At 33.7% G+C, this 72,089-nt stretch overlaps 3 protein-coding genes across 7 annotated transcripts; 2 read left to right on the top strand and 1 right to left on the bottom strand.

The window, feature by feature from the left end:
* Positions 1-11,943: 11,943 nt before the first annotated feature.
* On the top strand, positions 11,944-12,465 carry LOC148561176 (uncharacterized). The gene has a single exon (XM_088490692.1). The coding sequence runs from the start codon at positions 11,944-11,946 to the stop codon at positions 12,463-12,465; it is 522 nt and encodes a 173-aa protein (XP_088346818.1).
* Positions 12,466-38,338: 25,873 nt separating this feature from the next.
* LOC107644351 (uncharacterized) lies at positions 38,339-45,692 on the top strand. 2 transcript variants are annotated; one of them, XM_016348187.3, is made up of 14 exons: positions 38,339-38,570; positions 38,813-38,920; positions 40,333-40,394; positions 40,789-40,876; positions 40,978-41,039; positions 41,120-41,213; positions 41,313-41,717; positions 42,261-42,830; positions 42,921-43,076; positions 43,180-43,302; positions 43,408-43,491; positions 44,358-44,529; positions 44,638-44,686; positions 44,995-45,692. In XM_016348187.3, the coding sequence occupies exons 2-14, from the start codon at positions 38,822-38,824 to the stop codon at positions 45,125-45,127; spliced, it is 2,097 nt and encodes a 698-aa protein (XP_016203673.1). In that variant the 5' UTR covers positions 38,339-38,570; positions 38,813-38,821; the 3' UTR covers positions 45,128-45,692. The 2 variants fall into 2 exon arrangements, with proteins under 2 accessions (XP_016203673.1, XP_016203672.2); XM_016348186.3 differs by having other exon boundaries at positions 38,363-38,570; positions 38,797-38,920.
* A 4,492-nt stretch (positions 45,693-50,184) lies between these two features.
* Positions 50,185-58,031, bottom strand: LOC107644352 (uncharacterized). Of its 4 annotated transcripts, none has more exons than XM_016348188.3 (13): positions 57,604-58,031; positions 54,890-55,227; positions 54,684-54,757; positions 54,426-54,585; positions 53,877-53,901; positions 53,686-53,775; positions 53,433-53,604; positions 53,273-53,346; positions 52,849-52,918; positions 52,590-52,661; positions 51,784-51,923; positions 51,340-51,413; positions 50,185-50,597 (listed from the first exon to the last, which is right to left on the bottom strand). In XM_016348188.3, exons 2-13 carry the CDS (start codon positions 55,116-55,118, stop codon positions 50,542-50,544), a joined length of 1,236 nt encoding a protein of 411 aa, XP_016203674.1. In that variant the 5' UTR covers positions 55,119-55,227; positions 57,604-58,031; the 3' UTR covers positions 50,185-50,541. The 4 variants fall into 4 exon arrangements, 3 of the variants coding, with proteins under 3 accessions (XP_016203674.1, XP_016203675.1, XP_088348045.1); XM_016348189.3 differs by lacking the exon at positions 57,604-58,031 and adding an exon at positions 55,746-55,816; XR_001621322.3 differs by lacking the exon at positions 57,604-58,031 and having other exon boundaries at positions 51,784-51,918; positions 54,890-55,262.
* Positions 58,032-72,089: the final 14,058 nt, after the last annotated feature.

Below are 72,089 nucleotides of genomic sequence, written 5' to 3'. Positions count from 1 at the left end.
CTTCCTTCAGTTTAAAAGAACTATTAGTTTCTTTTCCCATTTGACACGTATCACAAGTGATGTCTTTATCAAACTTGATTCTAGGAAGACCTTTTACTAAATCTCTTTTTACTAGCTTGTTGATTTGATACATGCTAGCATGACCCAATCTTTTGTGTCAAAGCCATTTTTCAGACTTCTTAGAATGAAAACAAACTATATTTTGACTCTTAAGTTCATCTAAAGTGAGACCATACACATTATCACATCTTTTGCGACAAATAACACTTCATCAGATTTTTTATTCACAACAAAGCATTCTAATCTTTTGAAAATTACCCAATAACCAAGATTACATAATTGGCTAATACTCAAAAGATTGTGTTTCAACCCATCAACTAAGAAAACATTATCAATGAAAGTAGAGAGATCTTTACCGACTTTTCCGATTGCAATGATTTTTCCTTTACCATCATCACTAAAGGTCATGAATCCTCCATCATACTTGTTAAGTTTGACAAAAAATGTTGACTTTTTAGTCATGTGCCTATAACATCCACTATCCAAGTACCACATGTCTTTCTTCTTCTTGGATGCTAGGCAAATCTGCACAGATTCTTAAGTGACCTTAGGTATCCAAATCAATTTGGATCCTTTGATGTTAATCCATCTTGATTGCCCAAGAGTATTAAAGTCACAAACAACTTTGTATATTTTATTTTTTACTATTCTTTTTACAATGAAGCATTGAGAAGAAGAATGACCAAATTTATTGCAAGTTAAGCAATGATTTCTGTTAGCAAAATTATGAAAATGGTTAAAGGTTTTGATTTTTCTAGTTTCTGAAGTAGATGCACCATTTTTGATAAAACGATTTTTGGCAATAGCATCCTTTTTTGCAACATAACCCAGTCCAAAATTTTTTGACACTGGTTTGGTCCTTGATATTGATGCATTTGTGTCAAAGAATGATTTTTCAAAAGTGGCATCAGTATTAGTGAAGTAACCCAGACAAGATTTTTCAAATGTAAGTCTTTGATTAGCAAGCAATTTGTCCAAGTTGCTGAAATTCTGTACAAATTTTGCTAAATTATTATTTAAACCTTTAACCACTTCATTTAATCTTTCATTTTCTGCAATGAGGTCTTGTGAAGTATTAACCGAGTGCTTTCCTTTAAAATTTTCAATTTCAGATTTTAGAAATATGTTTTTCTCAATGAATTCAATGGCACTCTCGGTTTCCTTCATTTTTTCTTTCAAGAAACCATTTTCAACTTTCAATACTTCATTTTTAGTTTTGCATTTATTGTATTTACTCAGTAGTTTCTCAAAATGATTAGAAAGATCATTAATAATAACATGTAAATCTTCAATGGACAAGTCAACGTAGTTTACCTCTTGTAATTGATGGTGACCCGCCATTAGACAGACTTGTGCTTCATATTCAGATTCTTCATCATCATCAGAATCGTTCTCTAGATCCCCCCACAAGGCCACAAGCACTTTCTTCTTTTCTTTCTTCATCATGTCCTCTTTCTTGAGCTTAGGGCAGTTAAACTTGAAGTGACCAGCTTTCTTGCAGTGATAACAAATGACTTTACTCAGATTTCTCTTTTGCTCTTTTGAACTCGAGCATCTGCTCTTGCTTTTGCTTCTCATTAACCTTCTCAATCTCCTAGCAAAAAATACAATTTCATCATCTGAAAAACTATCATTGGAATCATCCTCCAATGACTCAACTTTTGATTTTAGGGCCACTCTTTTTCTTTTTGTATCTTGGATGGTGTGTGTGGTTTCATATGCAAGTAATTTCCCTCTCAACTCATCATAAGTTAATGGACTCAAATTATTGCTCTCAGCTACCACAGTTGCTCTTGTTTCCATTCTTTTGTGAGACTTCTAAGAACTTTTCTCACCAGTATTTGTTCAGTGTGGGTCATTCCCATAGTATCTAAGCTGTTTATGATGATCGAGAATCTTTCAAACATCTCATTAGTGGTTTCTCCATCCTTCATGAAAAACATCTCATATTTTTTCGCAACATATCTATCCTTATTTCTTTGACTTGTTTGGTGCCTTCCTGAGTGACTTGGAGTTTATCCCAAATCTCTATTGCCGTCTTACATCTAGATACCTTTTGATATTTCGCAAAGCTGATAGTACAGTGCATTATGTTGATTGCTTTGGCATTTAACTCCACTTTCTTTTTGTCATTGTCACCACTCCTTCAATACTTGTCTTAGTTGGAACTTGAGCACTATTTACAATGAACTTTCATATATTGTAGTCAATGAATTGCACAAAGATCCGCATCTTTTCCTTCCAGTAGGTGGACTCACCCTCAGTGAGTGTGTAGGCCACAGTGTTTGGACCCATATTGTTTGCCATTGGTTCTTTTCTCCAAGTTATGAAGCTTGATCCTTGAGACCAAGATCTAATACTAATTGAAGGTTCTTGATGGCCTAGAGAAGGAAGGGTTAAATCTATGACCTTCCTTTAAACTTGATTAATTAATTCAACAACCAGAAAATGAAACTTGGCTTCTGTTTTGATTACGAGATTGATTATGCAAGAGATAATTTTATTTTATCTCTTAACGAACAAAACCAAAAATAAATCAGATAAGAGAAGAAGACACAGTCAAGTATCCTGGTTCAGCTACCAAATGTTATATAGCCTACATCCAGTCTCCACCACAACATAGGAAAAATTTACACTATCTTTTCAAATATTACATACACCAATTCTCAATGATTCAAACCTAATCCTATCAGGGACAAATCAAACTTCTTCCTAAGCTTGACTTGGCTAGGTTCACTTCCTAGACTTACAACACACTAAGTACTCACCCAACTTAGTAAGGGATACCTCTCAAGTACAAGATACAAAATTGAAATACAATCAAAATAGATATGAAATAACTTTTGACTTTTCTTTCCAAGTTACCTCTCTTTGCCTTTTCTCCCAATGGCTTTTTCTTAATGTCTCACTTATATGTCTTTTACCACTGAAGTGAAACAAAGAAAGATAAAATATACAAACAAAATATCCAATGATAAACCATGAAGGAGATGATGTAGAATAGCTCTAAAGCTATAGAATGAACCAGATTCAACTCTCTCATATGTAGCTATCCATCTTGGCAAAATGTTCCTTTAATGTAAAAAAACTGTCCAAAATATTGAACTAAAATAGTAAAGAAGCTCTCAATGAAACTCATATTTTGGTTCATTCTCCTTGAGTAAACCAAAGTTGATTTTTCCTTTTTGTATGGAGTACTTTTGCCAAGGTTAGGGCTTTATGAACTAAGTAAACTCATTGAATCTTGAACTAGCTGAAGTATTCCCTTTCTTTTCATCAATCAGACTAGAAAATTAGAAATTTGATATCAGAGTTAAACCGTGCAGAAGAGAGATGAGCAGCAGCTTCATTGATTTTGATTTCTCAATGAGTTTGCCAAATCCAAACCCTTAATCTTGTGCTTTGACCCCAAGTTTTAATATCAACCATTGATTTACAACAAAACAAAGTAGCCTCCACTGTCTTCATGTTACTTGAAATGCTTCTTTAGAGGAAAGGTAAAATCAATAAGTAATTGACTTGCATGTTAATAAAAATCTTTTACCTATTTCTTCTGATTTTTCTTGACTTGTGCATATTGATTTTGGCTCCATTTTGATTTGACATAGCCTCCGAAATTTGCTTTTCCCTTTTCTTCTTTGATGATAGATAGAAAAAGTGAACCCCTCTTTTCTCCCTTGTGCCTTACCCGAAACCACAAAGCTCCACCTGCATCACATTGTTTTTTTTCTCTCCATGAAGCAAGTGAACTGGGTTGTGGACTTGGTCCCAATTAGTAACCTTGGATGCACATATTTCTTCTTATTGGATGCTGGTTTTTTTGTTTGGGCTGCACAATAAAATTTGGGTCTAAGATGGTGAGGCTCTAGCTTCAATAACTTATAAAACTCTTATTTCCTTTGGTTAAAGATCAACAACTTTGTTTCTCAAAATTATCACTACCTAAACTTATTTGGACATAGTACAACATCAATGAGTATCAATGTATATTTTTGTTGGATCAGAAAAGGTAGCAACTTGTGACTTCATTCAATGTTCAATTAGCCCAAAATAATTTAGTCCATTTTATCAATTTCAACTATCATATGGGCCTGCACAATCAACACTCGCATCAAACAAACTTTTTGGCCTTCAACCTAACTAAATATATGTTTGTCATCATTAAAAATATAATTATTGTTTCCTAAATTCAACAGTAAGTTTTGCCTAATGGGGAGTTATACCCTTTGTAGTCAGGGCTATAACCAATAAACATGCATTTGTGGGATTTGTGGTTGAATTTGTGTTTGTTATATGGCTTTAGGAGAGGGTAGCAGGAGCATCCAAATGGCTTTAAGAGAGTGTAATATAGTGAGGTATTGAGGAGTAACTCTAAAGAGGATTTTAGGTTGAGGGTTTGTAAGGGTAAGCAATTGATGAGGTAGGTTGCTGTGAGTATAGCTTCATCCCAAAAAGTGAGTGGGAGATGGGCATGGGCTAAGAGTGTGAGCCATGTTTCAGTTATATGCCTGTGTTTTCTTTCAATACATCCAATTTGCTAATGTGTGTGTGAGGACATGTGAGTCTGTACTGAATTCTTTGGGCTTTAAGGTATTGAGTGAAGTTGTTTGAGAGGTATTCTCCACCATTATTAATTTGAATGGCTTTGATTTTATATCTAGTTTTAGTTTCATTTGAGACTTTAAATTGGCAAAAGATCGTGAAAGTTTGAACTTTGATTTGCAACAAATAGGTGCATGTGTATCTGCTGAGGACTGGTGTTAGCTCCCAAAGATTAGAAAAGACAAGCTCAAGAGGTTATGTGTAATTGTTTTATGATGGTTGAAATGGTAATTAGTAGATTTTGCTAATGCTACAAGTTACACAGATTTAAGGAGTAGCGTTGGGATTTTTACTACTATTGCATTCCTTTATTTTTTTTATTAGGAGCAGTTCTGTTATCAGCAACATTTGTGCTTATTTTCTTTCTCTTTTCAATGGCCGAAGCCTTTTCTAATTCACCAATGTCTTTCCAACACTGGTCTTGGAATCTAAATATCATCAAATTTATATAAGTCATTCTTAAGTCTGTCTTGGAGTAGAATCTTCTTAGACTCCTGAAATTTTACCATGCAAACGTAAGGTCAGAATTCGAAAATTACTCCATTATTTAGTGCGAAATTTGAAACATTGATGAGGTTTTTGGAAATTATTGGGACGCGTAACAAGTTCTGAAGTTTGAAAATTTTGTTGGACATAAATGCACGCATGACAGATTTTTCAATATTAGCAGTATTCACACCTTTGCCATTACCTCAAACACTCGTCTTGGTCCTTCAAACTCCAAGTTGTTGATGAGGTTCATTTGATCGAAGATGATGTGGTGTGAGGCGCTTGAGTCTGGATACTATCCTGAGTTTGAGCTTCAAAAAGGGATTATGAGAAAGGCTTGTGAATTTTGACTTCTTGTTGTTGTTGATTATGTTGAGATTGTTGGTGGAAATTTGCATTAGGAGGCGGGGGATCTCCATGCTGAAATTGAAGATTCTAAAAACTTTGGTTAAAATGATGGTAACATTGTCAGGCAGTGTAGCCTAGCTAGCCACAAAGCTGACATTGAGGCTTATTACTTTGCCACTAAGATCTACCTCCCCTAAAGGTTTGGCTTCTGCTTCTACCTCGAAAGTTTTGGCTTCTACCATACTTTCTGCTGTGATTATTATAATCTAAAGTTTCACATTCTTTTTTCTGACTTGTGTTCCTTGTACACCCGGTTTGCATGAGCAATTGTCAATTCTGTTTTTCTGAACCCATGGCGTCGACAACCACACTCTGATACCAATTGTTACGGTTTCTCTAGTATCCTTACCATTAAGGCAGAATTGAGTGTAGAAGATAAGGGTAGAAGGAAAGAACAGAATAACTGAACAGAGGAAGAAATTATCGATGTGATAATTACCCCACTGACAGAATAATATTATAGATTTAAATGAAAGAAAAAAACAAGAATAATTAACTTTTGAGAGGTCAATTCTCTCCCTCTAGATTTTCACTCCACTTATTTCCTGCCTACTAGCTTTTTCAGCCTTCCTATTTATAATATCTAATCCTATAACTACTGTCCTAAAGATGTGGAGTTTCAGAATTTAAAATTCAGTTTGCTACTTTTTCTCCTCTCTTTTTATAAGTATATTTAAAAGGAGTTAAATCCCTATGATCTCTCTAGTTTGTTGCAATACCCCCCCCCCATAAAGAGCCACCTTGTCCTCAAGGTGGAAAGAGGAAAATGTTGTCTGTAATGTTGCTGCTGACTCCCAAGTGTTCTCAAAATTTGGCAGTTCTTTCCATTTGATAAGGACCTCAAGATCTCCCTGATTGTTGTAGCGGCTGTCAATGGCTTGTTCAGGTTCGACCAGCAATTCCCCTTCTTCAGTGAGTGCTTTGGGTAATGGTTGAGGATGTAAGGAAGGTCCAACACTTTTCTTCAACTGGGAAATATGAAAAACAGGGTGTATTCTTCCGGTGTCAGGTAATTTCAGCCTGTAGGCCACTGCTCCAATCCTTTCTAGCACCTCAAAAGGACCATAAAACCTTGCATCCAACTTCTAATTTGATCTGGCTGCCAAATATTTCATCCTATATGGCTGAAGTTTGAGATACACAAAGTCTCCTACTTCAAAAGACACATCACGTCTTTTCTTGTCTGCACTTTGTCTCATTCTGTTCTGAGCCCGATAAGCTGAAATTGGATTTCATCCAGCATCTGATTTCGTTCCTCCAATAAGACCCTTACTCCCTCCACTGAAGATTCTATCCCTCCTCGTAATAAAGCTGGAGGTTCCCTGCCATATAAAGCTCGAAAAGGTGTCATCCGAATAGAGCCATGGTATGAGGTATTATATCAAAACTCTGCCCAAGAAAGCCAAGCTGGCTATTTTTTAGGTTTAGCACCAGTTAAGCATCGCAGGTAGGTTTCTAAGCATTTATTCACCGCCTCAGTTTGGCTGTCGGTCTGTGGGTGATAGGCCGAAGACATCTTCAAGGTAGTACTGGCCTGTTTAAAAACTTCAGTTCAGAAAGCACTCATGAATATTTTGTCTCGATCGGAGACAACTGACGATGGAAAACCATGGAGGCGTACCACTTCCTTAATGAACAAAACAGCAACATCCTTTGCCGTAAAGGGATGTGAAAGTGGGAAAAAATGAGCATATTTAGTCATGCGATCCACCACCACAATTATCGTATCCATCCCTTTGGCTTTGAGTAATCCCCCTATGAAATCCATTGAGATGTCAGCCCATACATTGGAAGGAATCGGCAGCGGTTGTAGGAGACCAGCAGGTTGCAAGGTAGAATGCTTGTTCTGCTGATAAATTTCACAGCCTTTAATAAAGTTCATCACTGCTGCCTTCATACCCTTCCAGTAAAGGATAGCAGAAATCCTCTTGTAAGTTCTAAAGAAGCCCGAATGGCCTCCCATCTTGGAGTTATGAAATTCCATCATAATTTTTGGAATCCATTTAGAGGTTTTTCCAAGCACTAACCTCCCTTTATATTTGAGTTTTCCATTCATTAATGCAAAACCGGGTGTAGTTTCTTCCCCCACCAATAACTTCTGCATAATCCCATTTAATTTCTCATCAGCCAATACTTCAGCCTCCATATCATCCCACTCTGCTGCCATGGAAAAAGACAGGGAGGATAAATGAAATTTCCTAGAAAGGGCATCAGCCACCCTGTTTTCTGTCCCTGCCTTATATTTAATGTCAAAATTGTATCCCAGTAACTTGGATAACCATTTCTGCTGGCCTTCTTCTGCTACTCGCAGATCTAATAAAAACTTCAAGAACTTTTGATCAGTAAAAACTGTGAATTGCTGTCCCATGAGATAGTGTTTCCACTTTTGAACAGCTAGAACAATTGCCATCAACTCTCTTTCGTAGACAGATTTCTGCTGGGCTGTTTCCGAGAGTTTTTAGCTCATAAAAGCAATTGGCCGACCCTCCTGCATCAAGATAGCACCCACTCCCTTTCCGGATGCATCGGTTTCCAGCTGAAAGGGTTTAGAAAAGCATGAAATGGCTAAAACCGGAACTGAAACCATAGTTGTTTTGAGCATTTGAAAAGCAGATTCAGCATCCTTACCCCAATTAAAGAGTTCTTTTTGAGAAGTTGGGTGAGAGGAGCAGCAATAGCACCATACCCCTTTAAGAAACGCCGATAATATCCAGTTAAGCTCAAGAAATCCCTCAAGCTGCGAATATCTTTTGGTGGAGGCCAGTCAAGCATATCTTTGAGTTTCTTAGGATCAGCCGCCACCCCTTCGGTAGAAATAACGTGGCCAAGGTACTCAATACTCATTGCTTCAAAACAGCACTTCTTTTTATTTACCAATAAACTGTGTTGTCTCAGTACCTCAAAAATATTCTGCAAATGACCTCTGTGGCTAATGAGATCCTTGCTATAAATAAGGATGTCATCGAAGAAAACTAGAGCAAATTTTCTGAGAAACGGACGAAGTACAGTATTCATGAGAGCTTGAAAAGTGGATGGAGCGTTTGTGAGGCCAAAAGGCATTACAAGAAATTCGTAATGGTCGTCGTGCGTGCGAAAAGCTGTCTTATGAATATCCTCCTCCTTCATTCGAATTTGATGATATTCGGATTTGAGATCCAATTTGGAAAACACTGTTGCACCATCAAGCTCATCCAATAGCTCCTCTATAATAGGAATAGGAAATTTGTCCGGCACCGTGATCTTATTGAGGGCCCTATAGTCGACGCAAAACCTCCACCCACCATCCTTTTTCTTTACCAGAATTACCGGGCTCGAGAAGGGACTTGTGCTGGGCCGAATAATCCCAATCGGCAGCATTTCATCAATTATTTTTTTCATTTATGCCTTCTGATAATGTGGATATCTGTAAGGTCTAATGTTTAGAATCTCTGTACTGTCTTTTAATACTATAGCATGATCGTGAGTTCTTTGTGGAGGAAGACCATATGGGGACTGAAAGACATCCTCAAATTGCTACAAAATTGCCAAAGTTGCTAACGAAACAGATAGTTGGGTTTCTGTAGAATCGGCAATGAACACAGGGGTTACGAGAAAGCCCTCTTCATTATTTCTCAGGACATTTAAAGTCACTTTTGCACTAGCTCGACTTCTCCCTAAAGAGGGATCACCATGCAAAATCACCTTCTTCCCATTCAACATCCAGCTCAAGGATAAGGCGTTATAATCCCCTTCAAATTTGCCCAAACTAGCAATCCACCCCGCACCCAAAACTACTTCAGAACGTCCCAATTCCATCACCAAGAAATCCTCCACAATAGAAATTCCTTGTACCAATATTTTCACTTTTTCACAGCCACCTAACCCATGTTCTATTGCTCCATTTCCAACCTCAATTCGGAAAGGAGGCAGGTGTACCAATGGCAAACGCAGTATGGAGACGAGAGAAGATGAAATAAAATTCGCCTCAGCCCCTGGGTCAACCAATACTTTCTCGTAACCCCTGTGTTCATTGTCGATTCTACAGAAGCCCAACTATCTGTTTCATCAGCAACTTTGGCAATTTTGCAGCAATTTGAGGATGTCTTTCAGCCCCTATATGGTCTTCCTCCACAAAAAACTCACGATCATGCTATAGTATTAAAAGACAGTGCAGAGATTCCAAACATTAGACCTTACGGATATCCACATTATCAGAAGGCAGAAATGGAAAAAATAATTGATGAAATGCTGCAGATTGGGATTATTCGGCCCAGCACAAGTCCCTTCTCGAGCCCAGTAATTCTGGTAAAGAAAAAATATGGTGGGTGGAGATTTTGCGTCGACTATAGGGCCCTCAATAAGATCACGGTGCCGGACAAATTTCCTATTCCTATTATAGAGGAGCTATTGGATGAGCTCGATGGTGCAACAATGTTTTCCAAATTGGATCTCAAATCCGGATATCATCAAATTCGAATGAAGGAGGAGGATATTCATAAGACAGCTTTTCGCACGCACGACGGCCATTACGAATTCCTTGTAATGCCTTTTGGCCTCACAAACTCTCCATCTACTTTTCAAGCTCTCATAAACACTGTACTTCGTCCTTTTCTCAGAAAATTTGCTCTAGTTTTCTTCGATGACATCCTTATTTATAGCAAGGATCTCATTAGCCACAGAGGTTATTTGCAGAATATTTTTGAGGTACTGAGACAGCACAGTTTATTGGTAAATAAAAAGAAGTGCTGTTTTGAAGCAACGAGTATTGAGTACCTTGGCCACGTTATTTCTGTCGAAGGCGTGGCGGCTGATCCTAAGAAACTCAGGGATATGCTTGATTGGCCTCCACCAAAAGATATTCGCAGCTTGAGGGGTTTCTTGGGCTTAACCGGATATTATCGGTGTTTTGTAAAGGGGTATGGTGCTATTGTTGCTCCTCTCACCCAACTTCTCAAAAAGGACTCTTTTAATTGGGGTAAGGATGCTGAATCTACTTTTTAAATGCTCAAAACAACTATGGTTTCAGTTCCGGTTTTAGCCGTTCCATGCTTTTCTAAACCCTTCCAGCTGGAAACCAATGCACCCAGAAAGGGAGTGGGTGCTATCTTGATGCAGGAGGGTCGGCCAATTGCTTTTATGAGCCAAAAACTCTCGGAAACAGCCCAACAAAAATCTGTCTACGAAAGAGAGTTGATGGCAATTGTTCTAGCTGTTCAAAAGTGGAAACACTATCTCATGGGACAGCAATTCACGGTTTTTACTGATCAAAAGTTCTTGAAGTTTTTATTAGATCTGCGAGTAGCAGAAGAAGGCCAGCAGAAATGGTTATCCAAGTTACTGGGATACAATTTTGACATTAAATATAAGGCAGGGACAGAAAACAGGGTGGCTGATGCCCTTTCTAGGAAATTTCATTTATCCTCATTGTCTTTTTCCATGGCAGCAGAGTGGGATGATATGGAGGCTGAAGTATTGGCTGATGAGAAATTAATTGGGATTATGCAGAAGTTGTTGGTGGGGGAAGAAACTGCACCCGATTTTGCTTTAATGAATGGAAAACTCAAATATAAAGGGAGGTTAGTGCTTGCAAAAACCTCTAAATGGATTCCAAAAATTCTGATGGAATTTCATAACTCCAAGTTGGGAGGCCATTCGGGCTTCTTTAGAACTTACAAGAGGATTTCTGCTATCCTTTACTGGGAGGGTATGAAGGCATTAATGATGAACTTTATTAAAGGCTGTGAAATTTATCAGCAGAATAAGCATTCTACCTTGCAACCTGCTGGTCTCCTACAACCGCTGTCGATTCCTTCCAATGTATGGGCTGACATCTCAATGGATTTCTTAGGGGGATTACCCAAAGCCAAAGGGATGGATACGATATTTGTGGTGGTAGATCACATGACTAAATATGCTCATTTTTTCCCACTTTCACATCCCTTTACGGCAAAGGATGTTGCTGTTTTGTTCATTAAGGAAGTGGTACGCCTCCATGGTTTTCCATCGTCAATTGTCTCCGATCGAGACAAAATATTCATGGGTGCTTTCTGGACTGAAGTTTTTAAACAGGCCGGTACTACCTTGAAGATGTCCTCGGCCTATCACCCACAGACCGACGGCCAAACTGAGGCGGTGAATAAATGTTTAGAAACCTACCTGCGATGCTTAACTGGTGCTAAACCTAAACAATGGCCAGCTTGGCTTTCTTGGGTAGAGTTTTGGTATAATACCTCATACTATGGCTCTATTCGGATGACACCTTTTCGAGCTTTATATGGCAGGGAACCTCCAGCTTTCTTACGAGGAGGGATGGAATCTTCAGTGGAGGGAGTAAGGGTCTTATTGGAGGAACGAAATCAGATGCTGGATGAAATCTAATTTCAGCTTAATAGGGCTCAGAACAGAATGAGACAAAGTGCAGACAAGAAAAGACGTGATGTGTCTTTTGAAGTAGGAGACTTTGTGTATCTCAAACTTCAGCCATATAGGATGAAATCTTTGGTAGCCAGATCAAATCAAAAGTTGGGTGCAAGGTTTTATGGTCCTTTTGAGGTGCTAGAAAGGATTGGAGCAATGGCCTACAGGCTGAAATTACCTGACACCGCAAGAATACACCCTGTTTTTCATATTTCCCAGTTGAAGAAAAGTGTTGGACCTTCCTTACATTCTCAACCATTACCCGAAGCACTCACTGAAGAAGGGGAATTGCTGGTCGAACCTGAACAAGTCATTGACAGCCGCTACAACAATCAGGGAGATCTTGAGGTCCTTATCAAATGGAAAGAACTGCCAGATTTCGAGAACACTTGGGAGTCAGCAGCAACATTACAGACAATATTTTCCTCTTTCCACCTTGAGGACAAGGTGGCTCTTCATGGGGGATATTGCAACAAACCAGAGAGATCATATGGATTTAACTCCTTTTAAATATACTTATAAAAGGAGAGGAAAAAAAGTAGCAAACTGAATTTTAAATTCTGAAACTCCACATCTTTAGGACAGTAGTTATAGGATTAGATATTATAAATAGGAAGGCTGAAAAAGCTAGTATGTAGGAAATAAGTGGAGTGAAAATCTAGAGGGAGAGAATTGACCTCTCGAAAGTCAATTATTCTTGTTTTTTTCTTTCATTTAAATCTATAATATTATTCTGTCAGTGGGGTAATTATCACATCGATAATTCTTTCCTCTGTTCAGTTATTCTATTCTTTTCTTCTACCCTTATCTTCTACATTTAATTCTATCCTACCAGTAAAGATACTAGAAAAATCGTAACAACCTCTCATTAACTTTTTCTTGTGCAAGAAGTTACGACTCAAACTTATTATCTTCTTTTCCATCAAAATCAAAGTTCTTATACCATGTTAGGTATCAAAACTTAAAAGAAGGAATGGAAGGAGATGGAAGAGAAGAAAGTGAAAGAGAGAACGTGTAGTGATTGAAGTATATAGTCGGTGTTCACTATTTTGTCAAAAAGCAATTACAATAACTACAAGTGCTGGTATATATAGTTGGGGTTGTGAGTTGTTAGTGTGTAACTAACTTGGACAGTTTGGTCAGCTGTCCAGCTAACTGTATTTGCTTCAACCAACTTACTAGCTTTAATTTTCTAATATACCCTTACATTATATATGTTATGTGTTAATGCTGAAGTCTCATAGGATTTACGATAATTCTCTAAATAAAGTTGGTAGAAAATTATTAACGAATCCTAAGGGTAATATCATATCATATCATCAGAAGAAATGTATATTAAATCCATATTTTAAAAGAGAATTTCCAATGAAAAGCTTATAATTAGAACATGATCATCAGAAAAATTTTCATTGAATAATGTGTTATATGCGGACAAATTTGCATTGCTATAAATACTAATAATTATGTATAAAATTAAACAATATTCGATCTTCGTGTATCACTGTCTCAAATTTGCATGTGCATCAATAATTTTTTTTTTCCCCATTTAATCACGAACGTCAAAACAAAGCCAATTCAAGGTAAATTTAACATTAGTGTATGCTTTTATTAATTAGATTTATTTATTCCGTTAGTCTCTAATAATTTGACTAAATTTTTATTGATTGAAATTTATATAATTAAATTCTTATTAGTTATTTTTTGGAAAAATACAATAATTTTAAAATATCTACTTTTAAAAATATTTTATAATTTATTTGATATCAAACACAAAAATAAATATTACAAAAAATTATATCTTTTAACAAAAAATAGTTTAAAAGGATCTAATTACAAATTTTAATTTAATATAAAGAATCAATTAAAAACTTTTATACTATAAATAGCTAATTAAGAGTTTAATATAATTATAAAGACCTAGAAGATAATAATTAAGAGTCACCAAAAAAAAGAAGATAATAATTAAGCCTTTTTTTAATTATTCTTTGAATGAATAATATATAACACATGCATTTTATAAAAGTAGATATTCTCGCTTTTTGCATAAACTCATGTCTACTAGCTAGTTATTCTTCTGGCTCGAATAATGGATGTAATGTGTTGCCATTAGAATAGTTAATTTGAGTTATATATATTATACCAACCTATACCTATCAGATGTGTAATGACAAGTGTGACACATAAAACTATATGGACTACACTACTGTCCATCAAACCAATTATGCTTTAGAGGTTAGCATCAATAATTCAATATAACTATCAAAGTCTTTGTCAATATGAATAATGATATAATAATGAATTCAAATATTTGGATATAAGATATATTCAAAAGAGACGTCTCTGATCTTTCTATTTTCAATTGCAACTAATTTTATGCACAGTCGAATAGTAATTTTCTTATGCTTTTAATCAATAAAAATACAAAAAATATTAAACCAATATAAGATATATAATAAATAATTTCTAATTCTTGTGTAAAAAATTTTTTTAAAGTATTTTTCAATTCGATAGACAAAAACATAACTTATTACTGATCAGATCAGCACTCCATTTAAAAATTTATTATCGACTAATGAGTTGCTGCACAATGAGAAATTTAAATCTTCTAAAATTTATTTAATCGGATAAGTGAACTAACCATTAATTAAATTTAAGTTTGTTATTGTTATGTAATTCTATTTGCTGCTAATAAAAAAGATTACTTAATATTACGAGTATAAAAAAATTAATCTCTTAACATAGATATTTTGAATCAAGATTTTTTAAAATGAAAAAAATTGATAAAGTAATAAATTGAAAAATTGACCACTCTTAAATTAAGATAATAAAACACACATTTTATATAAATTATAAAATTAATAATAATTAATTCCTTATTTTATCATTTTATTAATTTTTTTATTTTAAAAACTCTAAATTCAGATATTTTATTATAGGTGAATAGCACAATACATACAACTTTACAAATAGATCTCTAGAGAATTTTATGATAACTTATAAGTAGTTTTTTTTCTTAAAAAGAAAGCACCAACTAAGATTCTAATAAGACTTTGTGATACTTTTAAACTAGGGTATCACAAATAGTTATCATCTGATATGATCCGTTCTGAGGCATCAAGATATGATTAATGATGCGATGAAGAAGAGTTCTTACATGGACCAGAGCCTTGTGAGTCAGAATGGTTTCATCAAGAGTAGAGAAATTCTCGCAAACCCGAGAGAGAGCAGTCTGAAGAGTGACCCTAACATGAGAGTCCCATTTTTCTATCATGTATGCTCTTGGTCCATCATCTTCATATCCTAGTGCAGCACTGATAGTTTCTCTATTCAAGGTTAGGTGCACCTTCTTAACATAGGAATGTATGGCTCCATCAATGTACAACATGTTCGCATAGAACTTGCGAACAAGGTTTGGGTAGACTGGCTTATGGATCTTGAGCAGAGGAGTCCATTTCAATTTATCAAAAAGGGTAGACAGATCAACACCCTTATCAAACAGATTTTTCAAAGAGACAACATAAGAAGTACACAAGTGGCGGTTGACAAGAACTTGTGAATGAAACTCATAAGCAGCACATGAGTTGAACCTAGCCGGATCAAAATGTGAGTGATTCTTGTTGAACTTGTTTTTGAAGTCAAGAGACTCCAAGTTTGGAGGTTCTCTTATGTTATGAAGAACATAACCCTTGCCACGCTGGGAACTGCGGCCGGAAGCACGTGGAGTGGATTTTCTTAGTGGTGATGGTGGTGGAGAGGATTGCGACTCTTCTTCTTCTATTACAGGTTCCTTTTCCTTTCCAATCTTCTTACGAGAAGAAGTTTTCTGGGCAATGACTTTTCTCCTCATGGTTTTGGTTGACTGAGAGGAAGGTGAAGAAGATGAAGTAGAGTGGATATGAATATGCGTGAGTGTGAGGAGTAGAAGAAGATGGAGGAACTTTGGAGTGTGGGGTTCGGTTCTTCTCCTAGGCGCTACCTTCTTTTTCATAATGAGAGAGGAAGAGATAGATGGTGAGAATGTGAAGAGATAGTCATATGGGTTGGAGTGGAGAGAGGGAGTGGCCGTAATAAATGCTGAGTGGAGAGAGGTTAATTAGAGTAATGAGCATTTAGTGGTGCGGTTATCAACAAAGAAAATTTTTAAAAATTAAACAAGTAACTGCTGGATCTTTTCCTTGAATCAAGGGAAGAAGGTATGGAAAAATATTATGATGTGACAAGAACTCCTCCTAACAAGATATGATGTGATAGCTACCAAAAGGAATTATTTTTAAAATGACGAGTAACACAAACGGGCCAGAGTCATGGAGTGGGTCAAGAAGGATTGGTTGGGCCCATTGTTACTAACTCCAGGTTTAGTCTCCCCCTGTCTCATGGCTTTGTTCAACGCACAGCCAGATTTGTCTCTTCCCTACCTCATTCTTTTCAAATTGAGCAAGCTCCTCTTTCATGGATTTAACCCATGAAGGGTCTTCAAGGGCTTGCTTTATATTGAGAGGCTCTAATTGGGATAAGAAAGCAACATCGCTTTAATCAACTTGCTTCTTGCTTGAGGATCTAGTGGTCACGCCTTGGGAAGGATCACCAATAATGAAATCATGTGGGTAACCCTTCATAAATTTTTATTCTCTTGGCCTTGGAGGTAAGGATCTGCCTTGATGAGTTTCAGCATTCTGATCTGTTCTGGATTCTCTTACTGGCTCAGGAGACAAAATAAAAATGTCTCATTCATCTTGATGAGACATTTCTGGGTAGACAGAATCTTCACCTGGGACAGTTTTAGGATTTTCTTCACTGACTTTCTTGTTGACACTCTCTTCACAACCTGCATCATCATCTACCACAATACTGGGAATTGAATCAGTATCACTAAAAGATACGTATATGGATTCCTCTATGGTTCTATGTTCTTTGAGGTAAATTCTATATGCTTTGCTAGTGGTGGAGTATCCAACAAATATTCTCTCATAGGATTTTCGATCAAACTTTCCAAGATTTTCTTTATTATTAAGCACAAAATATTTACATCCAAAAATGTGGAAATACTTAAGATTAGGAGGGGTTCTTTTCCATAGCTCATAAGGAGTTTTCTTTAACCCTTTTCTAATGATAGTCCTATTCAAAATATAACAAGCTGTATTTACAGCTTCAGCCCATAGAAATTTTGGAATCTCATTTTCACAACACATAGCCCTAGTCATTTCTTGAAGGCTTCTATTCCTTCTTTCAACCACCCCCATTTTGTTGAGGTGTTCTAGGACATGAAAAATTATGAGCAATTCCAAAATCATCACAGAATTTTTCAAAATCTTGGTTTTCAAATTCTTTTCCGTGATCACTTCTTAAGTGGGCAATTTTCAAATCTTTTTCATTTTGAACTCTTTTGCAAAGAGTTGAAAAAGTATGGAAAGCATCATTCTTATGAGTTAGGAAAAGTACCCAATCGAATCTAGAGTAGTCATCCACCACAACCAAACCATAATGTTTACCTCCTAAACTTTGAGTTCTTGTTGGACCAAAAAGATCAATATGCAACATTTCTAATGGCCTTTTAGTGGAAATTTCATCTTTAGATTTAAAAGAGGATTTTACTTGTTTGCCTAGTTGACAAGCATCACAAGTAATATCCTTATCAAATTTAATGTTGGGAATTCCTCTCACCAAGTTCTTTTTAACAAGTTTAGAAATTTGGTACATGCTTGCATGACCTAATTTCTTATGCCATAGCCATTTTTCAGATTCAAGTGAAGTAAAGCATGTTACTTTTTTATCTTTTAAATCCTCAAGAGTCAATCCATACACATTGTTACATCTTTTGGCTTCAAACAATATTTCACCAGATTTTTCACAAATAACTAAGCAATTCAATTTTCTAAAAATAACTTCATACCCAAGATCACATAATTGGCTAATGCTTAGTAAATTGTCTTTCAAACCATCAACAAGAAGAACATCATTTATAAAAGAAGAAAAACTTTTAAACTTTTCCAATGGCCACTATTTTTCCTTTTCCATTATCACCGAAAGTGACAAACCCTCCATCATATTCATCAAGCTTGATGAAAAAGGTTGCCTTTCCGGTCATATGCCTAGAGCACCCGCTCTCCATATACCATATATTGTCCTTTTGCTTGGATGTTAGGCAAATCTACAAAATAAGCTCAAGTGACCTTAGGTATCCAAATCCTTTTGGATCTTTTCACGTTAAACCATCTTCTTTGTTCCAATCCATTATAATCAAAAATAATTTTACAAACTTTGTTTCTAATCATTCTTTTACCAAAGAAACATTGAATGGGAAAGTGGCCATTCCGGTTGCATAATCTACAAAATCTATGAGTAGCTGTTTTCACAAAGCTTGTTGGGTTTTGAAACCTTACATCATTTGAAGATGATGCTATGTTTTCAAAATGAGATTTTTCAACAGATTTTGTAGTTTTATGAAATCCCAACCCAGCTTTGTCATGAAGAGGTTTTTGACTAGCTAATAGTTAATTTAAATTTTCTGAACTTTGAGCAAATGTGGCTAAGTCTTCTTTAAGTCTTTTTACCACTTTGAGCAGCTTCTCATTTTCTTCAAAACAGTTAAGATATGCAACCACAGAATGTTGTTTTTCACACCCTTTTTATTTTTGCTTTCAATCGCTTGCTTTCTTCAACAAGATCAACAGTGGTTTCAGCTTCTCTCAATTTTTCTTTTAGAAAATCATTTTCAGCTTTAAGAATTTCAATTTGAGACTCAAGATTTTGGTTTTCAAGCAAGAAGCATCTAATTTTTTCAGAAAGATGATCGATCATGAGATGAAGATCTTCAGTGTCAGGGTTATGAAATACTACCTGCTCAACATGATCAACCATAAGGCAAGTTTGAGACTTGGTTTCTGATTCTTCATCTTTATCAGAATCGTTCTCCAAGTCTTCCCATGAGGCTATCAGTCCTTTCTTCTTTCCCTTCTTTGGCTTCTCCTCCTTCTTCAATTTAGGGCAATCAGATTCAAAGTGCCCAGCCTCTTTGTATTTGTAGCAGATCACTGTGCTGGAATCTTTTCTTGGTTTCCTTGAACCGCTTCCTTTGCTCCTTTCCTTTAACTTCACCATTTTTCTGAATTTTTTTGAAAACAAAACAAATTCATTTTCAGAAGAATAATCACTGAATTCATCATCCAGGGGGTCAGTAACAGATTTAAGCGCTATTCCTTTTCTTTTAGTATCTTTTTTCAAATATGTATTATCAAAAGCAAGTAAGTTTCCTCTCAAATCATCATATGTCATGGAATCAAGACCACTACTCTCAGATATTACTATAGCCTTAGTTTCCCACTCTTTTGAGAGACTTCTCAAAATTCTCCTCACAAGCACAGATTCAGGATACGTGATCCCCATAGCATCCAAGCCAGTGATGATGACATTGAATCTTTCGAACAACTCATCTATAGATTCTCCTTCCTTCATTGAGAACATTTCATACTCTCTGTTTAGCATGTCTATTCTGGTCTTCTTTACTAGAGTTATGCCTTCATGAGTGACTTGTAATTTGTCCCAGATTTCTTTTGCTGTTGTGCATCTTGATACCCGTCGGTATTCTTCGAAACTGATTGCACAGTTAAGCAAGTTGATAGCTTTGGCGTTAAGCTTCACCTTTTTTCTGTCTTCTTCGGTCCAGCTGGCTTTACCCTTGAGAGAGACCACACCATCGGCTCCTGTGGTGGTTGGGAATCGAGGACCTTCTAAGATTATTTTTCAGAGTCTGTAATCTATTGATTAGAAAAAAATCTTCATTCTTTTCTTCCGATAAGTGTAGCTCATTCCATTAAAGAGAGGAGGTCTGTTGCTTGACTGCCCTTCTGCCAGAGTGTAGGCCACCAGGTTTGAGCCACTTTTTTCTGCCATTAAGATCTTTTTTCCAAGCTGCAAAGCTTGATCTCTTTGAAACCAAGCTCTGATACCAATTGATGGTTTATCAGTGGCTAAGAGAAGGGGGTTGAATCTTAGCCCCTTTTTGCTGAGTAATACTTGCTGCCTTTTAAATTAGCTTCAGGTGATTTTTCTGCGTTTTGTCTCATAACTAGACACGAGACATTTTCTTTTTGTCTCGTACCCAGTCAGGAGATAATTTTCAATTTTGTCTCCTTAGCAACAGAAACTGAAATAGAGTAGAAGAGAAAGAGAGAATCACACCAAGAAGTATCCTGGTTCAGCTGCCAAGTGCAATGTAGCCTACATCCAGTCTCCATCACAACAATGATGGAATTTCACTATAATTATCTTGATTACAGACACCAATTCTCCCTAGGAACTACCCTTCCTATCCGGAACAAGTTCAGAATCTATTCCCAATCTTGAACTTGACTTGGTCACCTACAAAGCTTTCAACTGCTAAGTGCTAACCCAACTTGCATGGGGATTCCCACAGAATCATGATACACAACACAGATGTACAAAGGACCTCTAAGACACCTATGGCTTTTTCTTTTAATTTTGTATCCTCTGCCTTTTTTCGCTCACTAGCTTTTTCTTACAAACCTCACACTGTTTGCCTTTTTCACCATGAGACTCAAGACAGACAAAACTAAACAAAAAAATACAACATGAAAAACTTTGAAGGAGAAGAACTTCTGTTAGCTTGGGTAGCTATGAGAACTCTGTGCTTTCACTCTTTTTTCTCCTTGCTTCAAGCCTTGGCTATTCACCCTTATTATAGAAGGGGAAGCCTCCAAGGTTGAAACGGTTGAACCGAGCCAACTTCTTCTTCTTCAATATCAAGACCGGTTCGGCCAGAGAGAGAGAAGAGAAAACCGAATGCAAAATCCAACATGCAATTACCTCACTCTCATCCCATCTCACCAAGCTTCATCAATCTAGGCCTTCCATCTTGACTTGCACCCCAAGAAGGATTCCTGACCCTTGATGAGTCCTTGATGCTTGACAGCTCCATCTGCTCTATCTTCTGCTTCTTCCCCACGTAGCTACAGTAACTACCTCCTGTGATGGATGAACAAAAGTAGAGACGAGCCATGCCTCATGGATCTTCTTCTCTGACCGAGTTGGATTTCTTTCATTTCTAGGTATGGCGATCTTGAGACTTCCTCACCACATCTTACCTTTTGTGGTAAGGATCTCAGCCACACCCTACTGTAGATCTTCTTTCTGCTAAGGACATCATCACCTTAACCCTTTTCTTTCTTCTAGCTTCTTCTTCCTTCACCTGATAACTTGTTCTTCCTTCCATCTTCTTCTGATGGATGTGACCGAAATAATAAGAGAGAAGAGAAAAAAAGCATTCAAATAAATTAAGGAAGAAATTAAAAATGAATAAACCACTTCCTTTCCTATGCCTTGTAACGTGTGAGAATAATAATATCAATCAAATCAATGTAAACTTTCTCTCTCATGTTATCAATGCTATTAATGCAAGTTAATTGAATTTGAAATCCATTCAAAGTGGGAAGTTGGTGTCCGTGGAAAGCATGCAGCCTTTGTTTTCTTCCATTTTTCATTTTCGGACTAACCCTTTGATGGTCTTGTAACAAGAATTATTTTTGGGGTTGCACAATAATTTTCTGGCCCAATTGATATTAAACTCAGCCACATAATGAATAGCAATATTTCACAAGGCTTAAAAATTATCAATATATTGGGCTTATGTTTCTTTTAACCCAATAACAAAAATCTGCAATTAACAAAATTATTAATCAACATATATGATTCAAGATTCAAATTAATAATTTTGTAATTAATTATTTTAATAATATTTGATCATCATCATATTAATTTAGAATTTTTCAAACTCAACAGAAACTTTTCAAACTGTAATTTTTTAAGAATTTATTTATTTTTTAATTTAATTTTAATGTATCGATAATATAAAATAAATTTACAAGAATATCTAATTATATATTACTGCATCATTAAAATAATTAATTTTTAAATTATTAATTAAAATTTTATTTAAATGTATTAATTTAATTAAATAACAAATTATTATATTAGCAGTATATCAATTTTCTTCTTAGAAACTTATACATGCATTGCATCCTATTTTAGAAACCTTCTGTCCTTAACTACTCCTTTCTTTAATTAAAAAATAAATAAAAAATATGATTATTCTACCTTATTGTCTTTCTTACCTTAGATTTATTCGCGGACCTGGTCTCCCCTGGAAAGCAGCTTATGTTACATCTGCCATGTTTATCTTCGCAGTAATGATCGACGATGTTGATACTGTGGCTAAACAACAAAATGGAAATCCTATTATTATTTTTTTGGTTTGCATCTTAGACGGAAAATGATTGTTAAATGCCAAATTTCTATTATTTTTTCGTTTTGGTTTTTGTGGCACGCAAAACAAAAACAAAAAATCAAATCAAGCGTAAAATCTGCTGAACACCTACTACTATCATCTCAGTAAATGTTTCGACTTTCTACCGTACGTACTAAATGGCATCCAAAGAATCTAGTCTCCTAACAAAATTCGAATTTTTTAGAATTTTTTATTTTAATAAATAAAATAAATATAATAATTATTAAATTAAATAATTTTTAAAAAAATTATTGAAATCCGCATCCCTTATTTATCTCGTTTATACGTATTTCGTTTACAGTGTAAGCCTAACACGTGTTACGTATATATCTCCTTTACACTATAAACGAGATACGTGTATGTGTAAATGAGATAAGATTGGGTGACATCTTTAAATATGTGTATTTCCGATCAGTAACATAATGTAGCACCTGGCGTACTGTCGAAGGGTCTTCGGGTCGTTTATAAGAGGCATTTGGCGGACACGAACCTACAAACGACATCTATTTAAAGACGTCACCCAGTCTTATCTCGTTTACACTGTAAACAAGATATACACGCGTTAGGTTGACATGTCTTATCTCGTTTACACTGTGAACGATATAGGTGCAAAATTATCTCATTTACCGTATAAATGAGATAAGCAAGGGACGCGAATTTCGGTAATTTTTTTAAAATTATTTATATAATTATATAAATTAAATAATTATATAATTTATCGATATACATAAACGATAGAATAATTACTTAAATAAATAATGTATCACATTTTGGATACTGTGAGGCAAATATAATCTGGGTATATTCCGAATATTGAAATTCCAGAATACAATGCGTGAAAAATCTGACGTATTCAGAGGTGCACTTGGAATACATTACAGGTGGAAAAACAGGTACTAAGCACTTGAGATGCATTCAAAAGATTATGCAGGTCATAGCATTCGAGATCCCGTCAAAACAGAAATTAGGATCACAGCACCTAAGATATAGTCAAAGGTCTATCTATAGTGGTTGCAACCGAGACTTTTATTCATTTGAAGAATTTTGGAAAGTTTAGTAACTTTGTAGAGTTAAACCCCAAAATGGTCCATGAGATTGGCGTCGTGCACTAAAATCGTTCCTGAGATTCCAATTGCACCAATTATGTCACTGAGATTGAAAAAAGTGCACCATATTAGTCCCTGACCTATTTTCCATTAACGACATGATGACATGGCATGATGACGTGGACTGTAAGTGACACGTGTCACTTCATGATTTGACCATGTGTAATAGTATGATGAATTGGTGGCTAGTGACACGTGGCATGCTGACGTGGATGGTTGTGCCACGTGTCATAATGTTATTTGGCCACGTGTTCGTTTGTGTCACGTGTCGCAACAATATTCGTCCACGTGTCATCCATTATGTCATCGTTGTAGGTGCACCAAATTAGTCCCTCACTTTGCATTAAGTGACTCATTTTAGTCCCTGAAATTGAATGTTGTGCACCAAACTAGTCCCTTCACCAATTTTTTCTCATTTTTTCTATAAATTCAAAATTCTCAATATTTTTGAATGCATTAATTTCAATTCTATTTTTTCACATATTCTTCAAATAAAAGTACTTTTATAAAATATTTTTTTTCTTGCAAATACCCTAACTGCCGACTTGGAGTTAACGTGAAGGCATTTTAAGCACCTTCACTACCATCTCCGACCTATTTCAGTGTTTTTATAAAATATTTTTTTTTGTGGATACCCGTAACCGCCGTCTTGGAGTTGACGTGAAGGCATTTCAAGCTTCTCTCATTACCATCACCGACCTCTTTCGTCTAGACTGCAGAGGTCGGAAATGGTAGTGAGAGTGCTTGAAATGCCTTCAATCTAACTCATTTAGACATAATGAAAACGTGTATTTCATAAGAAAAAATGTTTATTTTAATTATTAATTTCTTGTTAAAAACACATTTTTTATGCAAAAATGTGTCTAATCAATCATATAATTATTTTTTTTTATAATAACATACTTATATATTACAAAATTTAGCAATATTAAATTATTAAAAAAATTATATAATTAAAACTAAAATCTTAAAAAATTTTATGAAAACACTTGTATTTAAACAATATATGAAAAAATAGAATTAAAATTAGTGTATCCAAGATATTAAAAATTTTAAATTTAAAAAAATGAAAAAAATTGGTGAAGGGACTAGTTTGGTGCACGACACTCAATTTCAGGAACTAAAATGAGTCACTTAATGCAAAGTGAGGGACTAATTTGATGCATATACAACAATGACATAATGGATGATACGTGGACGAATACTGTTGCGACACGTGGCACAACAATCCACGTCAGCATGCCACGTGTCACTGGTCACCACATCATCATACCGTTACACGTGGCCAAACCATGAAGTGACACGTGTCACTTACAGTCCACGTCATCATGCCATGTCATTATATCGTTAATGAAAAATGGGTCAGGGACTAATATGCTGCACTTTTTTTAATCTCAGGGACGTAATTGATGCAATTGAAATCTCAAGGATGATTTCAGTGCACGGCGCCAATCTCAGAGACCGTTTTGGAGTTTAACTCAACTTTGTAACATCTTTAGTTCGAATTCCTGAAGTACAAATGGCACCCGACAATATGCTCGCAATAAAGATATCAACCGATTGAATGCGACTTGGCACATAACTGGAATTTTAGACTCTGAGGTTTTTTTTTTTTTTGAGTAAATATTTAGATATTTTGAATAGGTTAGTTAGAAGTTTTATTAATTTAAGTAGGTAGAGTAGGTGTTAATATTTTTAAAAATAATTTTAATTTAACTTAAATAATTTTAATAGTTAAAACTTAAATGTAGATTAGTATATTAGTTAAATTAAATAAATATATTGAATGTGCTAAATAAATATCCTTATCTAAATAAATATATTATTCAAATAAAATAGTTGTTAGATTATTTTTTGGCTAAAATATATCGTTGGATTAATATCATGTAGAAGACCAATAGTTAAGTTAAAATAGTGGAATATGAATGACTTATTTTTAAATATTGCTTCAAGTTTCTTTTTATATTTAATACTTATTTTTAAAACTTGCTTCAATTTTTTTTATTAACAATATTTATCTAATAAGTTTAGAATATTTAATAATTATTAAACCTATATAATGGGTTAGACGAAATTAATTTACAAGAATAAATGTTGCGACTATTATAGAAGTCTTAATTGTTGTTGCCATGCCGTGTGATTTTTGGTGTCCCCCACCGGACATCCTTTGGCCTTATATTAGTGATGCTGGATTTGAATATACGGTAGAGTTGAGAAATTTTATGTTTGACAATTCTTTGATCTCTACATTTGTCGAGTGGTGAAAGTTTGAGATCCACAATTTCTATTTTTCATGGGGTGCGATCAGTATTACGCTCCAAGATGTTGCTTATCATCTTGGTCTGTGCAATGAGGGTGAGCTGATGGGGGGTTGTACCAGAGACTTCCAGTAGTACCATAGACACCCCACGTGAGAGTGGGTTGAGAATTTTCTTGGCTACAGGTCGCCACCACAGCCAAAGGACAAGAAGCAAGTTTTCGGTTTGAGGATGACCTGGCTGAGAACAGGATTTCACATATTTCACCTGGGACAGATCTGGATATACTCCATAAGTATGTCAGGTGCTATTTGATGATGCTCATCGAGGATATTTTTTTACGGACAATTCAGCTACACTTGTTCCTTTGAGATGGTTACCGTTGTTGAAGGATTTTGATCGTTGCAAACAGTTGTCTTAGTAGTTTGTACTCCTGGCACACACGTACCACTCACTCTGCACCATTGCTGGGCGTGACATGACTGATATTGTGGGGGTGCATACCGCTTCTTGTGTCCTGGATCTACTATAGATTTTCGTCGTTTTGTCCGACGGAATATGATGCTATTAGGTTCCCACTTGTAGTTAGGTATGTAATTATTAATTATTAATAGTAATTTAACATCTTATAAATAGTGACTAAAATTACCTTTATTAATTATTGTAAATATTTAATACTGTTAATTATTTTTATTGTGCGTAGGTTGGTAGGACTGAGACAATAAAACAGGGATCGCTATAATGGAAGGATTCAGAGTTTGCGTCGTTGTATCGATGCTTCCACATTTGATGAGATACAAGATGTTTTATATTCTATTTTATTTTAAAATTGGTCTTTCGTACCTAATTATTGTACTATATGCGATTTCGCTAGTTTCAATGGACACCATATGAGAATTCTCAGTTACAGCAGATTGCTCTTGACTGGGTTAAGAGTGCTGGAGAGACTTATACATGGAGAGTTGTTATCCTAGTTTCGGCAACATAATCTAAATCATCCTCGTTGTCGTCTTCTTCAACACTATCACGAGGCTGTGTGAAGTGGATTGGTCTTACATCCAACGAGACTACTTGAAGACCCGAGAAGGACGGCCTACCATTACTACCACACACGTCACGAGCCGCAGCATACCACTCCATCACATGTTGTGGCATTAGTCTTGCATGTATGTCGAACATTACCTTCATGTGTCGATCAGCTTCAAGTTAGAATAAGTTGTTAGTAAATCCACCACTCGGAAGTGCTTATAAACCCGTCCAACCTTCTTGAAACCTATTCTCCCATGTTACTCAGTATGACAGTCTTTAGCGCATGTAAAGTATCAACACGGCAAGTGCACAATATCACAGTTGAATTAACATAAAAATATTACTCTTTCATCACTATTTTTTACTATCCCATTAGGATAAATTACAACTAAAAAGAATTGATTGTTATCCATGCGAACAAAGTAAAAGGATAAAGAGAGAGAGAATAGAGAAATGACTGAATTGTGACAAATGGCCGAGGGTGAGAGTCTATATATAGAGTTTTTTCCTAAGATATCTAGAGTGCAAAGACATGTACACTATAATACACGTATTTGAGGTACTGTGGCCTTTATTTGTATCTTACTATATCTCGAGTGCTATGACCCTAATTCCTATTTTGACCATATCTCGGATGTTGTGACCCGCATCAGCTTTTGAACGTATGTTGGGTGTTTAGTACCCGTTTCTCCACCTGTAATGTATCTCGGGTGCACTCTGAATACGTCAGATTTTTCATGCATCATACTCCGAAATCTCAGTATCTGAGGTATGTCCATATTCGTATTTGCCTCACAGTATTCGAGATGTGGTATGTTGTTTATTTAAGTAATTATTTTACAATTTATGTATATCGATAAATTATATAATTATTTAATTTAAATAAAATATCCAAAAAAATTCCTATTTCATTCCTTATTAAAAGATGGCTTATCAAGGATTTTAAATAAATATGTCTCATACTATTTAACAAAAAAAATGAAAAACTGTGCATAAAGAAATCATTTAACTATCTTTTTTTATCTATAATAATATATGGAGTTTTAAATGGTATAATGCTAAAAAATAGGTCTATATATATGAAATTGCAAGAATATGTAGATACCTAAACATTTGAGTTTAGCAAAACATTAGAGAGAAAATGTGTATAATTTATTAGAGAGAAATACCTTTGACTACATATTTAGCATTTTTCTAACTTTTTTTTTACCTATTTATTCTATCAAATAATTTACTGAGTAGGACAAGTGTAATAGGGATATTCAAGATTTGGTCCATTCTAAAATTTGACTTAAATTCAAAATATATTTTATTGAATTTTAATTTATTAGTTTTATGCGATATTATTTTTGAGTCAACTTTAGTTTATGCTTTGGATTACTTGGTCTAGTTTAAAATTATTTTTTATAATAAAAAAATATTTTTTTTATATTTCAATCAATATTTTTTATAGAGTAAAATCTCAACTCATCTCCTAACCATTTCACAAATTTTCATTCCGCCCCTTATCAATTGAAAAATGACATTGTGGCCCCTCACGATTAATTCCGTCAGACATTATGCCCCTATGTTAATATCTCTGTTCAAAAGTAACAGATCTTGCCTACGTGTACCGTTAACTTAGAACGTTGTCGTTTTACTATTTTTTCTTCCTTTCTCCATCATCTGCCATTGTATTTTACTGCTACCTCCAACGCTGCCACTACCACCAATGCGCCACTCCATCATTTTCATCTCTCTCAAACTACAACCCCTCACTTTACTGTCACCACTTACCCTATTTTTATCATGTCCACCTCTGTTTCTATTCCTTAATTTTGTCTCTAGTCCATTCTCATTGTCTCACTCATCCCTACAATAATACAATATACCCATTAGATCTATATCTCACTCTACTTAGTTTTTGCCGTCTCTTCTCTCTCTTTCTCTCTCTCTTATTTGTCTCTCTTATTTCTGATAATTTTTTAAATTTAATTAATTTTGGATCTATGTTTTAGTTTATTTAAAAGAAAAAAAATTGATGTTACAGCTGATGATTTTGTTGTTGTTAGAGTTGAGAAATAGTGATATTGTTGACAGAATGAAGGGTGAAAGGCAGAGTTAGACATAATGAAGGTGGAGTGAGAGAGGTATGGTGAAAGAAGATGATGTAGATGATGGAGGAGGAGGGGATAAGTTTGTGGTGACATTAAAAGGTGTTAATAAGTTGCAACGGCAAAGGTTAGATGATGATGGAGGTGAGGAAGTAAGGTAGTGGCAGTTGGGGTGGAGTGAGGAGGTGTGATTGTGGTGGGATGAACAACGAAAGGAAGAAGAAGAAGTAAAATATTTTGAGATGTGCAAAACGGCAGCGTTCTGCTAACTCATCATGGGGCGATTTGTGTAAAACTCGCAAAATTAATAAATAATTAGTTAATAAATTAATTATTAATCAGAAAAATTAGAAAGTGGAATTTTTTGGTTTAATGAGATAGAGCTAATTAAAATAAGAATTTTGACACTAATTTTAAAGAATTTGACCTAAAATTAGGCCAAAAAGACTAAACTGGTTGAACCGGGCCTAAGTTGGCCCAAGCCCAACATACATTAGCCATACTTATGAGCAATTCAGCTCATTTTTCAGCCATGAGAGGAGAGATATGAGTGAGAGAGGAAGAAGCAAAATCCCAAACACTATTCACCACAATATTCAATCGCCCATAACTTTTGATCTGGAGCTCCAATTGACAAGCCGTTTGCAGCCACGCGTCCGTAGCGACGAGCTCTACAAAGTCCAATAATCAATTTGATAAGGAGATTTTATTTTCAGTTTCGAATTTTCTCCCTTCAATTTCGAAAATTCCATGTGTAGGTGTTGAGATTTTTTATCCTTTGATGTTATAGGCTTGAACTAACTTGAGAAAATCATTGAGTTTTGTTCTATTGATGCTTGAGAAAGGTAAAAACCCCTAAATCCTTATAAAATCTATGATTAAGTGGAATCTATATTGATTTAGTGATGATTATTTGTATTAGATTGAGTTGTGGGTTATTTTGGGGCATGTTAGTGGTCATTGGTGGTGTTGGAGACTTGACGTTGGACTTTGGGGTGCTGGGGATCCTTTTAGTATGACTTTGAAAGCTTGGATCTTTGCAAAACGGTGCTAATCATGGTGTTCCAGGTTTATCGGGGAATCGGCCAAGGTATGGTTTCGGTTTTTCGTAACTAAAATATAATGTCTTGTGAAAACATAGGCTAGATAACCATAAGATAGGTTGAAGCATGTATGTATGATCAATGGTTAGTGACCTTAAAGTAAATGTTGAGTAGTCTTGAACTTGGGTGAGGAATAATGGTATTGATGATTTGTGTTGCATAATGTTGATTTGTTGGGATTAAAAAATGTGAATGTTGAGAAGTGAATTTAAGTGTGTTTTGAACAATGATAATTATGATGTATACTGGGTTTGGGTATGATAATGGTGATGTATTTTGTAGTATACTATGTTGAATTGAATGTGAATTGGCTAAGTTGATTGTCATTTGGTATGAGGAAGTTGATGATGTATATCTATATGTGTATGTGAATTATTGGTATGGATTATATGGTTGTTGGGAATGAATTATTGTGTGAAACTGACCGTATTTGTAAAATTGGTACAATTGGTGTATTGAGTAATGTTGGGGCTTGGGTTGATGTGGTTTGTAAGCTTTAAAAGGGATGGAATTGAAGTGTTGTGAAAATTGAGGTTTAGAAATCTTGTGAAAATTTTGTGAAAATCTGATTTTTGGTCAAATTTTGACGAGTTTTAACTCAGCTTCCGGACCCCCAAATTGTTTCAAATTTATTTCATATAAAAATTGGGTCCGTGATGTTTATGCCGTTCAAAAAACGAATAAAAATGTTTTAAAACAAGAAAGTTATGCGCGTCGAAAGTTCGGTATGTAAATTTGAAATTCTATAGACTTAACCACTTTTGACTGTTTTGCACTGCATGCATCGCATACCCCTCCATACGTGAAGGGTCGTCTCTGTCTGGCATGTATGTATACGCGGACATGTGTATGCGTATGCATCATGGGCAAAAAGAGACATTTGCGTACGCGAGCATGGTGCTTGCGTACGCGAGAATGGGAAAATGCACGCCCACGTGTACGCGTGGCTCCTATTTCAGCAAACATAAATTTTATATTTTAAGATATAATTTTGAACCTCTACACCTCTATTTTCACTCTTTTAGCCCCTAAACCTTAGTTGTATGTTGAGTTGTGAGAAAAAAGTAGAGAGGAGTAGTAACTTGGAGATGAAGAAAGTTTGAGCGATGGTGAATTATAAATGAGAAGTGTGTAAATGTGTTATGTATATGAATAAATTTAAATTAATAATTTAATTAAATTTGATAAAAATAAAATAATTATTTTAAATCATTAATTTTAAATTAAAAAATTTAAAATGAAAGATTTTACTAGTGTCAAATACACAAATTGCCTCATAGACGAACTAATTTAGATTGCCTATTCAATGGGTAAACTGCATGTAATATTAAAAAAATATTATATCCTAATAAATAATGCTATTTTTTTTGGAAATAATAATTTTATTTATTCATATAAGAAAAAAATTCCAATGATTTATCTTGTTGTATCACACGAGTAAAATTCACCATTCCATTAAACACCATTTGTTTCCATATAGAAAAAAAAAAAAACACAAGTGACAATCCTCAAAGATTATTCTTTCATGGTTGTATCAATAAAATTATTCTTACATGATTAAATAACTTAATTTTTATAGTGGTTTTTGAAATTTATGATTTTTATTATTTTAGTCTTTTAAATTTAAAATTTATTATATTAATACCTGAGATTTAGTTTTAAGCATTACATTAGTCTTTAGACTTTTTTGATATTCAGTCAAGTTAACAAATGAAATATCGAGCTAATTCTGATTTGTTACACTAAGCATAGGACTAAATAATGTTTGTTCATTTTGACGTTTAAACAAAGCAAAAATGATATCGTTTTAGAGAATGAGAGGAGATAAAACAGTTTGCATATCATATAAACTTTTTTTGACTTCTTATTTATGTTGTTTAAGCGTCAACGAAACGATCGTTTAACCCTGTAAACTTATAAGCGTGACAATGTTATTTATATGTGACCAATCTTGATCGAAAAAAAAAAAGTAATAAATAAACTCCTGATAATTTATATTTTGGATAGATTAGTCCCTAAAAAAAATTACTAATGAAGTCTTCTAAAATATCAAATATGGACAAAATTTAAATAAGACCTTTCTAAAATTTAGTGAACATTTAACTTTAATAAAACTAATATATTTAAACTAAATTCTCAAAAATTCAATTTATTATTTTACTAAAAAAAATTGTACTCACAACTCACCTTAATATTATAATTAAATAGACAAATATTCAGAGATAGAACTTGATCAGGTTTTATAATTTTATTGAATATATTAAAATTAATTAATTAATAAATTAATGGAAACAAATTTTTGAATAAATATCCTTAAATTGAAAAACGTGAATTTCCATTCATCTATGAGTGAACTGTTGTACCAAAAACTACCACCTCATTTATCTCTTCCACAACCACATCAATATCACTGTTCACATTTACTTCCACTCCTACCACTACTATCATCACCATGATCATCATCTTGTTTTTGTCTTCGTCATCAATTCCCACTATGTCCCCCACCTTCAACAACACACACCAACACCACCCCCCTCACCCCCCCCCCCCCCCACACCCTTACCCTATCAACATCTCACACTCTACCATTCACTGCTCACTTCACTCACTTCCCTCCTTCCTCACTTCCCCCTCTCTCACAGCATATTACCTCACTAGCCCGACCCGCCCTCCCTCCCGCCCCCCTCCCCCCCGCCCTTACCTCATGCCCTCACTTAACCCCAGACAAAAAATCATCGAAAGCGGAAAAGAGCGAGGTCCGATAGCGCCCAAACAGAGACATCTTTAGAGAGAAGACACAGCATACGGTCGGACAAGAAGCCAAAGGGACTTCCAAAGGAGAAGGCCTTGTAAACAGAGACCAACTAAGAAGTGTTTATCAAAAGTACAATGTACAAGGGGTATATATAGGTGCCAGAAGAATCAAAGTAATAAAAGCATAGAATCCTACAATTAATATACAGATATGATATATAAATATAAACGATACTAACTGATCTACCCCCCCCCCCCCAACCCCCCCCCACATCCCCCCCTCAAACTCAAGTGGGAGCTAAGACCACCCCCCCACCTAAAAGAAAGCGAAACGAGCGGCTGACTTCTCGGAAGATACCCCCCCCACTGATCCAGATCAGGTTCCAACAGCAATGAGACGAACAGCATCAATAAGGATACGTTGCCGAACAAAGTGACAATCAATCTCATGTGTTTGGTGCATCTCATGAACACACCATAACACATCATTACAGCCACTGCCCCGAAACTCACAAACACAAAACACAACGACTACTAGACGAGCACCCAGATCTTCAAGAAGCCAACGAACTGAGATAACTTCAACAGTGGTGTCATCGATGCACGGTATACTCAGCTTCTGTGCTTGAGCGAGCTTCTGTGCTTGAGCGAGCAGTGAACATTTGCTTCTTAGCACGCCATGAAATGAGAGCATCGCCAAGAAACAAACAGTAACCAGTAGTAAAACGACGATCAGTGGGATCACCAGCCCAATCAGCATCGGAATAAGCCTGAAGAGAAAAAGAGGAATGGGTAGAAAAATAAAGGCCATGAAATAGAGTGCCTTTGATGTAGCGAAGAATGCGAAGAACTGCCACATAGTGAGTAATACGAGGAGCTGACAAGAACTGGCTAAGTACATGAACCGGATAGGCGATGTCTGATCGGGTGACCGTCAAGTAGATGAGACTGCCAACTAACTGTCGATAGAGAGTCGGATTATCCAAAACAGTGCCATCCATAGGGGTAAATCGAACATTAGGCTCAAAAGGAGTAGACTTAGTGCGACTATCTGTAATCCCAGCGCGAGCAAGAAGATCTGAAGCATACTTAGCCTGAGAGAGATAGATGCCATCATCGGTGGAGATGACCTCGAGACCAAGAAAATAGCCGAGAGAACCAAGATCTTTCATCTCAAAGGTACGGTGAAGTGAGGCATTGAGATCAGAGATACCATCAACATCATCCCTAGTAATGATCATGTCATCAACATACAAAAGTAGAAGAACAACTCCACGTTCGCTTTTACGAATGAAGAGGGCATTCTCATGAGGGCTAGAAGTAAAACCAAGATTACATATGGTAGTGCTGAACTTGTCAAACCATTCACGAGGAGCTTGCTTAAGTCCATAAAGTGCCTTGCGAAGGAGACAAACCTTATTAGAAGGACAAGGATATCCCGGAGGTGGTTTCATATAAACTTTCTTTTTCAAATCCCCATTAAGAAATGCATTCTTCACATCCATCTGAGTGAGAGACCATTTTTTAACTGCGGCAATGGCAAGAAGAGCTCTAACAGACGTAAGACGAGCGACAGGGGCAAAAGTCTCTTCATAATCAATACCATACTCTTGCGTACAACCTTGAGCAACCAAGCGGGCCTTATAACGGTCAATAGAGCCATCAGAGCGAGTCTTGATCTTGTATACCCATCTACTGCCCACAACTTCCTGATCAGAAGGAGGATCAACCAAATCCCAAGTGTGTACTTTTTCAAGTGCCTGTATTTCTTCTTGCATTGCTTGTTGCCAATTTGGGTTTGAGGAAGCTTCTCTGAATGTCTTAGGTTCATGTTGATGAAGAATAGTAGAAAAGCAATGGTAATCAATAAGATGAGGAGGTGGATTCCTTACCCTAGAAGAACGAGCGAGAGGAGGAGGCATGACGGTAGGAGCATGATCATCGTCTGGTCTGGAATCATCGGGAGATGGAGAAGGCAGAAGAACATGAGGTTGTGGAGGGTCACTCGAGATAGAATCTGTAGAATCATCACTAGGAAAAAGATCAACATTGGGGTTAGTAAACAAAGGTGACTGAGTAGTAGGAATAGACTCAAAGGATGAGAATCGAGAAAACATGTGGTGCTCCCAGAAGACAACATGACGAGAGATACGAATACGTTTAGAGAGAGGATTCTAACAACGATAACCCTTGTGTTCAGTGCTATAACCAAGGAAACAACACATACGAGCCCGATGTTCAAGTTTACCATGTTCATGAGGCTGAAGAAGAACAAAACATACACAACCGAAAACTCGAAGAGAACTATAATCTGGGGAGGTATGATAAAGACGCTCAAAGGGAGTAACATTACCAAGAACAGAAGAAGGGAGTCTATTGATAACATGAACAGCAGCAAGAACAGCTTCACCCCAAGTACGCTCAAGACACGAAGAAGAAAGGAGCATTGCACGGACGGAGTCAAGAATGTGACGATGTTTGCGTTCAGCTCTACCATTTTGTTGAGATCTACCAGGACAAGAGAACTCAGACAAAGTACCCTATTCTGCAAGAAAGGCTAAGAGTTTGGAATCATGGTATTCCATAACATTATCACGTCGGAAAACCTTAATGACCTTGGAAAACTGAGTTTTAATCATAGTAGCAAAGTTGATATAGATCTGAGGTAACTCATGACGATTAGTCATCAAATAAACCCAAGTAAAACGGGAATAATCATCAATGAAAACGACAAAGTATCGAGCTCCGCCCATAGAGGCAATGGGAGCGGGACCCCAAACATCAGAGTGAATGAGATCAAAAGGAGAGCAAGCAAGAGATGAATTATTGGAAAAAGATAAAGCAGGTTGTTTGGCAGTTTGGCAAAAAATACAATTAAAAGATTCATTTGGAACCTGACCTAAAACACCCTGAGACACAAGAGGACGCAGTTTTTCTAAGGAGGTGTGGGCAAGACGCTGATGCCATAAGTGGAGGGTAGAAGGAGAAGAAGCAGCACAGAGATTTAGTACAGGAGGAATATGAAGCTTCTCGAGTTCAAACAACCTTCCGACCTTACGTCCAGTCCCGATGATTTGTCCCGTCCGAGCATCCTGTACACGACAACCAGAAACGAAAAAAGTGACTTCAAAACCCAGATCAACAAGTTGACCAACAGAAATAAGATTAAAGTTTAAGTTGGGAATAAAATAAGTATCAGGAAGATTAAGGGTCGGCTGGGAGATAGAACCCTTGTGTGTTGTATGCAAAAGGGAACCATTAACAGTATTGACAGAAGGTGCATTTGTAGTGGAAGACAGAGACGAGAAGAGATTACTCAATGGAGACATGTGATTAAAGCATCCCGAGTCAAAATACCATTTAGAATCACCTGAAGGAGTCGAAAGAGCAGCAGGGGTATTACCAGAAAGGGAGAGAAGATGCCGAAGAAGAAATGCAATATCAGATAAAGAGACAGGAGACAGGTTGAGAGGTGCAGAGGTGGTAGATTCAAGAGTAGCATCAATAGCAGAAGCAGACTTAGGACGTGGTGGGCGAGTAGGACAAGTAGTAATCAAATGTCCAGAGAGCTTGCAATAATGGCAGAAAAGTTGTGAACAATGGTAGCTAATATGACCTTTCTGATGGCATGTGCGACATTCAACAGAGTGACAGACGGAGAAGAGGTGCCCAAAACGGTTACAATTTCGACAGAATATATCCTTTTTGTGTGTGGTAGCAAAAACAGCTGACTTTTCGATAATAGCAGATACAAAGATCACGGAGAGGAGAGAAAAACTGCAACTTGGGAGCCAAAAACGAGAAAACGGAGGGCAGAATCGGAAAGAGCTCACCAAAAAATCTTAGAGAGGGTCCCACTGTGTGCCACGTCAGCGACAAGTCAGTGCCACGTTAGATGACACGTCAGCGGCCACGACAGCGCAAAGGGACACGTGGCGCTGCGTGATTGGAGACAGGGAGGCGCTGACTGGGCGGGCGAACACGCGGGTTGAAGGGCGGTTCGGGTCGGGCACGCGGGCGAAGCGGGATCCATCTGGCTGCTTGGTGACACGTGGCGTGTTTGGAGTCGTTGATCTAGGCGCTGATCCAACGGCGCTGGAGGCGTCTAGAGGGAGGGCTGCAACAACCGGTCAGCCAACTTTGACTGGCGCGTGGCGGCGCGTCCGGCGGCGTACGGTGGTGATTCTGGTGGCGTTGGAAACGTCGCAACAAGGAGAAGGCTAGGGTGGTGGCGATGACGAACCAAAGCGTCGGGAAGAAGTCGAAAAGTGAGCACAAAGTACTGCTGGAGGAAACAAAATAAAAGGACTAGAAACCAATTGTTTCTGAAAAAAATAACCTAAGCTCTTGATACCATGTTAGAAACAAGAGACCAAACTAAAGAAAGTGTTTTGTGTATTATTCAATCTGATCAAAAGTACAATGTACAAGGGGTATATATAGGTGTCAGAAGAATCAAAGTAATAAAAGCATATAATCCTACAATTAATATACAGATATGATATATAAATATAAACGATACTAACTGATCTAAAATGATTCTAATAATTCTCTAATAATTCTCTAACAGGCCTTTTGTGACAATGGCCATGCGACACCAACCATAGTTTCAAAAGATGGTCAGGGACACAGAGAGTGAAACTCAGTCTCGATATCTTATAACATGTGGTGAAGGAGTCTCCAGTAACAATAACTTTTTAGAATGAAGTGTTGATAGAGAATAAGAAAGAAGAAATGAAAACTCAGGATCTTATTAAGGGTAGAGCGAGTTTCAGATAAGTTCTCCTTAAACAACGTTGTTTTTATATTATCAACCTGACACTTAATAATATACAATAGTACTGTTAAATGACAATTTATTCGAAAACTAATGGAGACTCACGTTTTTTAATTTAAAAGACATAATTAATCATTTTTTTTTGGTGACTAGACATAATTAATCATTTATAAAAGTAAAAAATTTAATTGATAGGCAATTTGAATTTTGGATGCCACGTTAAACATTTACTCCTCTCTTTGTGGGTAATATGTGTTTACCTAGTTTGTCATAACAACCTTCTGCTTATTCGCACGGGAAAATGAGTTTTGAGGTTTATTTTGTTTTGCTTTTGTTTATTTTTTTGTTTTTTCTATTTGCATGTAACCCTAAATAACCAAATAATCTAAACATATAGCGTTCAAATAAATATCTATAAATCTATGACAACCTATTCTTCTTGATCATATTTAAAGTTATGTAAAAATGATAAAAAGATATTTAACAAGTTTGACTCTTTAATTTGTAATTTATACATATAATTTGTATTTTACTTTAAAAGTCTATTAAGTACATACCTTGTTAATTTTTTCTGTAAGAGAAATGTTCAAACATTAGTAGAATTTATTATTTATTATTATTATTTAATAATATATTTTTAGTTTATATTTTTAAATATGGATAATTAATTGGCTAAAAATAATAAAATTACATTAGTTCTCTAGTATTTTTTTGTAATCATTAGAAAAAGAAAAAAAGAAAATAATAATTGCCAAATAAATTTGTTGGATTTATTCATGTTTTAAACACGTTCCAAAGCACAAGTAACGCCGTATTTTCATTTGATGCAGAAGAACAAGTGAACAACTCGTGCTTCATGATCAACACCATAAACTAAAAACTAGAACGACCAAGGAAGAAAAAGAGGGCCAAACTTAAAATATTAATTACAATATTTAATTAATTATTAAACATAGTAATTAAAAAAGAAAACAGAGAATTTGTTGGCTAAAACGTCTATGAGCTGTACAAAGCCGTCATTACAACTACACTACCAATTAAGAAACATCCATCTTCCTCTCTCTCTCTCTCTCTCTCTCTCTCTCTCTCATCTAATTTGTATTTGCGATCTCTTTTCTTCTTTCTATTTTCTTTTTTTTTTTCGCGGTGGATCTCTTCTCTTCAACCTGAAACCACTTTCTGAAGTTCAATTCCGGTGAGTTCTCCATTTTCTTCTTCAACTTCAACTTCCTAGGGTTTTTCACTTCAACCTTCTCTCTCAGATCTGCTCTTAACTTTTCACCTTTCTTCTTCGCTTACAAAATTGATGTACTAGTCTTTGTGAATTCGAACTGAATTTGACGAAGATTACGGTTCGTTTTTTGAGAAATTGTTTTCTGATTGGAATCGGCTTTGACTTGGTGTTTGACTGTTACTGAAAGGTTTGAGAGGTTGCAGGAATTGGTGATGGCGAGTAGGCTGAAGGAAGATGAGAAGAACGAGCGCGTAATTCGCGGTCTTCTTAAGCTTGAACCAAATCGAAGATGCATTAACTGCAACAGCTTGGTAAGAGCTCCAACAAGTTACATGTAGTAGTGAATTTTGAACTTTCTGTTATTCATATTTTGAAAAATTGATGCTCTTTAGCCTCATTTCATGGTAGATTCAGGTTAGCTATGTAGTGATCATGCGGGAGTGAATTCGAGTGGATTACTGCTTAGTAGAAAGTAGGAACTAGAAATAAAATCGTTGGAACACAGGGAGTAGTTCTTTGCAGCAATCGAAGTTGTTCAATTTGATGAAATGTAGTGGCACACATATAGAGTGGGTTTGTTGAAGCTGGTACTTTTCAAAAGTTGTAGCAAGTAAAACTATCTTTGGTAAAATAAGATAAGAGTAACTTCCAATAAGCACAGGCAACCAACTATCAATAGTGTTTTAGAAAAATTGCATTTAAAATCTAAGATGAGTATAATAGACAAATATAATAGAGTAAGAATAAATTCAGATATTTATTTATTAATATATAAGGTTATATTAGATTTTTTTTAATTTTAAAAGGCAGAAGTTATCTTTAAAAAGTATTTCCATAGATGTTTTAGCGAAAAGCATAAACACATGAATATTTTGTTTTACCAGACACAAATGTTGACTTATGCTTTTGAAAACTCAAGTACCTCTCCAATAAGTTTTACCAAATCCACTGATAGTATTGTGTGATTTTGCATGTTTATGGCATGTGTGAATAAGTGGGATCATTCATTTAAGAGTCAGGTGGTTGAAAAGTTATAGTAATGAATTAAGTATGTAGTTTTCCACTTTTCCTTAATGTGACTCTTTAGTTTATTAATAACAGAATCTCTCGATCTTAATGCATAGGATTTTTGTATTAAATTTTGGGATTGCACTTGTTCATATTGTGCATGCAGCTGGCCGTTTCAGGAACCATTGTTCAGGAAAATGGTAGATTGCATTTAACAATATACCATCTGTGATCCATGATCCCTGCTATAAGGATTTGACAAACTTTCATATTGCCTGTTTATTGCCAAACACAACACAACCTACCTCTTTAAAATTTGCAAGTTTAATATTGACAAAACTAAAAGGATAGATTGGATATTAACCTCAATTTCAACCTTGATAGATAGAATGTTTTCACGAGTACCTGTTGTCACTGGCAATGCTGTAGCCTGTTGACTACAAAAAGTGAAACTGTGCAAGGATGATAAAAGAATCCATTAGCTACTGATACTTCTCTAGATTTCATGCAAAAACAGAAATATTTGATATCAAGATTCATGTTAATTCTTGTGTAGCCATCTTTATAATGACTTTGTAGTCTTCAATTTAAGCGTTGTTAATCTTTATTATTGTTTTAGAGTATTCTTAATGTATTATCTGAAAGGAAATTATTGCACGTGATATTATTACATATGTATAACGTTAATTTTACCTTCTTTTTCTTTTTCCTGAAGGGACCACAATATGTCTGCACAAATTTCTGGACGTTTGTTTGCACAAACTGTAGTGGAATACAGTAAGTTCTTATGTTAACTTTGCCTATAGCCCTATACCATATGTCAATACTATTTTAGTGGACCTATGTTTTCCTGTTTGATTTTTGTTTACATGCTTTGGATGTGGTTTGCTCATGAATTTCTACTCGTTAGCGAAGCTTAAGCATCTTTATGCTGAAAATGTGTACCTTTATGTTTTTGGGGTATAATTTCTAATGGTTTGGACACGGAGTTCATAAAATTGTATACATGGAAAAAAACACAACTTAACAATGTGCATGCTCTCATTATTTTTGTGTTAATAAAACTGGAATTTGTTTTAAAATCTATTATGCTGTACTACATAATTATAGGGTTCCTTTCTACTGCATGCTTTTCTCTGCAAGCCAACTTTGTTTTTATGTTAATTTGCAGCCGCGAATTCACCCATAGGGTTAAATCAATTTCAATGGCTAAATTTACTTCACAAGAAGTAAATGCTCTTCAAGGAGGAGGAAATCAGGTAAAGATACCTGTTGGTTCTATAATCATGCCAGAGATCTTTGTTGTCTTCCTAATGTTGTATACTTCTCAGTTTGACTTCTTTCTGTTTAATATTTGCAGCGTGCAAAAGAAATTTATTTTAAAGAATGGGATGCACAACGTAATTCTTTTCCTGATAGCAGGTAACTACCTGCTTTTGTGATTATGTATAATTGCAGGGTTTCATTTGTTCTGATTGACAATTTGATATATTTGGTACCAGTAATGTTGATCGGCTCCGGGACTTTATTAAGCATGTTTATGTGGATAGAAGATTTACTGTAGAGAGGGCTAACGACAAACCACCAAGAGGAAAGGTGCTTAATTGTTCGCTGTTTCAAGTACATAGTTGGCAGTTAGGATGGCTTGAATCTATCAGCTGAATCTAACTCTATTATGTGTTGCATGTTATGCAGGGTGACAATGATATCTATGAAAACAGGAGAAATGACATGTATCAGGGAGGGTCTAGAAGCCCTCCATACGAGGACACATATGAACGGCGTTATAGTGACAGGTCTAGTTCAGGTGGAAGAAGTCCTGGATATGATCAAGAAAGTAGGCAATATGGTGACTATGGGAGGAGTCCTGGTCGTCCTCCAATAGTCAATGATTGGCGTCGTGAAGATCGTAGAGTATCTGATGGGGATTATAAGGTAGAAAATCAATCTCCTGATCGAGCCAGAGATGTTGGTTCTTCCAGTCCACCTGTGGTCCGACCTGTTAGAGAGATATTGGGGGAAAACGTAGTACCTCTTCGGATAAGTGAACCCCCCAAACCAAACAGTGGTAAAGCTGCAGATGGCTCTGTGTTGACACAGGTGAAATTATCATCAAATATCAATGTTGTTTTGTATAATTTAGTCATTTGTGTTTTGATCTTGATGCTTTATGACCCGGCTTTGCTGTGTAGTCTTTGTATAATTTAGTCATCTGTGTTTTTTGATCTTGATGTTTTTAATAATTTATTATCATTGATTGGTAGGTTTGCTTAAAACGAAGCCACATACTTATATGCTATAGCAAGTTAACTATGTTTTGTCTGTTAAATTTGATATTTGTACTGTTATTTCATTCTAGATGTTAGTTCATTTGACATGATGTTTTTAAATTGTTGGTGAATTTATTACTATCAATATTTCAAGCTTTCCTGTGCAAGCATGTAAAAAAAAATTTAATATACAATTAGCATGAATGTTAACTGTTAATCTGGGGTCTTTCTTAATTTTCTCTGTGATGTGGCTCAGTGTTTCCTTTTGCAAGTATGTATGGTTTGACAGACCTGTCCTTTTGTCTCCTTTAGTTTAGTAAGTACCTGACTACAAATGCATTTTATAACACAGTAACATTTCTCGTTATTTCAGCGAACCACATCTTCCAGTAGCTTGGCGTCCAGCAATGGGAATCCAGTGGATGTTAAGCCTGAGATTACAAAGAGCCTTATTGATTTCGATGCTGATCCTGAACCACCTGTTGCTCCGGCAATTCCTCCAGCCCAACAAACTAATGTGTCTCAACCTGTTGTGCAGCCAGAAAAATCCAGTGCTGATAATTGGGCCTCTTTTGATGTTGCTTCTCGAGCTACAGCAAATTCAACTCCAAGCCCTGTGAATGTAAATCCACTTGAATCTGTGTTGTCGCAATTGTCAGTGCCAGCTTCTTTACCTGCACATCTTTCTGGAGTCCAAGCTGGCCCAACTGTTGCAACAGCCATTCCTGCGGGCAATGCGACAACACCTGTAAGTGCCGGCGGTTTCTCAGCTTTTCCACCAAGTGGTTCTTCAGGACCATCTCCTGGACTGGCAACAGCACCGCCTCCTAGTAATGCAGGACAGTGGACTGGTCTGCAGCATCAGCAACCATTGTTTCAAGCTAATGCTACCCATTCCACACAACAATATAAACCACATGTGGGTGGAGCTGTAAACAATCAGGTTTGGCTAGTAGAGTATTCTTTTCAGTTGTTCTACTTGTTAATTTCTGGCATAGTATTTGTTCACCCTTTCATTGAAAATATCTTGCAGCCATGGAATATATCCTCTGTGCCGACAGTTCAAGGGCATCAAAATACACCAATGCCACATGCATACCATGATGCTATAAACCCTGCCAATACAATCAGTGTTGTTTCACAACCTTCCACTGAAGTAAAATCAGGTGGAAGAAAAGAACTTCCTGAGGTATTCCTTGCAGCTTAGATTTACCTTATAATCATCTACTAAATGTGTAAGATTGCTTGCAAATATGTATTGTTTGTCTTACAGTTTTTTGTGATTCATGCAGGATCTATTCACTGTGAAATACCCATCCTATCCTGCGCCGGTTCCAGGTTGGCAAATGGGTCTTCCCCATGGCATGGGTCTTCCCCGTGGCATGGGTGTCTCAGTGCAATATAATAATGTGGTGGTACTGTTACAATCCAAATTGATTAGCTTGCAAGATTATCTGAATCTTTGGCTAGTACAAAACTTTGATGCATTTCACTAATATAATGTCTGCTCACTGTTACAGCCCATGCCAAGTTTTCCGCAGCAATCAAAATCTGTCAATCCATTTGATGCCAGCGGTGAATCTCCCCAAGTTCAAGCACCAACTGTATGTGACTTTCATTTGTTTTAACTATAATTAACGTGTTGCCAATAATAGTTCATACTTCATGGTCTTCCAAAGTTAAATTTGTGGATTGTGCATGAATATTGTATTAAACCATAATATTTGAAATTTCTGAGGGGGGATTTCACTCTTTTAAAGTGCATATTTCAGAAAATAAATGGTATGATATAATTTGGATTTGATTTTGTACAAGTGATGAACTCGAGTTTCTGGGTTGTTTCCTTTTTCTTTTTTGTTTTTCTTTTGTTTTATTTTATTTATTTTTATCTAGTTACTGAAGTATATACGTTGGTGTGTGCATCATGCACTTCAGCTGAACCATATTTATTAATAAGATAATAACATGCTCAAATTGCTCCTTTAAATTTTACACGCGAGTCAAATTGGTCCCTCCAGTTTCTATTGAATCAAATTGGGCCCCCCAAAATTATCTAACATGCATCACGTTAGTAACCCATTTTCTTTCTTCACACTGATACATGTTGATGTGTACCATAAAGTCGACTTTTTGTTGCATTCTACATGAACCTTAACAATCCAAATCAACATGGATCAAAGGGCTTGAAAACAGATGTGTTGGGACCAATTTGACTCATATGCAAAAGTTGAGGGACAAATTTGAGCGTTCACTCTTAAGAATAATGGATGTTCAGTAAATGGTAGAAAATCGCTCTTTGTTTTCTCTGTTGTGTCATTGAAATCTGGAATAGTGAAGGATGATAACATGCTGACTCTCTGATGTGCCAATTCATCAATTAATTCATAGTACTATTACCTTTTAAGTTTCTTTTAGGGGAAAAATAGTTGGTCATGGTTGATGATATTCTATTTTGTTTTCCCTTGACCAGTTTCCTTCCATGTCATCTTTGCATGGTGCTCTGCCTAGTATGCCACCTTCAGGAGCAATTCATCCTGCAAGCATGGGTAATCCATCACACGCCTGGATCCCGCCCCCGTCATCATCATATGTATCTGTCCTGCCTGGACAAGCACAAACTCTTCCATCAGCTATGGGAGCAAGTATTGTTATCCTTTTTTGATTCATTTGTCAACAACTATTGCATGCTGAAATTCTTTGGCTTTATCATTATTCTACTATCTTGAGCCTGAACCATCTGAAAATTACAGGGAATTACATGGTACAACAAATGCCACCACCTAACTTGCCAATGCCAAGGTAACTACGGACTGTGAATTTTTAATGAGCTCCTTCAATTGGTTGTTATAGGTTAGCTTGTTTACATTATATACTCTTGGAAGCTCATCTTTTGGGTGTAATCCTTCAAGTAACATCCTAAATGTGGCATCAAGTTCAATGATATAGTTAACCTTTTATTTGTCTAAAACCAAACATAGATTGGGTGTGCAGCTATTAGGTGCAATTACCTGAGCTTCCTGTTTTGTGAAATGATTTTTCCCTGGGGCACTTTTTGTGTATAGTTGCTTAGCATAGTATAACTTGGAAATTTTTAACTGAATGTGTAGGCCAGAAGCTAGTAGTTTCGGAACTGGAGGAGCTGTTTTCGGCTTGTCAAATCCAGATCAGCAGCTAACTAATTCATTCTCCACCACTCCTGCCTCTAATCCCTTCCCTGCAGGGGGGAACCCATTCGGCTGATGTGAAAATGTGTCTTCCTGAACTTGTAAAATCAAGCATCAACTTGTTGCTCCCTGTACAAATTTGGATGAGTTTTGGTTTCTATTGTTAGTCAAAGTGATACATATTCGCATTCTGAGAGATTTGTGGTGTACCCTGGTCGAAGTCAAATGTTTGTTACACGGCCAAATTGTTACTATAGGAAAGGTGAAGAGACAATGCCTTTTTTTGGAAGCGGGGTGCTAGAGGAATGAGTTAGAAGAGCTGAAAAATATTGTACCCCAAAAGAAAGAGAAGAGTCAAGCGGGTATAAAAACCCTTGGTAGAGACAATTGTTATTTGGGTGAAGGGTGAACCCATGCGTTCATCAATTAAGATTGTCGTGTCGATTGAGTAGTGGTGTGCTTATTAGTATCATAGTTGTATTTTAATTTTCTTTCCTTTTTTTTTTTCGGTTTTACTCTAATGTATGATTTTGTAATCTCAATTTTGGGAAGGTCTTTCTTTTTGTGAAGGTACATAAACTCATTTTTTTTTCTCTGTAAACTCATCTATTACTATAGCCAAATTCTATTTCTATGCCAAACAATCTGTTTACTGAAATTATTACCCAAACCCAGAATGTTAAGAGGATCTCATTTCGTAGGTTAGTGCCTTCCAGGGGTTGAATTAATTTTCTGTCCTACTGCATGAAGTAAAGGCATTTAACAATTAATAGGTTCACCCTCGGGTAAATTAATAATATTTGCTCATTCTTTTTATTTCTTTGTTTGTTTCTTTTTTTAATTAAATTAAAAAGTGAGTTTTAAATTTTAAATAATAGTCACAAAAAAAAATGTAAAATGAAGTTTAAACGTTAACGAAGCTTGGAGTGGATTAATGCGTAGCGTGGAGTAATATTATCAGGACAGAGGAAGTAGTAGGATGGATGGAATTATCCAGACAAGACGAGTTCAAAAGTTACCAAGGGAAGCAAGTTTAGAACTGTTGTTGCCATAACAATAAAAGAGTTGGAGAAACCAGATTTTCCATAACAAGGAGCCAAACAGTGAACAAATGATGAGAGGTAAAGCAATTGTGCATTATTTGGGAGATGGAGGGGTCATCGTAATTCAGTGACGCAGGAGCGTTGTGCATGAAGTTTACTGGTGCATGGCGGTCACACAACTCAAAAACAGGAGTGCTCATTAGATTGTTTCTTTGGGTTACTTGAGTATAGTTTATATAGGTATTTGGAAGCATGTGAGTGGGTTGAACTGAATCGGAAGGCTTCTTAGAATTTGGGATAGTGATTTAGAGAGCATATCGGAGACATGAGTAAGATTACACTTAGCAAAGTATGTTCGACAACTAGTCAAGTTATCAACCAACATTCTTGCTAGATCTATTGGATTTGATTATATAGAAACCTGAAACAAATTTTATGGTAATAATGATGAAATAAACATGTCTAGCTGCAGCTGAGGCTTGGCATCGATGGAGGAGTTATAGGCCTCTCATCAACTACACTAGAGTTCGAATTTCAGAAATAGAATATAGAACCCTTTCTAGTGTGTACGACTGTGCTGAGTGCGTTTAGTGTAAGACCGAAAAAAAATGTGTGTGTAGCTGATTTACAGATTGAATAAAAATTCTTCCAGCTCCTGCTAGCCTGATTTATAGATTGAATATTATTATACGATTGTATCCTATTCTATTTTGTGAAATAATGTTCATCAAAATGTATTTTGAAATAAAATTGAAAGTAAATAATTGAATTTGATATTGTTGCTCGGATAAGTTTCTTCCTATGTCGTATTTGATTTGACAAAGGTTTAATGAACTTATCTTCTATAATATGGATTTCAGCATATTTAAGATAATAAGATGAAAATAAATTAAAAAAAATAATACTTTGCTGAGCGCTCCGAATAGGACTGCTCTTGACAATTCGCAAATTAATTTTAGGAGAAGTATACGAACCAAACCAGTCAAAAACTAAACAAAATCACATTAATTTATATTAATAATTAATTAATTTTAAATTTTTTAAATTCAAAATTTAAAATTAATTAAAAAAACCTAATTAAAATCTATAAAAACATTTCTCTTTTCTCTCACATTAACCTATTCACCTCCAACAATCACACATACAGATCCCTCTCTCTCACCGTCAAGTCCTCTCCGCATCTCCATCGCGACCCACTCCTCTTCTATCACCGACATCTGGAGCCGCCGTTGCAGTTGGAGTTGAACTTGAGCTCGATCTCTATTGTCGGTGGCGCATCGCACGGCGGCAGGTTCGTTGCGGCAGTTATCGCAAATCTGAGGGCGCACGTGCTTGAGTGACGGCAGGTGATTCTATCTGAGCCTATTGAAGCTATGACTTGATGACCGAGATCGTCTTGAACATCGGCAGCGACGATATAGGCTCCGTTTTTGGCGAAGAGTCTCACCGTTTATTCTCCGATTCCACTGGCTGCTCCAGTGATTATAGCCACCTTACCCTCCAACCTATTGCAAGGTCAAAAAGTCAACAAAACAGAGAGAACAGAACTAAGAAAGATTTGTGGGGTTTATTATTAATTACCTTTGCTTCTGCATTTGGACTGTGAGTTTCCTGGTTTGATGGAAGAGTTTTTCGTGTCCCAAACCTGGAAACAAAACTATTAGCTCTTGTGATATATGTTGCTCTCTGCGTTTTAGGTGCCGTTTTGATGATTGAAGAGACTGCAAACTACACATTTAATTTTAGCCAAAAGGAATCTTTGAACAATTACAGAAATATAAAAAAAAATATTCATTTAATATGAAAAAAAACATCTTAATACTTAATAAAAAGGTTAAGTATGATTTTGGTCCCTAACGTAGGGGCTGAAAATTTTTTTCGTCCCTCGCTTTTTTTTTTTTTGCTCCAAAATGATCCCCAAAGTTTCAGTTTGTTTTAAAATCGTCATTCGGACCAAAATGTCCCTATCCCTTCTTCCCCAAAATTCTCCCTTCTTTTCCAAAATTATGCAAAGCACCAGCACCACCACAACCACCACCACCTACCACCTACCACCACCACCACCACCATTATCAGAACTCAGAATCAGAACAACCACCACCACCACCACCACCACCACCACCACCATCAGAACTCAGAATCAGAACAACCACCACCACCACCACCACCCCCATCCATTGCTACTCCATCACCAGCATCCATCACACCAAAACATCAGAAAATCCAGAAAAATCAACATCAGAAAATCAACATCATCATCGTCATCCTCATCAAAACTCAGAATTCAGAAAATCCAGAAAAGTCAAACAACAATATTACTCAGAATCAGAAAATCATCATCATCATCATCATCAAGAACCCAGAATCAGCAAGAAGAAGAAGAAGAAGAAGAAGCGGCGGGCGGCGGTGCGGCGGTGGGGAAGAAGAAGAAGAAGAAGTGGCGGTGGGGTCGGCGGGCGGCGAGAAGAAGAAGAAGAAGAAGAAGAAGAAGAAGAAGAAGAAGAAGAAGAAGAAGTGGCGGTGGGGTCGGCGAGAAGAAGAAGAAGAAGAAGAAGGGTCGGCGGGCGGCGGTGCGGCGGCATGGCGTCCCTCTTCTCTCCCCCCTCCACCCTCCACCCTCCACCCCCCACACCTTTCTCGGCCCCCCTCCCTCCCTCCCTCCCCCCCCCCCCTTTTTCTTTCTTTCTCGCCCCCCCTCTCCCACCCCGCTTCTGTATCCCCCTTTCTTTCTTTTTTTTCTTTTTTTTTATTTATCTTATATTTATTTTATTTTATAATTTTTTTAATAAAGGGTAATTTGGTAATAAAAAATATAATTGGTAAAAAGGACGATTTTAAAACAAACTGAAACTTTGGGGACCATTTTGAAGCGAAAAAAAGGCGAAGGACGAAATAAATTTTCAGCCCCTACGTTGGGGACCAAAATCATACTTAACCCTTAATAAAAGAAACATCCAGTTATATTTTAGCAAAAATAATTAAATATTTATAAAGTTAAAAAAATTATGAAATTCTTAAAGAAATAGAGACATTCACATTTGTAATACAGAAAAATTCGAAAAATATATAAAAGAACATCCATTTAGTATGAAAAAGAAACATTCTGATACTTAGTAGAAGAAACATCCATATACATTAACTCGTAGAGATTTTGGATTCACCCAAAAGTATTTGGCTGGTTTTTGGCTAATACCCTTTTGGTTCCTTAGCATTGCTCTTAATTTTATTATGGAGGCAACGTTAGTGTAGGACGCGGATATGGAGAGGAGAGGAGCTTTACCGGGCTGTGGTGTCAGGGATACAGTAATCGGATCCTGCGAGTTACTGATGGGAATTCAGACCCTCTTGTGTACACTATATATACACGCAAAACGGTCCGATTTGTTCTAGGTGAATTTCGTATACTACACGCAAAACGGATTCTCCGATTTGCTTACAAAATTTTCAAAACAAAGAACTCGGAAGGTCCGATTTCTTCCTACCAAAGCTGAGCTAAAAGCTATCCCACATTTCGGTGTAGCACCCCTTCATTCCATAATCCGACACAACACCTGCCCCTCCTCCATAACCAAAAAAATTAGCCTTGACAATTAGTTTATGAGAAATTTTTGGGATAAGCAATTTTTAATATTTTTAGTCATTATTTATCCAACATAAATATTAAATTGTCTTAACAAATAAATTTTACTAATTTATGTATGTAAACTTTAAAAAATATGGATACAAATTGATAAATATATGTGTAAATTATATATTTATTGTGTGCAAAACGTCTATAAATATAGATGTAAATTATTATTAACCAAATACTGAGATATAATATTTGCTAGCTATGTAGGATTGTTACCACCATTGTAAAATTTCTGGCTCAACATCGTTCGAAAAATTGGAAGTGCTTTGTCAATATTTGTTTGACAAACTAAATTATTGTCAGCATTAAACCACCTTATTCTTGAATAATAGTTTATTTTCTAAAACCTGATCTACTTATATTATTGTTCTGGCACTGTTGGAAAGAAAGAACAGCAAAGACTACTTACTAATCGATCTTTTAGTTAAATGGAAAATAATGAACGGACACAGTGGCAAATTGTAGATGAAATTTCTGAAGAGAATATACTAATGATTTTAGGGTATGCTCCCTGAGTTATAATACATGATGAGAAGAGGTAAAAAATGTGGTGCATTTCTTTGTTCCATCCACTGAATGGAGTGAACAAAATAATCTATATATGTATGTGTGTGCCATAACCACTCCTTGTGACTGGTAATTTTCCAGGGTGTAACAGTTGCAATTGTTGTTTGTTTTTGTTTCCTGTGAGACTTGAGGAGAGAAATCTGCAGCTTGAGGAGTCTACTACATATATCTATATATGCATGGGCCAATTTGAAGATCTTAGTCCTCACAATATCAAATCTAAGAATCCATATAATAAAAGGGATGCTTTCATGTTGAATCACTTTGTCTGCTTTTTCTTATGATTGGAGCCAATAGCATCCACACTGTCAAATCAAATCATACATAAAAGTTAGTAATTAGTTGCCCCTTTGTTACTCAAGAAATTCCACACAAAAATATATTAATTGAAATTAACTGTTAAAATTATGGATACATAACTATTTTAGCAATATTTAAAATTTTAAAAAAATAAATTTATTATATTTTTTCACATTTTTATCAATATTTTTTAATATTAAAAATAGAAAGTATATAAGAATAGTGTACACAAAAATAATGTATATAACATTATTTTTTTTACGTACTACACATTATGCTTTAAAAGATATCAATTTTTGCTATTTTTTAACTATAAATTCACCACTTTCAGTATTTTAAAATAGATTTTATTTAAAAATACACTTTGCTGAAAGAAAACATTTGTTGCATAATTAAATGTTACAAGATAATACTACTCTGGATAAAGTCTTATTGATGTTGAATATGAGTTTAATTTTGATATATTAACTGAATAATCACATCCTTTTTTTTGGATAATTATTCATGTAATAAATAAAAATAGTAGTTATTTTTTATGATGTGTCATTACGTGATTAGATATACGTATAAAACTGTTTTATACTGTGCATCAAAATTAAATTCATTGAATATATCTCCCTTAAAATTGAATGTTTATAATTTATATCCCTATTAGGCTATTAGTTCAAAAAAAATTTTTCCCCGTTTTTCACCATTTAGACAAAATTCGGAATAAAAAAAAATGAAAATCAAAGAGCTGGAGCTTACAGTAAACACAGACTGCCAACCATTCATTTACTATTCTGACATAGGCGCTTGTCCACCCCACATCAATTGTCCATCTGAATCAAGAACAATATATGGATTATTACATCTCATATAATTTTCACAGAATTTATTTTGATCTTCAAGAAAGACATAATCAACTTCATATTTGAGTGATAAGTGATAAACTATATATTAAAAAATAAAAAGAGGGAAACTAAAAACTGAGGTTGCTTTTGTTTCTTACTTTGGAAAAAAGAAAGCGATTTTACAATTTTTTTAAATATAGGTGCAAAAGTAAAAGTTATTTTTTTTTTCCCTGAAAAACTACTCTTGTCAATTTCTATATAGAAAAAAAAAGAAATTTGTGTGACATAGCAATACAATAAATCTAATGTACATAACATAAAAATACTATGAAACCATTGTTAGGATGCAATCACATACTTTTTCATAGAATGATGACTATTCCAACCAATGAGTAACATTGCAAAGTACATTGCTCCTGTGGCAAAAACAAAATGGAAGAAGCCATAACCATATGGAACATCATCTTCTTCTTCTGCAGGTGCATCTTCCTTCCTAAACTGCAAGATTCTGTCAGTTATGTATTCCAGATCCTAACCTTATGATAGCATTTTTCTACACAAAAAATAATAGGATACAGAGACATGTTTTTTGTATCCCTTCAAGTATTTAGAGATAAAGAAACTAGTTTAAAAATTTCGTCCAAAAAATATCTCGTATGCAAATATCTTAGAAATACAAAAACATTTGAAAATTAAAAAATATTTACTGCTTGTCTTATTATTATTATTATTATTATTATTATTATTATTATTATTATTATTATTTTTGCTCTAACTACCAACTATTAATAAGTTTAGCTAACTTGTGCCCTTAAGACACATATTAAAATTATTAATAAAAAAATTATTATAAAAAATGTACAAAGTTCAATTTTTAATGTAATTGTTATGTATTTATTAAAATGAAACGTTTAAAATTTTTTACTAATAATAATCTTAATTTGTGTACTTAAAACACATATGTTAGTTAATCCCATTTAAATAAAGCATGTTAGTAAAAGTAGGATAAAAAATGAGTTTGATTTTAAGAATATTTTGAAATTATGTGGGCCATGAAATAATTTTTAATTAGTGGCAGATAAAAAGGATATATATAATTCATATAGAGCTAACCAAAAGCTACCTAAAGTTCAAATTGAATATAATTCATATTCTAGAGCTAACCTGAAAGCACTTGGAATCTATGCCTGTTGAAAATGTTGCAATAACAATGGCTAGTATTGCAACAACAAAGCTCTGCCACAAAAAGATCACAATCTCATATCAACCAACAATAAAAGAGTCATAAGCATATATAACTTAGCCTCGCATATACAAATAAAATTTAGCTATTTTGTTAAGTTCATAATTATAATGTTATGAAGAACAATTACAACTAATTAAAGCCCAAATTTCAGTTGAACAAGAAAGTAAATTTCCTTACAATGATGCTTTGCCAGTCTGTTTCGTATGCATAGCCTGCCTTCGCGACGCAGCTGTTTCCGGCCGGTTCACTGCATGCACAGTGCAATCCGAAGTGAGATTCGAATTCGCGACCTCTAAGTAAGTATGGAAAGACTATGCTATCTGAGTTATAACTCGTTAGCAACTATGTTTGTAAACATTAGAAGTTAACAAAGGCATAAATATATGGATCGAATTTTATATATGCACTATTAATATTTTATATTGTTATATCAACAAAATATAACCGTTTTTTATGTTCATGGTCCGAATAATCATGTGGAAGAATAGATATAATTTATTATGTAAAATATTTTATGTTGTTGTCTATACATCAAAATAAAACTATAATAAGTAAATATTTGATAATACAAAAAGTAAAGGCAAAGATTTTATAACCCTACCTTCTGACTGCACTCCAGCAAAGGAACACAACATAAAGCCCCATCAACCCTGGACTAAGAATACCACCATTCACCTATTGGAAGAAAATTTGAAAGAAAATTATTATTTAAAAAAAAAAACATAATGGTGAATTTGAGCCAAAAAAAAAAAAAAACTTACTTTTGGGTGGAGTGATACACTTGTCATAACTTGGAGAAGTACCAAGGTCCAAGTAATGAAGAAAAGATTAAGGAGGCAAGATGGTTGTGGTGCATACCAAATATACATCAATATCACCCCTAACAAGCATATTAAATATGCACTTGTTGCAAATAACATCACTTGAATTTGGCTGCTTGCATCATCAATCAATGTTTGTAAATAAATCAATCAAAAGTAGTTCAATAAATTAACATAGTGGGAATCTTATTACCATCTCTCCGCATATTTTTCTGTGATGAAGTAATCATTCAACCATCTAATGAAGCTGATTATGCTTATCAGTTGAATTAGGAGGAAAACCCTGAGACAAATAAACACCTTAATCCAATCACAAATCATTGCTTATAATAGTCATTTGCTCAAATCAAATTCATTGAGGATAGATAGAGCCATAAATTATACCCGGCCCCAAAATGTGCAACCTGCCCTGTCCAACCCAAAAAACAAAAAAACAAAAACTATGGTCAATAATAAAAGTAATATTAGCAATTTTGAAAAAATATCCAAGTGACTCATTTTATATCGTACACTAAATTAACTCACACATTTAATGTTTTGATGTGTGAGACACCTAATTATTAATCTGGTGTAGGATACAAAATGAGTACAACTATTATTATTGGTAATTAATTCTAAGAGTATATATTTAAATAGGTTCTTAAGAAATATTGTGTTTGTCTCCAAAAAAATTTTATCATGTCAAAGTTTCTAAACTTTATAAAAGTAAAATATATAAATCCTGTTATAGTTTTGAAGATTTATTTGTTCAAATAAAATAATAAATTCGATTAAAATAGAGATTTATATATCTTATTTTTAAAAAATTCAGAAATTTCAACATAATAATTTTTTTTTTAAGATAAAAACATCCGATGTAAAATTTCTTAAAAACTTATTCGAGTATATATTCTAATTCTAGGAAACATGTTAAATGGATGCAATTTTACCAACCATAAACTTCAATAAACTCAGAGGGGAGATAAAATGGGAAGATGGTGATGGCAACCCAGAGAACAATCTTAACTAACCACCATCCAGAGTGCCATCTATCTCTTCCTTCCTTCAATTTTGAAGTGCCAGCAGTTGACCAATACATTATCATGAAAAATAGCTTATCAGACATATTAAGGTTCAAACAAATGCTTAGAAATAATTAAACAACTTTTTCTTGCATATATAGAATTGATTGATGAGAAAATCAAAGGATACAAAGCAGCCAAAGCTCACACGCAAAACACCATCTGCACCCAAACAATCTTTCCCAACCTTGCATCCTCTTAGCCCTGCCAGGATTACCACGTAGACAAAAAGAAATTATATAACATACCTGATTGAATGCGCGTGTAAAACAGTTTATGCTAATACTATAAAGTTAAATCAATAAGCTAATTAAATTGTCTAAATAATTAGCTTACCCTTCATTTGTGTTAAAGCCTTAAGACTAGTGAGTTCATCACGTGCAGCCCAAGCTAACAAGTTGGCAACAAGAAAAATGAAGCCATACACATATCTTGCCATCCATGGATTTGATACATTTCTGAATTGACTCCACCATGATGAAGAATACAACTCCTTTGATGATGATTCTCCACAACTATGGTTAGTACCACCACTACTACTATTGTTTCCTTCCCCTAACTCCATCTCTTCTTCAACACAGCATGCACGCACGCGCACACGAAAGAAGAAGAAGAAGAAGAAGCAGAAGAAGAAACTTATTGTTCTCCACCTCACTATGATCTTCTTCTATGTCCTGTGTTCCACACCATTATTTCAATAGTCATAAGGAATTAATGAAAGAAGGGTTTAAATTAAAGGAATAAGAGTTAGTGACTTTATCTTCACGTAACTTCAGAGAATAATAGTACCAACTTTTTTCACTTTGGTCCAACCGGACATAGAAATTTTATTTATTTATTTATCATTTTAATATTTTTGTTCATTCAATTTACCATATTATGCTTGTTATCATGGACCGAAAATTATTCCAAACCAATACTACTTTTATAGGTGTGCCTACCATATAATTAAAATTCCGTTATGATATCTTATACGGTTATACTATACCGTATGGTACTTGTTTCATCAATTTTCTCTCTAACAACATAATAATCAACCATCACTAATAACCAATAAATTAACCTAAAACTCATGACCAAAAAGTGAAAAAGAGAGAATAATCTGAAAGGAGAAAAAAAATTGTATGATAAAACAATCGTGCCCAAAAAAAAATCTATAGCTAGAATATTCCTTTGTTGATCAAAGTCTTACCTATATGAGATTGAATTCACAACCTCCACCTTATTTTTAGTGGAAGAAGGCATGTTCCATTCACGATATCATGATTATTCATGCAAGGCTCAAAAGACGAAATTTATATATTAGAAAAAAGAAAAATCCAAGCCCACTTGATTAGATTCCAGAAAGTGATTTTATATATATAATTCTAATATGACTATGTTATCATGATTACATAGTGTTTTAAAAAATATTATTAAAATTAAAGTAACATTTTTTTTAAAAAGTGTTGCTTAAAAAAAATATTACCAAAATATTAAAAATAAAGTATAATTTTAATTTTAATAAGACTTCCATAATAATCATAATCATTATAGCATAGTCATATTAGAATTTATCATATTTATATACATAAAAAAATCAACTAATTTGTTTTTATATAAAAATATATATTTAATATTCATAAAAAAGTAATTATGATGTTGCAAAAATATTTGACTATTTTGTTATGACATTATTTAATTATTCTAATAATTGATTATTTGTTAAAAAATATATAAGATAACATATATAAATATAGAAAAAAAAAATATGGTGCCTAAACATATATATACTCCAAAGGATGTGTGTGGGAAAATTATACCTAATTGTGTATAGTTGTATAAAACTTTTTCATTAAAAAAATCAATCAATTCTAAAGCCTTTTATATTATTTTAACACTAGTTATGCTGAATCAGTGCATTAAGTTGGATAATAATGGCCATTCAGTATCTATGAGGAGACAAAAGAAATCAGAAACCAACTCAACCATATATGTTTCGCTATATGTATGAAGTATGAGTCATCCTTTTAATAATATTTTTAATTTATTTCATTAAAAAAGCACAATTTGGATGAAAAGACCTCAACCATCAATCCAATAGGTTTATATCTATTAAAAAAAAATTGAATAACTTAATTGTAAGAGTTATTTTCCAAGGAATACTTTTCTCACAAAACCCATTGACCTTTTAGCATTACCAATTACCACAAATTCCTCTTATTTAGTATTATTTTTTTTTTCTTACATGCATGATGAGCTCTGCCAGTTATTCTTTCAATTTCATGGAGAAAAAAAAATGAATAAATTTTTCCTTCCCATAACATCACCATCATAATAATAAATCATGCTTCATTCTAAAATTTTAACTACTTATATCCAACTTCCAATGGTGCAAGACTTATACATATATATATATATATATATATATATATATATATATATATATATATATATATATATATATATATAGGTGGAGGTAAAATTTCTCTTACTCCTAGGAGCAAGTATTTTTCATTGCGTCATAATTGCTTGTTTTAAGATATGTGCATGATGATACATTAGCTCGAATTAATTAATAAAATCTTCAAATTCTTATTTATTATTCTCCTAATTTTCTTGCTAATAAAAAAACATCAAAGGCATCTATCGTACATTTGCATTTTGCAGTTCTTTAGGGGAAAAAAAACCTACTTCATTCGACAGATATATTCTATGTTATTGAGATTTGTGAGTAGAAAAAAAAAATCATAGGGAAAAGGCCTATAATAGAAACCTACCTCCTATATGATATTTAAAAACATCTTAGTAAATAATCCATAAATAGCCTTTTTTTAATAAATAGATAAATAAATAAAAATCACAAGCCAGAAATTGAAGCCTTATTATTGCGAGTTGCAATAGAATTCAGAAATGAGAAACACACTATGATGTGAAATTTTTTCATACTATATAGTTCATGCTAGAAATATAGAATTGACTAATAAAAATTATTCAAACACCCACACAAAATATATAGAAAAACCAACAAAAATGAAAAAGAGACAAAATTTATGTGAGAATATATATACCTTATATGTAAGAGGTAGGAACACCAAATTAAAGGAATGAAGAAGAGAAGAGATGAAGTTGATGATCAAGACACCAATGCAATAACATGAACAATCTTCATGGATAACAAACCTTCCCTTCTCTATCAATCTCTCTCTTTTAGATCAAAGAGAGATAGAGATAGAGATATGTCAAACAAAAACACAAAGAGATTATTATTATTATGTTTTTGTGTTTGTAACTTGTCTGTGCTTTTGGCGGTTCGGTTCTTAAAATGATTATTATTTATTATGATGATGATGATGATGAGTTACACTACTTAGCTTATTGGAGACTTGGACACAAAGAGAGAGGTAGTTGTTGCTTTTTAGTGGTTTTTTCTTCTTTCTTTGCTTTTTAAGCTTTTTGCTCCTTCTTTTTTCCCACCCTAATAATCTTATTAGGTTTCATGCACTTTCTTTCTTTCCCCTCCATATTGTTATACCTTTCAAGGTAAATCTATTTTCCCAACACAACACTCTTGTATGTTCTACAATTAACCTAATAAAAATAATAATGATGAATAATATTGTTATTTCTTTTCTTCTTTTAGTGGCTTGGTCCAAAAATGATGATGTAACAACCAAGCTCACGCAAATAGCTTTAATTCATTAAACCATGATATGTATATATGTAATCTACTTAGTTTGATTGAGTGATCAGCTCACTCATTTGGTTAAGTAAATGTTAAAAATTTGAATTCCACTTTGTATATACAATAATTTATTAACCAGTAATGACAAATCCTTAAATAAAATTTAAATTTATAGCGGATTAATTCTTGACTTGTCAAAATAAAAAATACTGTAGATAATAAAAAAAAAGTATGTATATATATGTTGCTTAATAATAATCAATTTGGTCAGCATAATAGTTTGGCTAAATTAATGTAAATTATCATAAGATCAAATAAAGCAGCATAACATTTAATTTAGCTCTGGCATGCTACATGGACAGGATCATAATCATAATGTATAATAATCATGTCAGCATCCAGGCGTCAAATTAAATGAGTTGTACAGATAGATTTTACATGGTGTTTGTTTCACGCCAAAGTTATGATTGGTTTCATGCTTAGCATGATGATGTTTTTAGTAGTAGTAATTGTAATAATATCTATGATTATACTATTTGGCCACATATATATAGTGCACAATGAATATTGATGTTTGCAAGGGTAATTATTATCGGGAAGTATTAATTTAATTCCTAATATTTAGATTAAGTTTTAATTTTATTTTAATATTTAAAATATTTTATTTTTATTACAAACACTTTATTTTATTTTAATTTTTTGGTTAAACTTAAAACTTTATTTTTTTTAAATATATCTTTTTTTATTATAATTTCTTTTGAGATAATGGTAAAAATAGTAATTATAATAGTTATAATGGTGATTATAGTGATTTAAAAATAAAAATGATAAAACAATAAGAGAAAGAAGGAGATATTAACAGAGATAAAGAGTATTTTTGAAAAAAAAAATATTTTGATTAAAAGACTAAAATAAGATGGAATAAGAAGTTTCAAACATTAATAACAAAAATAATATTTAGACTAAATATTAGAGATTAAAATAGTATTTTATCTATTATTATTATTATTATTATTATTATTATTATTATTATTATTATTATTATTATTATTATTAAATTTAATTACTAAAAACATTTATAAGGTGTCTTCTATATTACCTATGATTGTGGTACCTATGGTGCTTAAAGCTACAATGTTTTAACCATTCTAAGTATATGGTAATTGGTAACAGTTTTTAATTTGAAAATATTTTTCTCTCTTTTTTTTTTTCAAAGTTTATCATATCACTTTCACACTAAATTTAACAATAGTAATTTTTAAATAATTGTTCAATTTCATCTATTAATTTTTTTTTAACTAAAATCTTTTCTATTTTTATTTTATCTATTTTATAACATGTATGTGTTAATAATTTTAATGAAAATCAACTATGATATTTAGTTGAGGATCAAGTGAATAATTTATGAGAAATCACTACCATAGTAACAATAATTTTTAAATTTCCATGAGAAATATAGGTTTTTTTCAAGGTTTTGAACTTCTGGAATAAAACTTATATCTAAGATTTTGTATAAAATCATTCTGTATTAATTATAAAAATTGCATGTCATTGGAACTAACATTAGTTAAATCATTGTTTTTTTTTTTTTATCATTATTTGAGATAACTTAATGATTTCTTCTTTCAAGTTTCAACTACTCTTGAAGTCAACTAGCTATATTTTTCAAGTATACATTGTTAAAGTTTTATAGTCAGTATAGATACTATAATCACATCATAAAATGCTACTACATTATAATTAATAGGAATAGATGGTGTATATATAAAAGTTAAATAATATGTAACTATTTAAATGAATAAATAATATTTTTCATGATAAAATATGCGTATATGGAATCAAACCTGACATCAAATATAGTACTACTTTTTAAGAGAGAAAGTTAGTGTGCCACCTAAATTTAAGCTCCATACTCTAAATTATTCTCTTTTTTTTCCTCCATACTTATTTTGTAATACATGAGAATCTTAAGTACGTTGTACAATTTTGCTACATCTTTGAATAGGGAACAATGTTTTTTTTTACAATTTAAATAATAAGTTAAAAAAAGTTAATTTTTATTTAAAAATTAAATTTTAAATTAATTAGATATAATTCTTATTTTAAATTGACAAACAATAATTTTTATTTGTACTGGTTGCTTGGTGTATGGTGCGCATATAAGGGAAGAGAAGTTTGCTGTGTGGAAAGAGTTGAGATTTTTATCGGAAATATGTTAGGTTTCTCTTTGCTACATGGGTGTCTTCAATGAGATTGTGCAATTGGAAGAAAGAAAAGGCGCTAGTGTGTTAACAGCATTATCGAACTGGTGGATATAGAGATGAATGACCGTAAGTTTACGTGGTTCAGGGTCAATCGTATAGTCAAATTAATAAAATATTGGTGAGTTTGGTTTCATTGTTATCTTTTGGAGCACTTGGTTGAAAAGGAATGACATAATTTTCAAGAATCAAGAATCAGGTGTTGCAGCCTTGTAGGAGTAGTTAACAGGTCGAGTAAGAGTTACAAAGAGTAAAGTGAGTGAGATTTGATCTTTTGGGTTGTTAATGGCTTTTGTCGAAAATGCTTAGAAATTAGTTTATTTTATTTGTTTAGTATTTTTTTGTTGAGATATTGATGCTCCACTTTGTTGTGTTGAGCTTTTTATTTAAAAAAAAATGGTTAGTGAGTCTGAAATGCAATTCATTATTTATATTGTTTGCATATTTCATTGTTCGCCTGTAAAATTGATATAAATTTTATGATGTACGTAAACTAGGTAGGATCCAATGTTCTGAAGGAAAAAAAAGGTTTCTTTTCTTTCTTTTTAACAAGTGGATTTGTATAACTTGAAAGTATTATAATGTCCATCCATTTTGTTTGATAATGGAAAATATATGGTGGTCCATTTTAGTGCAATTCTGCCACCAATTCTAAAAATCTTTTATGTTTTTGACACGCACATAAACATCAAGAATAACAACGAGGAAGGTATGCTTCTTCTCAATTATATTCTTGTATTGTGACCATAGGAATTGCACTTAGAGATAAGGTCCTATAAAGATCACATTCTTAAAAAAAGGAACAAGTTGCGCTAGAAGCTAGGGTGAGCGCGGGTAGCGAGTACTCGATTACCCGTCTGAATCCGAACTAAACTAATTAAATTGGTTCTGGAATTAATAGGTAATCGGGTTCTACATGAACCAAATCAATGGCTTTTGTTAGTAATTGGTTCGGGTATCGGTTCTGTGGATGCGGAATCCGAACCAACCCGCGAACCCGATCATATATTAATTAAATAAAAAAATAAAAAATATATATGGCTTTTCTATTAGACAATAATTATTCACTATTAATATGTTTGGATTTTAATGAGTTTAATTTTTAATGTATTTGGTGTTTAACATGTTTGGATTATTTCTATTGATGTTACATGTTTATTGTACTTGTTGAATTTTTAAGATAAAAATTTGGTTTTCTTTTATGAATTTTAAAATCATCATGTATCCAATTACCCGAACAGAACCAATCCGTTCTTAATCGATTTGGTTTGGTTCGAATACATATACAAAAAATCACAACTTTTAACCAAACCGAACTAATTATATTTTGATCGGTTCGATTCTAATTTTACCATAAATCCGAACCAAATCGACTCGTGCTCACCCCTACTAGTAGCATGTTAATAATAAACTCAACTTATAATAATTAAAATTTTCATGTGACTAATGGATGGTCAAAGCTAAGTTCGTTTATAACCATCTAAAGTCTAAGCATATGCGTATGTTAATTAAACTCAAATAATAAGAGAATCAAGGAGAGAATCTTTCAAAAGGGTCGAAGCATATTGCAATAACGTGTACATATATAGCTCACATAAAGCTACTTTAGAATATAATGTGAGCATGGCTATAATGCATTATTTAGAGTGACTTTGTTTATAGACACGGAATATTAAAATACGGATAAAAAAATATAAAATTATGTTTGATAGATGAGATAAAGATATAAATATTATATTCAGAGACATTAAATTAGTGTATTTTATATTCGTTCTGATAAAAAATATACAAAGATACTACTAAAAAACACAATTTATTATTATTTTTATTTTTTTATTCTTATTAATTTTTTATAATTATATTTTGGATTTAACTAAATATACATGATAAATCTATTAATAATAAAAAATTTTAAATATTTTTATTTAACGAATGCAAAATAAATATATTAAAAATTTAAAATTTTTATATTTTTAAAGAAAACTTCTTAATTTATAAATTTAACATGTGTTTTTGGACACAAAATAGATAAATCTTTATATTCTTTATTTTTTTTTTCAAATTTTTTGTATAAAAAAAATCAAATTTTCATAATTTATTCTATTATATCACCAAACAAGATATAAGAATATTAATTTTTGTATTTTTATTTTTTTCCGTATTTTATCTTGTTTTCAGAAGTAAATATAGTTATAAGAATTAGAAAGAGAAAGTAGTTTCGAGAAATGAATTTTGTGTTTACAATTTTGATTTATTTAAGTAAAATATTTTAATATGAACTAGACTCTTTAATTATTAGTAAAATACTTTCTCTTTGCGATACGAATTGAGACTAAACCCTGCTATCAACAATTTGAATCAATGATGTGAGGAATATCAAAGAACTATCTTTCGTTGACTCTCCTTCCTCCACACATATATACCACAGAGTATTACTAATTTTTCAAGATTCTTTTTAAATCTAAAACTTGTAGTAGAATAACTCAGTATTTAATATTGAATAATATTACAGGACCAATAAAATTATTTATTATTTTTATTAATATTTAATCAAAAAAATATTTTTATATTAAACTATAAATTATAAATTATAATAGTATAAAAATAAAATATTAATATTGATAAAAAATATTGGTCCATAATATTTTGTAATATTTATTCTAATTTGAGGCTAAATTAATTTTATTATGGAGACACAATAAGTGATACATGCTTTCGAATTATAAAATATATATTTCAATTTTTTACTCGAAAATTCAATATGGCTATACTTTATATTTCTAAGTTATCAAATGGCTATACTTTATGAGATAACTATATATTTTATAATTCTTGTGGAGCTTTTAATGAATTAATAATACCTTAAAGATATAATTAGCACTTAACAGCAATAATAACTACCCCCCCCCCCCCCCCCCAAAAAAAAAAATTTGCAATTTTTGATACCCATAAGATGGATCTGCTTGAAAGAAAGACAATAACATATACATCATCAACACACTATCCAACAATTCATTTGGGAACTTCATTATTGCATAAGAAACAAGTTTTGTGCTCCTTATTCCTTGAAAGACAAAACTTTGTGTCATTTACTATGTATGAATAACGCTAAGTTATTTGCACTAACAAATCTTATACGATACTCATAAGTCATAAGTAGTTATCTTTTTCTTGTGTCTGAATTATATTATTTACTGGAAATTGTTATTTAAACAACTAGAATTAATCTTACAACCAACAACTACAACAAAGATAGCATTATCTTTTCTATTTGAAAATTTCACACATTTTTATTGTAGTTGTTGGTTACAAAATTATCTTTACTAGATAGACTCACTAGACCCTATCACTTTAACATTAACGATATATCACGTCATGTACTTACCATAAAAAATTTCAAGTTTTACGTAGATTTCCAAGTTTTGTCTCTTTAGTAATTAAGCTAATAAATATGATCAATTTTCAATGTATGAAAGGGAAGATGATGAATATGTATCTCTAAACAGAAGAAAATTAATTGTTGTTTGGCTCTTTCAAGTTTGAACACATTTTATTTACATGTGCCGCCGAATAATGAAGGATGACCCACCATGCATAAAACAAAAAGTAGAAGACATTTCTAGCAAAAGGAGAGAAAAATAAATGGCATAAAGAGATCGAAAGACAAGGTAAACAATGATATGCACAGTTTTTTTTTTTTTCTTTTTACTAAATTCATCATGATGTTTTGCCATTTTAGGGTTTTTTTTTTTCTTTTACCATCTTTTTGCCCCCAAGGAGGGCTCCGAAATAATTATAGAAAAATAAAACCCATTACGTTACATTCCATTTTTTCTCAATTCTTTCTAAAGAATAAGGAAATTATGACTAACGATGTATACTTAAAAAAAAATAGAATAAAGTAGCATATTGTATCCCTCCCCCTTTTTTTTTTTTTTTTGAACATCAATAGTGCTGAAATTTTAAATTTATGATCTCATTATTAACCAATAGAATATAGAAGAAAAAACGTGTATTCTCATACAAAATTACACGTTATTCTAATTTATTTTACCATAAATTTAAATAGAAAAGTATAAGTAAACAATGAAAATATTAAACAATGTAAAAAATAGATATATCGAATGTTCAATTCATTAGGTGTGTAGATGGCTATTCTAATATTAAGATTTAGATAAATAATTTAAAGTGTAGTATGTTTTTATTTTATTAAGCTAATTTTAAAGTCCATTATTCACATTATTTATAAAAATCACTGTCTAACTAACAAAATTCAATTTAAATTGGTCGAATAATTAATTCGCTCTTCATAGATTAAATAATAAAACAACTCACTCTTAGTTTACCATCTATATACTTCGCATTTCCAATTTTGTGAATTATATTTTGAGGAGCAAAATCATATAGTTCGGAATTGCCATTCCTAATAAGTGAAGTGTTTTATACATATATAATAAAAAAAATATTTGTACCATTTTTTTATACGCTTTTGTTGTATACTTTTTTTTTTATAGAGTAAAGTATCGTTTTTGTTCCCAACATTTGAGTTAAGTTTTAAAATTGTTCCTAACGTTTGAATCGTCCTATTTAAGTCTCTAACGTTTCAAAATTGACTCAATATTGTCCTATCATTAGGAATCTTTTAATAGAATTGACAGCGGGACAAAATTGAAACGATTTTGAAACGTTAGGAACTTAAATAAAACGAGCACGTTAGGGACAAAAACGATACATAGAAATAAATTTTAATTTTATCCTTCAATAATCCATTTTTACGGTACATAGTTATTCAATTATTTTTTTAATCACATCTAAGTAAATTACACTTAATCACATTAATTTTATTCTAAATAATTTTTTTTTTATAATTTTACTCTTAAAAATTTTTACTCATCATAAAATATTTGTAGAATGACTAGTACATAAATTTGTGGGAAAAAAATGATACATATATAATAAAGTAATGTGCTTCTAATCATTTTATTTACAAACATTTCATGATGAGTAAAAATCTTTAAAAGTAAAATTATAAAAAAATAAATTTATTTAAAATCAAAGCAATGTGATTAAGTGTAATTTACTTAAATGTGATTAAAAAAATGAATAACTATGTACCTAAAAGATTGATATTAGTGAAGGATAAAATTAAAATTTATTTCTATATATCGTTTTTGTCCCCAATATTTTCATCCTATTTAAGTCCCTAACATTTTAAAATTGTCTCAATTTTGTTCCGCCGTCAATTCCGTTAACAGATTTCTAATGGCAAAACAACATTGAGTCAATTTTAAAACAGGACTTAAATATGACAATTCAAAGGTTAGGGACAATTTTAAAACTTATCCCAAATGTTGTAGACAAAAATAATACTTTACTTTTTTTTTATATACCTCTTTTATGATGTAAAAGACAAATTGTTTATCTTCTTTCACTTTTTTTTCAATCACTTGTAGTTCCAGAAGTGAAATACCAAATATGTACAAGACAGCACAAAAATTATATATATAATAAATTAAAAAGTGCTTTTTTTTCATAGCGGATCTCTTCTCTCCAAGGAAGGTCAAAGTCAACAGAAATAGAAGAGAAGGGAGAGAGACAGAGAGTTTGAGATTTTTTTGTTTTGTCAGTTCGAATCTGGGTGCAGCATATTAGAAAACACTATATTTTACCACTCTACTAAAGCTTCGGCTGCAGTTTAAATGAATAAATGAATTTGTCAACGGCAAAGTTTTTTTTTTTTTTTTTGGACATGGGTCAACGGCAAAGTTTAAAGAAATCAAACTAACATTGTATTCTCGGATTTGGATTTTGGAGAAAGATTTTCCTGCTTTTGGGCCACAGAAACAAAACAGTGTTCACGGCAACAGAAAGGCTAAAGTTGAAGTTTTTGGTCTTTGGGCCCATGTGCTACAGGTAATTGGGCCTTGGCAGAGTCTTAAAATTTGTAGTAGCCACAAGAAAAATAATTCAGTTTGCATAATACCAATACCAATAATAATAATTCAACAGAATCGGATTTATTTAATAGTTAGTTCACTAGTCCGTTCAAACAAATATTGAGATTTCAAATGTCCAATTTGCGACGAATTAGTTTTTAACCTACTGAATCGGAAGATACCGTAAAAAATCAATAATAATAATAATTCAGTTCGCCCAAAGATTAAAGAAATAATAATTGATAATTCAAGGGGAAAAAGACTAGTCACATAATTGAGAAAACAATAAAAAACAGTTAATATTTAGCCAGTATAATTTAGATACATAATTTTCAGATTTTCATGTATTTATTATTTTAAAATTTTCAGAAAAAGAATATTCTACGAACAAAACGAAAGGCAAAAGCTCCCACCAAAATAAAAAGGGATAAAGAAATGGTCTAGTACTCTAGTAGACTAGTCCTTCATTTTAATTTTATTTTACATTTTTTTTTAATTTCAAAGGTGCTGACTAGTCAAATGTTTTATGCAGTTAAGCATAACATAGGTAGCCATGTGGAATGTCTCAATTGCAATGGATCTTTTCCCCTTTTACTGAAGCATTTTAGATGATAAAGTATAAAGAAAGTTGATCCCCAAAAAATAGCAAAAGGTTTTTTATATATCAAGGTAAATATTTTAATTTAATTCTTTGTTTATTAGTGTAAGAGAACCTATATTAATTAAGAGCTTACCCTTTTTTCTTCAGTCAAAAAACCAAAGGCACACACACTCATTGTTTGAAATAATGAAATAGTATACTATTAACACATATAGGAGTAAGAGAGCCAATTAACTTGGCTAAGTATTTTAATTTGTTTAGCACAATCTACGAGTTTAGCCACAAGGATAAATTGGACATGATCGAATTATTATTAATCTATTTTTTTCTTATTTCTTTCCAAAAAAAAATCAACAATCACATATCTAAAATCATGAAAATATTTGTATGTTGTTGAATACTAATTTTATTGGCTTTCATTTATTTTTGATTATGGTCAATTGAATCATATTCTAAATAATTGGTACTTGAAATAGAACAATATAAAAAAAAAAAACAAAAATAATTTTAGAAATTTTTTTTTGGTGATATAAAAAAAACTTAAAGCGTGCATTAATAAAAACTTTTTTCTTCAGTATTTCATATCAGAGCTTTTACCAATCCAATAACATTCAATACATATTTTAAAAGAGTTTGCAAGAAATAAGTTATTGAGAGCAAAAACATGTATAATTATAAATAAGTGATTTAAAATTACAAATTTTAATATAAGATTAAATTATATCTATACCTCTTGTAAATTATTCTTTTTCATTTATTTTATCTAATAATAATTATATAAATAAACTGTTGTTAATGCTGTTGAGTTTGTTGATGAAACTGATTTATGGCATAAAAGATTATGTTATATGAGTGAGAAAGGCATGAATATGTTATCCAAGAAGAATCTTTTATCTGGTTGCAAGATTGCTTTACAAAAGTGCAACCATTGCTTTGCTGGAAAATAAAACAAAATTTCTTTCAAAAGCCATCCACCTTCAAGGAAGTCGGAGTTACTTGTCTTTGTGCATTCTTATGTATGTGGGTCAATGAAGACAAGAACACTTGGAGAGACTATCTATTTTGTAATCTTTATTGATGACTATTCTAGAAAATTATGAGTTTATACTTTGAATACTAAAGATAAAGTTTTGAATGTCTTCAAGTAATTTCAAGTTTTTGTTGAAAGAGAAATTGGGAAGAAGTTGAAATGCATTTGTACTGACAATGGTGGTGAGTACTCAGGTCCATTTGATATTTATTGTAAAGAGCATGGTATAAGACATCAAAAGACTCCTTCGAAGACTTTTCAGTTGAATGGCTTAACTGAAAGGATGAACAGAACATTGATTGAAGAGTTAGGTGTTTATTGTCACAGTCTGGATTGGTAAAATTTTTTTTGGGGTAAAGCTTTGAGCATTGTTGTTTATGTCTTAAATCGGACACCATGTGTTCTCTTGCAATTTGAAATGCTAGAGAAGGTATGATCAGATAAAGATATTTGTGTCTGGGCTCTTTCATACTAGCATCAAAGCTTGTTGGTATTTTTCTGGACTTGTGATTCTGTGAACAATGGAAGCTAATACTAATACTAGTAGGATGATCACTCTTAATGTTCCTAATTATGATTTGTGAAAGTCAAAGATGGAAGATTTGCTTTATGTTAACAATTTTCATCAACCAGTTTTTGGTACAAAGTCCAATCGTCATCAGATTTATCATTACGCTTCTCTGTACCAAAAACTGGTTGATGAAAATTCTTAACATAAAGCAAAATTTTCATCTTTGACTTCCACAAATCATAATTAGGACCATTAAGAGTGATCATCCTACTAGTATTAGTATTAGCTTCCATTGTTCACAGAATCACAAGCCTAGAAAAATACCAACAAGCTCTGATACCAATATGAAAGAGCCCAGCAGCGAAAATAACACAAATATTCAACACAAGAATAATATGGAAGAACTCACAACACACTATGGCAGCAACTATGAACAAGCAAATATAGCAAGTAAAGCAATAACAAGAACATGTAACACCCTACCACACAGAGCTTTACACCTAGGATGTAAAACAGAGGTGGCAAGGTGCTACGACTTCTTAAAATTAAAATACATACATATAATAGCAAAAAGAATATAATAAAATAGGAGCCTTGAAAAATGGGTAAAACAAAATCGCAAAATGAAAAGCGCAACGCTCCAGAAACGGAATAACTTGCGCGTAAAGAAAACTATAACTATCAAACATAAGATAATAAAAGTATGAATAGAGAGCCAAAGATACAAAATAACAAGCTCCTAACTCAGCCCGCGAAGTCAAGGCTGGCCGGAGGATATTTACACACACATCCAAAACCCAAATGTACATAAACAAAATTCTGTCTCTCCATAAACCTCTAAGAGGATAAAAAAACAAGTTATATAGAGAAAAAGCTAAGTACATATATATACATCACTGTACAACAAAATAACCCAGTAACCACTTCGCTTCAGGAGTCCAGACACCTAACGAGATGCCTCTCGACCTGCATCTGAAAAACAACAACATAGTATGGGTGAGAACCAGACGTTCTCAGTATGGTAAGGGTGCCACACACATAAAATATAAGGTCATGGGAATACCAGAGGCAATCCTAGAACGCCGACTCTCAGATTATAGAGCTTAAAGTATTAAACAGAAGCCATAAAAGGTGGTTTTCTAAGAGTATCTAAGCCTAACTTAACTTAGTCTTAAATCTAAGTTTCATACTGCCATTCATTCATACCTCCATCTTCGTCAGCATTTCACAGACAAATAAACAGATAAAAGCAAACACAAGAAGGTTACAAGTACTGTAGGTAGCAAATATACACTTAACATAGTAGATGCACTTAGGCAAACCCAGTTAGAGTACAAACAAGTAATTCAAGTAATATGCACATGATGCATGCCTGCCCTATGGCTAATGAGTTCATCTGTCGGTTATACAGCCAACCCGACAAGTCCGGCTTACTAAACCATTGGGCTGTCCCCCGACGTGCATCCCCAAGAGTCTATGCATAGTTTTTTCTTAAATAATCAATATTGCTCAATGGGGGTTAACACTCCCAAAAATTTATAAGTGCCCGGTCACCCTTACGTCGTAGAGTCAACAGAGTATCGAGTTTTTGACCTGGTACACGTGGTGGCAAGCCACTGTACTTTATCCAGGGAATCTCATATCTCAGATCATTTAATCATTCAAGCCAAGTATCATACATGATCATTCATTTGATTATAAAGCCAAGTATCATATATGATCATCCGTAACATTTCATAAACAATTCATCACTTTTCAGCTTTACTTCATCTCCAAATTATTTCCATTTCCTAACTTCATCTGATTATCAGGTTTAATACTATTATTAATGACTAAAGGAATGAAAATAGAGGTTTAGAAGCTTGAAGTGCGGTTTAAAATTCTGAAAACTGTGTTTGCTGAAATAGGGGCCACGCGTACGCGTGGGAATGTAAAAATGCAGCTCGCGCACGCGTCCCCTTGTCACGCGTATGCGTAAGTGAGTACCTCATGTCACGCGTACGCGTGGGTCGTGCGTACGCGTGGACATGCTTGCTGGTCCATCACGCGTACGCGTAGGACTACTCGCGTTCGCATAGCCAAGATTCCATTTCACGCGTACGTTTTTCCAAAAAAATTAACAGATCAACCAGAAAGCTACAAATCCATGGAATGTTCAGCTGCATAATCACATATTTCACACCTAAACTTCCGACGGGCATAACTCAACCGTTTTAGATCGTTTTCCTTCCGTTCTTTGAACGGCATAAACTTCACAAATCCAATTTTCATTTAAAATAAGTTGGAATTAATTTGGAGTTCCGGAAACCAAGCTATAGCCTACCGAAGTTCGACCCAAAACCAAAACTTTGCAATTCTCCCCCAAACCTCATTTTCAATTCAAAAGTTTCATTTTATACACTTCCAAACCCACCAATTCAACACTACATACCCTTCCTCATCACCATAACAATAACCACAATAATCATATTTCAAATCATCAATAAATTCACCAAATCACCATTAATTCAAGAGGCATTATCAACTATAAACTTACATTCTCAAATCTATAATCAACAAGCTATTCAATTCACACAAACACCAAACCAAACCAACTAATTAACAAGATGCTAAGCAATAATTATATACACATTCATTCCAACCTATCCTATGGTCATCTAACATAAGTTTTCACAGAATATTATATATTAAATATAAGAAACCTAAACCATACCTTAGCCAATTTTTCTTGTAATGATCAAGGCAATTTAATTAAAACCAATACAGCCCCAAAACCTCAACAAAAGAGCTTCCTCCAAGTTTTGATATCCACAATTTCAAGCTCAAATTATTTATTCACAACCTAATACACATTTATAACACATATATACCCATTTTAATCCCCAAAATATAAATTCAGTAATTTAATAGAATTTATGGTATCCTCATCTTACCCAAGCTTCACATAAGCAAGAGTGAACGTTTTTCTCAAACTAATTGGATCCTAAAACATCAAAAAGTAAAGAAATTCAACATCTCTATTCAATTTTCGAAAATTTGGGGGAAGAGAAGGATGAGAGTAATTAAGCAAGTTACCAATAAAATTGTTCCGATAGAAATGTAGAGCCTGACGCGATGGTCGCGTGGCCGCAAACGGTGCGGCAATCGGAGCTCAGACGGAGGAGTTACGGCGAGTTGAATTTTTCCGTAAGGGTTTCGACGTTCTTTTCTTCCCTGGAGCTTTCAGCTTTGCTTCAGCTGAAATGAGGAAGAGAAAGAGCGTGGGTTCATTTAAAAACTAATTTATTGACTAATTACTTACTAATTTTACGGGGTTTACAGAACACACCGAGATTTTAACGTGAAAAACTCCCTCAATGTGAAAGGTAAAAACCACGAGTCGTCCAGACCAATGAAATAGCTCTACTATAATTAAATGAGATACAAGAGAGTCTCAAACAAAACACAAATCGTGCATATAACCAGCCAAAACATCAAAGCATCAAAGCTTACAAATGAGAAGCAAGAAGATGAAAAATACCCAAAAAATTAAA

The sequence above is a fragment of the Arachis ipaensis genome, chromosome B6 (genome assembly GCF_059453495.1).
Source record: "Arachis ipaensis isolate K30076 ecotype BB chromosome B6, ASM5945349v1, whole genome shotgun sequence".
Lineage (NCBI taxonomy): Eukaryota > Viridiplantae > Streptophyta > Magnoliopsida > Fabales > Fabaceae > Arachis > Arachis ipaensis.
Note: the sequence above shows the minus strand (reverse complement) of the source record. Positions and strands in the feature narration are given on the sequence as shown.

Bases quoted from the DNA above. Each gene is read 5' to 3' on its own strand.
- LOC148561176 (XM_088490692.1), top strand. From the start codon at position 11,944: ATGAGACAAAGTGCAGACAAGAAAAGACGTGATGTGTCTTTTGAAGTA.
- LOC107644351 (XM_016348186.3), top strand. From the start codon at position 38,374: ATGAGCTGTACAAAGCCGTCATTACAACTACACTACCAATTAAGAAAC. The intron at 40,395-40,788 runs GTAAGTTCTTAT...GTTAATTTGCAG, and splicing joins ACAAACTGTAGTGGAATACA to CCGCGAATTCACCCATAGGG. The intron at 40,877-40,977 runs GTAAAGATACCT...TAATATTTGCAG, and splicing joins TTCAAGGAGGAGGAAATCAG to CGTGCAAAAGAAATTTATTT.
- LOC107644352 (XM_016348188.3), bottom strand. From the start codon at position 55,118: ATGGAGTTAGGGGAAGGAAACAATAGTAGTAGTGGTGGTACTAACCAT. The intron at 53,902-54,425 runs GTTGGTAAAATT...TGGGTTGGACAG, and splicing joins TGAGTTTATTGAAGTTTATG to GGCAGGTTGCACATTTTGGG. The intron at 51,414-51,783 runs GTATGTGATTGC...TTCTTGATTCAG, and splicing joins AGTCATCATTCTATGAAAAA to ATGGACAATTGATGTGGGGT.